Here is a 72089-nt window from a genome sequence, read left to right as displayed (position 1 = left end):
TGCCAATCAAGAAAATTATATTCAGCAATATTGTCCTTCAGAAATGGAGACATAAAGACTTTTTCAGATAAACAAAAGCTGAAGCAGTTCATAACTGTTAGATCTGCCTTACAAGCAAAGCTAAAGGGAGTTCTTCAAGTTCAAATGAAAAACTGCTAATTAGTAACATGAAAACACATAAAAATATAAAATTCATTGGTGTATGAGTGTATAGTCAAATTCAGAATATTCAGAATATTCCAATACCATAATTGTGGTGCACAAATTACTTTTAAACTCTAGTATAAAAGTTAAAAGACAAAGGTAGTAAAAATAACTATGGATACAGTGATTTGTTAATGGATACACAGTATAAAAGGATGTAAATTGTGACACCAATAACATGAAATATGAGAGGGGAGATACAGAAGGGTAGAGTTTTTGTATCCAATTGAAGTTAAATTCTTATCAGCTTAAAATAGACAACTATAACTTAAAGATGTTATATGTAAGCCTTATGGTAACTATTAAAAAAACTCTAGTAAATATTCAAAAGAGAAAGAGAAAGGAATCAAAGCATATCACCACAAAAATTCCTCAAATCACAATGAAAGATAGCAAGAAGGAACAAAGAAAATATACAACAGTCAGTGAACAATACAAAAAATGGCAACAATAAGTTCTTACCTATCAATAAATACTTCAAACATAAATAGATTAAATACTCCAATCAAAAAACATGGAGTAGCTTAAGGGACTTAAAAAGAAACAAGATCTAGCAATATTCTGCCTACTAGTGACTGCCTTTAGCTTTAAGAACACATAGTCTGAAAGTGAAGGGTTGGAAAAAAAAAAAAAAAAAAGAACTCCATACAAATGGTAACCAAAAGAGAGCAGGAGTGGTTATACTTAAATCAAATAAAGTAAATTTTAAGTCAAAAAATGTCATAAGAGACAAAGAAGGTCATTACAGAAAAATAAAAGTGTCAATTCAAAAGGAAGAGATAAGAATTATAAAAATATACGCACCCAATATCAAAGCACTTAAATACATAAAGCAAACATTAACAGATTTGAAGAGATAAATAAAGAGCAATACAACAATAGTAGGAGACTTTAATAACCCAATCTGCGTAGCAGATAGATCATCCAGGCAGAAAATCAACAAGCAACAGAACTAAACAACACTATATACACCAAAATAGACCTCCCAGACATATATAGAACTTTCTATCAACAGCAGAAGAATCACATAATCTTTTTTAAAAACTTGTATATTTAGATGTAAAATGATAAATTGTACTTGAATGTATTTATGGGTTACAAAGTGATGTTATTCAATGTGGAATAATTAAAGCAAGCTAATTAACAAGTGCATTAACATAAATACTTATTTTTTTCTGATGAAAACGTTTGATATTTATGTCTTAGCAATTTTGAGATGTACAATTCATTTTTTTAAACTATTTCCACCATGCTGTGCCATATATCTCAAAGAAAAAAAAAACCATCTTTCTTTCTCCACTGGGTGTGAGCATGCCTATTATCCCAGCGCTTTGGGGGGCTAAGATGGGAGGATTGCTTGAGCCCAGGAGTTCAAGACCATCCTGGGTAACATGGCAAAACCGTGTCTCTACAAAAAACACAAAAATTAGCTGGGAGTGGTGGCAGGCACCTGTAGTCCCAGGTACTCAGCTACTTGAGAGGCTGAGGTGGGAGGATCACTTGCACTGAGGAAGTCAAGTCTGCAGTGAACAGTGATTGTGCTACTGCACTCTAACCTCTATGACAGAATAAGACACTATCTCAAGAAAACAAACAAACAAAAACCTTATTTCTCATTTTTCAGGCTAGATCACATGTTTGGTCACACAGCAAGTCTTAGCAATTTTAAGAAGACTGAAGTTATTCCAAGTATCCTTTCTATCAAAATTAAAATGTAACTAGAAATCAATGACAAATAGGGATGAAAAAATTCACAAATCCATGAAAATTAAACAATATATTCTCAAATAACCATGGAGTCAAAAAAGAAATCAAACAGGATTTAAAAAAAAATCTCACAATAGGCTGCACATGGTGGCTTGTGCCTGTAATCCCAGCACTTTGGGAGGCCCAGAAAGGTGGATCACTTGAGGTCAGGAGCTCCAGACCAGCCTGGCCAACATGGCAAAACCCCATCTCTCCTAAAAATACAAAAATTAGCCAGGTGTGTTGGCGCACATCTGTAATCACAGCTACTCGGGAGGCTGAGGCAGGAGAATTGCTTGAACCTGGGAGACGGAGGTTGCAGTGAGCCGAAATTGTGTCATTGCACTCCAGCCTGGGCTACAAAGTGAGACTCTGTCAAAAAAAAAATCTCGCAACAAATGAAAACAAAAATACAGCATATCAAAACATATAGGATAAAACAAAAGCAGTACTAAAGGTGAAGCATATAGCAATAAATGGCTATATTAAAAAGGAAGAAATATCTCAAACAACCAATCTAACTTTACATTACGAGGAACTAAAAAAATAAAAACTAAGCTCAAAGTTAGCAGAATAAAAGAATTAATAAAGATTAAAGCAGAAATAAATCAAACAGGAAATACAAAAACAATAGAAAAAATCAGCAAAGCTAAGAGTTGGTGTTTAAAAAAAATAAACAAAATGGACAAACCCTTAGCTAGATCAACTAAGAAAAAAAGAGAGAAGATTCAAATAAATGAAATCATAAATGAAAGAAGAGACACTACAATGCATGGCTTAGAAATAAAAAGGATCAAAAAGGACTATAGTGAAAAATTATACACCAATAAATTAAATGATCTAGAAGCAATGGATACCTTCCTAGAAACATACAATCTTGCAAAATTGACTCAAGGAAAAATAGAAAACACAAACAGACTAATAACAAATAAGGAGATTGGATCAGTGATCAAAACCTTCCCAATGGAGGAAAACCCAAGACCGGAAGGCTTCACAGGTGAATTCCATCAAACATTCAAAGATGAATTAATACCAATCCATCTTAAACTCTTCCAAAAAAAGAGAGAGAAATAACATTTCCAAATTAATTGCATGTGGCCAGGATCAACCTAACACCAAAACCAGACCAAGACTACAAGATAAGAAAAATACAGAGCAGTATCCCTGATTAACATAGATGCAAGCATCTTGAATAAAATATTAGCAAACCAAATTCAACAGCACATTAAAAGGATTATACACCATGACCAAGTGGAATTTACACCTGCAATGACAGAATGGTAACAAATATGCAAATTAATCAATGTGACACACCACATTAACAAAATGAAAGAATGAAACCACACTTTCTGATTTCAAAATGTATTACAAAGCTACAATAATCAAAGCAGCAGATGCAGAAAAAGCATTTAACAGACATTTGTGATTAAAACTCCCAACAAAATAAGAATAGAAGAAACTTACCTCAACACAACAAAAACCATATGAAAAGTCCAGAGCTAACATCATAATTAATGGGAAAAATCTGAAAGCTTTCCCTCCAAGATTCATTCCAAGGCCAAGATGCCCACTGTCATCACTTCTATTTAATATAGTACTGGAAATCCTAGCCAGAGTGATTAGACAAGAAAAAGAGATAAAAGTCCTCCAAATCAGAAAGGAAGAAGTAAAATTATCCCTGTTTGCAGATGACATGATTATATGTGCAGAAAACCCTAAAGATTCAACAGAAAAACTATTAGAACTAATAAATTAATTCAGTAAAGTTACAGTATACAAAGTCAACAAAGATTAGCTGTATTTCCATACACAAACAAGGAACTTTCTAAAAGAAAATTAAGAAAGCAATCCCATTCACAATAGAAACAAAAAATGAAATACTTAGGAATAAACTTAATCATAAAGGTGAAAGACTTTTACATTGAAAATTATAAATCACTAATGAAGGAAATTAAAGACACAAATAAATTGAAAGACATGCTGTGTTTGTGGATTGGAAAAGAATCATATTGTGAAAATATTCATACTATCCAAAGCATTCTACAGATTCATTGCTATCTCTATCAAAATTTCAATGACATTTTTCACAGAAATAAAAAAAAAATCCTAATGTATATAGAACCACAAAAGAATCTGAACAGCCAAAGAATTCTTGGGCAAAAAGAACAAAGTTGGAGACATCACATTTTCTGATTTCAAAATATATTACAAAGCTATAGTAATCAAAACAACACTGTACTGGCATAAAAAGAAACTTACAAATCAATAGAACAGAATAGAGAGGGCAAAAATAAATCCATACATCTAAGGTCAACTACAATGACCATAGATGATTCCACTGTGGTGCCAAAAACACACAATGGGTGTCTTAGTTCATTTGTGCTGCTATAACAAAATACAGACTGAGTAGTTATAAAGAATATAAATTTATTTCTCATAGTTCTAGATGCTGTGACCTCCAAGATCAAGGTGCCAGTAGGTTCTTTTTCTGGTGAGGGTTTTGTCCCTACTTCCAAGATGACATCTTGAACTCTGTGTCTTTTGGGGTGTGGGGGAGAAATACTGTGTTCTCACATGGCAGAAGGTGGAAGGGCAAAAGAGAAGAACTCCCTCCATTAAGACCTTTAGTAGGTGCACTATATCCCATTCGTAAGACCTTCACTCTCATGACTTAATGATCTCCTGCAAGGCCCACCTCTTAATATTACTACATTGATGTCTCAGCTCATTTTCTGTTGCTTATAACAATATCTGAAACTGGGTAATTTATAAAGAAAAACAATTTGTTTCTTTCAGTCACAGAAGCTGAGAGTCCAAGGTTGAGGGGCTGTATCTCGTGAGAGCTTCTTGCTGGTAGAGACTCTGAATAGTCCTGACATGGTGCAAGATATCACATGGTGAGGAGGATAAGCATGTTAACACGCTAGCTAAAGTCTCTGTTTCTTTTCTTATAAACCATCAGTTTCCCTGACCCCATGAAAACCTATTAATCCATTAACTCATTAATCCATGAACCCTAATCATCTAATTAACTTTTAAAAGCTTCACCTTTCAATACTCTCACGTTTGGGGATTAACTTACAACATTAATTTTGGAGGGGACATCAACATTTAATAGCAATAGGGAAAGAATAGTCTCTTCAATAAATGATGTTGGGAAAACTGGATATCCCTATGCAGAAGAATGAAATTGGATCCTTACCTCACACCATGCATAAAAATCATCTTAAAATGGATTAAAAAATTAAAGATAAGAACAAAAACCATAAGACTACTTGAAAAAAGCATAGAGAAAAAGCTTCTTGACATGAGTACAGGCAATAATTTTCTGAGGGATGACACCAAAACCACAGGTAACAAAAGCAAAAATAGACAAGTGGAATTGCATCAAACTTAAAAGCTCCTGAACAGCAAAGGAAACAATCAATATAGTGAAAAGGCAATCTAAAGAATGGAAGTAAATATTTGCAAACTGTATATCTGATAAGGGGTTAATATAAAAAAATTTATGACACTTAATGGCAAAAACAGCAACAAATAATACAATTAAAATGCGGGCTAAGGACCTAAATAGATATTTCTCAAAGGAAGACATACAAATAGCCAACAGTTATATGAAAAAGTGCTCAGCATCACTAAACAGAGAAATGCAAATCAAAACCACAAGGAGATATCACCTTATCCCTGTTATAATGGCTGTTATTAAAAGACAAAAGATAACATGTGTTGGCAAGGATGTGGAACAAGAAGGATACTTGTACACTGTTGATGGGAATGTAAATTAGTACAGTGATTATGGAAAACAGTGTGGAAGTTTTACAGAAAAAAATAGAATAACCATATGATCAAATAATCCCAATTCTGGGTATATGTCTAAAGGAAGTAAAATCAGTATGTTGATGAGATATCTGCAGGCCCCTATTTGCAGCTGTATTCACAATAGCCAAGACATGGAATCAACCTAAGTGTCTGTTGAAGGATGAATGGATAAAGAAAACTTAGTATACATATATAATGGAATATTATTCAGTCTTTAAAAAGAAGGAAATTCTGTCACTTGCAACAACATGGATGAACATGGAAGACATTATGCTAACTGAAATAAGCCGGAAACAGAAGGGGGAATACTGCATAATCTCACTTATTTGTGAAATCTGGTAAGTCAAATTCATGGGAGCAGAGATTAGAATGGTAGTTTCCAGGGTCTGGGTATTGGGGAAAATTGGGGAGATGTTGGTTAAAGGGTACAAAAGTTTAATTATTTGTGATGACAAGTTCTGGAGATCTTACAACATTATGGTGACTATGGTTTAAAATACTGTATTTTATACTTGAAATTTGCTAAAAGAGTTGATCTTAAGTTTTCTCACCAAACACATGCAAAATTATAACTATGGGAGATGATGGATATGTTAGTTAGCTTTCTTATGGTAATCATTCATATTGTACATGTATATTAAAGCATCACATTTTATACCTAAAATATATAAAATTTTTATTTGTCAAGTGTACTCTAATACACCCAGAAAAAGAGAGAAAGAAACTAGCGTGTCCCAGAATCAAGTTTCAACTGTCACTGTTGTGTGCCAGCCTTAATAAAATAATAGTTTCATTTCTGCAAATAGAGGAAGGGTTTCCTATTACCCAATTTGGAGCATCTTTGGAAATTCTCTTTGAAATGACTTGAGAGGCACTTTCCCACATTACCTGATAACACATTACAATTTCATTGGACTGAAGGTACCACAGTAAAACGGTTTGTCTCATTATCTGTAGGTTGCATATCATTGTTTTCATACTAAAATGGAAAAGTGATACATATTATTCACAAACTTTTAATTTTTTCAACTTTTTAGAGTGTATTTCTGTGTACATTGTTGAGTGAGTCTTCATAAACCTTACAGTCTGGCAGGAAATAGTTTTACTAATGAGGTAAAAAATATAAAGAACTTCACTCCTTTTTAAGGCTGAATAATCTTTCACTGTATGTATACACTTCATTTTGTTTCTCTATTCTTCTGTTTATGGACCCTTGGGTCGTTTCCACCTTTTAACTACTGGGAATAATATTGCTATGAACAGTAAAGCCTTTTCCATGTAGAGTAATTCACTGATTTCAACTACTTTCCATGAAGCATTTTTTCATCTGTTCTATGTATCAGCATTTCATCGTAGGGTTAAAAAGTAGTTTCGCTGTAGAAATAGAATGAACCTGGGGTTTGAAGTCAGACAGCAAGTGACCATTTCTGCTTCTATTTCTGTGTGAACTTGGTCAAGTAATTTAACTCTTCTGCCTTCAGTTTCTTCATCTCTTAAATGGATCAATAATAATTTCTGCTTCACACACTGTTGTGAAAATGAATGAGACAATAAAGCAACTAGTATAGTGTCTGAGACATTGTGTAGTGCCTGACACGTTGTAAGAGGATAGTAAATGCTAGCCATTAGTAATACTTCCAAATGGCCACATATTTCAACCACAAGACTTAATCTAATCTCAAGCTGCTTCCTTCATCCCATTATCTCACATTGGGGCTTTGTTCCTACTTTTTCCTCTAATGGTTCTTAAGAGTTTTACTTCAATTGCTTCCATAGATCACAACACCATTCCCCAGTTTGTTAACCTTTTTAATATTTCATTCTCGAAAAGGTCTATTCTACCAGATTTACCTTTAGATCTGTGTTATAACTTCTACTATGGAGAATATGTTTTTAGAGGTTAAAGATCATTCATATCTGAATTATTTTGCGGCCCATATAAGAAAAAGTACTTAAATGATGACAATGACATTTGGTAAAACTCTGTCCATGCCAGTGAAAGAGCAAGGATGATTAAATTTGAAGCCTACAGAGAAGACATTGTAGGACCATATCACTGAACTACTGTTTTACAATTGCAAAGTGGCATTTTGTCACCACAAAGATATATGGGAATCAAGGGAGGCATACTAGCTCACATGTCTAAATCCAGGAAAAAACATTAGGAAGCCCTAGAATTAGGAAGCCTCAGAGTGTGCAAAAGAGGTAAAGAGATTCCATTTAACCTTAGACTGCCCTGGTAGCCAGTTTGTCTGCTCTGGGTTGAGCCATCCATTGTCCAGGAACGTAATGGGTAAAAGAGACCCAGAAACATCCTTCCTCAACCCAAACACCCTCGCATCTGCAAACCAATTTCATATTGTTAAAGGTTCACTCAGCTTAGTCATTTTAATTTTGAACCAAAATAAATGTAAATAATGATCTAATCAATAAATTGGTCTTCTTATAAAATAAAATCAATTCTAAATCTACTTTAAAGAACCATTTGTAGAAGGTTTTGGTTTTAAGTTCATGAAAAGCATGATAACAATCACAAGAACTGTGATTCCATGTTTTCAGAAGTTGATACTGCAGGCCTTCAACCTGCTTTTAGAGATAATGCAGTTAAAACTAACACTCAACACAATCAATTAAAAATATCCAACCATGCTAACATTTTGGAATGATCCGGATGGTTAATATTTGAACGAAGCATCTGAACTGATTGGCTATTTTGCTACCGTGTTTCAAGTTAGAGGCATCATCAGAGGCCAAGGTTTCTTTAAATCCCTCCAACGGTTCATTTTAGACTATTGATAGTAATAGGTAGCCTCTTGAACTATGTGAATGAAGCAATTTTCAGTACGACCAGGTGTTATAAAGTGACTAGTACATAACTGAAGCCCAGTTAATGTTGCTGCCAAAATTAATATATGAATGAATGATCTCTATTGCCCTGTATGTTTCAAAGTTCTATACCAGATCTTAAAAAAAAAAAACCCCAAGTTTTCGTTTGGTTCTGGTTACAGTTACTCCAGGGCCTGTGTTATCTAGTTTGGCTCTCTAGAATAAATTAGCCAATTTTTTTTTTACCAAACTTTTAGTGTATTAAACATAGGAAAGTCTTATACAGGCAGATACTTTTGTTTGTTTCACAATTTAATCATTTGGTTTCTATTTTGTTCATTGTGAGCTTAATATTTTGAACAAATTATCTCTGCTATTGTCCGTATTATTTTGCTTCAATGCTGATCTCATTACAAGAAAAAACTTACATTTGAAATCAAAGGTTTTTTCCTAAGTAAAATGTCCACTAGATGGAAGTATTGTTTCAAAAGAAAGAGGGTGATGCCTTCAAAAAAACTCTATTTCGAAAACTTTGCCAGTGAAAGTTACATCATAAAAACTGATAAATTCCTTTATTACTTTCTTAATTTTTTATTTTTATATAAATGACAGCATTTAAAATCCATGTCATTAGGAGGCTTATATTGTGAAAATTGTTGCATCTCTGTTAAGACTTAAGATGTCTCAATGCTGAGTTCTCTAAGTTTATTTTCTATATGTTTCATAGGTTTAACGACAACAAAGAAAATATCTTAGTTCAAAAACATGCCTTAAAATCAGAGTCCTGGGAACTTGCTTCATGAGTCAGAAATAAAAAATTTGTAGAGGGTTAAATAAAAACCCTAAACGTAAAGTGCTTAACAAAAAGATTATAAAATCCTCAAGTGTGGAAAAATACACACATGTAGATTAGATGTGAGTGTCTTAAAGTTCTCAAAGAAACAGTATTATTGTGTATTCACACATTCTTGCCCAGTCTACACAACTGTATTTAAAGTGCATATTTTAATATTTGCTAATACAAATGGCATAGTAAACTTGCAAATTACATTCCATTCTTATTTGCAGTTGCTGACATGAATATAAAAATATCTTTATTAACTAAAATTTGTCATGGTTTGCCATTATTTTAGTATACTTAAGGCAGTACTTGAGCAATTTTTTGTTTTCTTACTATGATGTTTATGACTAATATTTTTGAAAGTATTTACTCAACCTCTTATGGCATATTATGCTTTATAATTAAATATGGCTTTGGAATTAATTATTAACATTATCTTTACGAAATACAATTCTGAGGAAGCAAAATTTTAATGCAATATAAAAGCACTTTAGTTGGAGGCTTCAAACCTCCAACTTAATGACAAGCTTCTTCCACACATTGCCCCACAAGTGTACGCTTTCAACAACTGATAAAGGGAAATCAGTCAGCCCCCTCTGCAAACTCTTTGAGGTAATAATTGGAAATATCAAAGAGTGTGTATTTCATAAAGCAAGTCTGAGTCATCATGATGTCATTGAAAATACTGTAGTTCTTTTTTCTCTATAAAAGCTGTGGGACATTTTAAAATTAAATTGGAATAGCAGTAATACTTTCTTAAAGTTTTTTCTAAGCTCTCACAATTGACAAAAAAAATCTTTTTGTAAAGTTTTGAGAGTAAATGGTTTGATTTTTACATATTTCCTTAGTATTATTTCCTAAGTATATTAACTTAGTAAAAGTTAGCAAGGAAGATTTTCAAAAACTAACATAACAATTTTCTATTCCTCCTTTAAATCATTCAAAAAAATGAAGTTTCAAACATTGTTTTGATTTAATATTATATTATATAGAAATACAAAAGCAGTTCACACTCTGTAAATTTTATTTGGAAAATTGTGTACTTTGACAAGTCTAGAAGTTCATTTTCCCATCCTAAAGCTAGACAACTAAATTGGCCTACTGAGGGACTGTGGACCAGTTTGTTATATAAATGAGAACATATTGTTGATGTTTGGCATAAACAGCAGAGGTGCAACTGAAGTCAGCCTGCTCACATAATTAAGTAGTCAATGCAAGACTATGTAAACCCTTGATTCCAGTGTTAGAATGACTGTCTGTGTGTTTCTTTGTTCACCCATCCAACTAGCCCTATATTTATTAATCAATATTTATCGAATGCCTAGTATACTTTTGGCACATTCAAGGTTTTCTGTGCCTTTATTTTTGTGTGCTGTCATACCTTCCTAATTTGATTCCCAAATGTTCCATTTTTTAAACATTATAAAAAATTCTTCAACTTCTTTCTGCCTGCTGAAAACAAGGCCAAACTCTTTGGCCTGATATGCATGGCTTTCCTCAATAAAGCTCCAACTTATATTTTGAGATTTATTGGCTATTATTTTGCGTATCTTCCATTTCATTCAAATCTTACCTACTCACCATTTTCTTCACACCTTTACTTTATTGATATGTTTCCTTTGCTGAAAGTACTCTCGTGCTATACAATGGCCTACACCTCCAAATTCTTCACATACTTCAAGACACATCTCAGTTTTCACTTCCTTATGCAATTCTACTTCACCCCAATCAGAAACGACTTTTCCAGTCTCTGAGGTACCAGTCATTGCCTTTGACTTGTAAGTCTCTTACATTGTTTATTACTTTGACCTGAATAGTGGAATTATTTGCGTGTGTTTTTTTGTCTCTCTCTCAAACTGAAAGAAGACTGGGATCCTGTAATACTCATCTTTGCATCTCAAAACTCTTATCACACTACCTCCTATTACCCAACCTATGACTGGAGTATCATCACTACTTCCTTCTCTTTTTCTGGCAAAGGCTAAGACTTCTATCAGTACTGTAACTCAAATCTTCCTTCCCACATCCTTAAAAATCTCCTCCCAGTGACTATCCTCTTATTCATCATTGGCTTCTGCCCATTAGCATATAAACATGCTCAAGTCCTTTTTGCCCTAATACAGTCTAGCACCACCTTTCTCAACTCCCTTTAATAGCTAACCTCCTGAAAGTGTTTTCTACACATGCTGTCACCACAGCCACAGCTTTCACTAACTTCTCATCGTTATGTAATCTGGCTTTTATCTCCATGACCCAGGTGAAACTGTTCCCACAAAGGACACCAGTGACCTCCTGCTTGCTAAATCCAATGACCGTTTTGGGGTTTTCTTGTTTTTGATACAGGGTCTCATTCTGTCACCCAGGCTGGAGTGCAGTGGTGTGATCACAGCTCACTGCAGCCTTGACTTTCTGTGCTTAGGTGATCCTCCCACCTCAACCTCCCAAGTAGCTGGTATTACAGGTGCACACCACCACGCCTAGCCAATTTTTTGTATTTTTAGTAGAGACGAGGTTTCAGCATGTTGCTCAGGCTGGTGTCAAACTCCTGGGCTCAATCTGCCTGCCCACCTCGACCTCTCAAAGTGCTGAGATTACAGGGATAAGGCAACACACCTGGCCCACTTCTTAAATCTTTTCTTATTTGGGCTCTCTACATCACCTAACACAATTTATCATTCTTTCCTCTTTAAGTCACTCTCTTCCTTTGAACTTCTATGATTTTGTGTGTGTGTTCCTGGACATCCTCTTATGTCCCAATTCATCTCTTAAAATGTGACCTTGGGCAGTGTTCTTTTCTTGGCCTTGTTCTGTCCTAACTCTGTTGGCTTTTCCTGAATGGTCATCTAATCCACAGCTTCAAATGCCATTAGGCTGGTGACTTCTGTATCTCTGTTTTATCTCCAACCCAATTTTTTCCTCTGAGCTTTACTCCTACAATTTTTTTTTAGATGGAGTCTCGCTCTGTCACCCAGGCTGGAGTGCAGTGCTGCAATCTCGGCTAACTGCAGCTTCTGCCTCCCAGGTTCAAGCGATTCTCCTGCCTCAGCCTCCCTAATAGCTGGGATTAGAGGCATGTGCCACCACGCCTGGCTAATTTTTGTATTTTTAGTAGGGATGGGGTTTCTCCATATTGGCCAGGGTGGTCTGGAACTCCTGGCCTCAAGTGATCTGCCCACCTCAGCCTCCCAGAGTGCCAGGATTACAGTACCATGCCGGGCCTGGTACTTATTCTTACATTTCATTCTGGATGGCCCATATGCACCCAAGTACAATGTGTCCCAAACCAAACTCATCACATTTCCTCTTTTAACCTAAATTCATTTGTTGTTTTTTGTTCCTTATCACATTGAAAGGCAGTACTATTCATCAAGTTTCCCAAGTCAGAAACCAGAGTATCTTCCCTGGATTGTCTCTCTCCCTTATGCTACATATTTTAATCAAATACTGAACCCTGCCAGTTCTATCATCTACAAAGCTTTTGAATGTGCTCCCTGTGCTCCAACGTCTGTCCCACTGCCCTGGTTAAGACTACCATAATTTCCCACCTGGATTTCTGTCATGGCCTTGTAAATTGTCACTCTGCCTCCAGTATTGCTCTCCGGCCATCCATTTTCTACACTGAAGGTAGGAGTAAACTTGACAAATACAAATCAGATTATTCTGCCAATTGAACAAATCAATTACTCTAATGACTTACAGGATAATGTCACACTGCCCTAAGATAGTTTATAATGGTATGCATAACTTGGCCACCACTCACTACTCTGGCCTCATGTGGTCATACCCCCTTCAAACCCACTAGTCTCTTTTAACCTGTTCGAGTTCCCTCAACATGCTCTGGTCACTCTCACTTCTGGCCCTTTACATATGCTGTTTCATGTCTAGATGCTCTTACTTCCACCTCTCAACCCCTTTGCAAGGCTAGCTCCTTCTCATCCACCCAGCCTCTCAGCTTACATGTCTACCTCCAGAAAATCTCTACTAACTTTCTGCGCCTGGGTCTAGCATGCATCCCATTTACCTCTAGTAGCATCCTGCATCTTACAGATGATGCTTAATTGTTTTTTGCTTTTTACACACCTGCATGCTCATGAATTGGCATGCAGTGTCTATATTATGCACAACATTCAAGTCATCCTGTGGTAATCAATGTTTATCTTTAACGAAGTCAGAACAAATGGAATGGTCAGGGTAATGTCCATATATTCAGTCTTTGTATATAATGGCATATTGTAACATTTATATTGAAGAAGTAATTTAGCATGGATTATACCGAACTCCTAGAGAAATCACTTGTTGCTGGATAATGTCAGTCATTAACAAATTGAAGTGAATTTTTTAGCTCAGTTTACAGATTCACATCAAATGAAACATTTTTTCACTGTCCAAAATGGCTAACAGCCTACCATAAATAAATAAAGAGTAGTATGCTTTAATCCTAGAAAGTGTTTAGCATCTAACTGGCAAGAGCTGGACAAATGAGGGCCATCTTTTTCAATTCCTGCATCTTATAGATGGGGAGAAAAGGTGTCTTGAGAGGTAAGGTATTATTTTAAGGTCATCCCACCACATAGTGGCAAACCTCCCATCCTGTTAATAGGATCGTAGAAGAACCCGTTTGTCACACCCCCCTACCCAGTGCTCTTTCCATTACACAGTGTCATTGCTCACCACATTTCTTCTCATTTGTAGCTTGCATGAGAAACCCTTGGCCTGGCTCAGAGTTTCCAAATTTTGCAACACTGAGAATGTATTTCAATGATGTATGTTTTCCAGCTGATGTTGTATTTTTTAAAATTAATAAAATCTTATCTGGAACTACAATACATGCAACAGGTAGAATCAAGGAATCATTTCGTTAGGCAATTAAAATTTCCATTGTAAAAACCCCTGATGCCCTTTCAAAGGTCCAAAATATCTGGGGAGCTCAGTCTGAAAACTACTTGAGACTGAGGGAAGGGCACATTTGGTAGCAGGAGTTGTGAATTCGGCCACTCAACCAACCTAATGCTCCCCTTGGCCTTGGACAGAGCTGGCAGATACAGCAAAAGGTTACTGTAGCATTCTTTTTTCTTTTTGAGATGGAGTCTCTTTCTGTCACCCATGCTGGAATGCAGTGGCACAATCTCGGCTCACTGCAAACTCTGCCTCCCGTGTTCACGCCATTCTCCTGCCTCAGCCTCCCTAGTATCTGGGACTACAGGCGCCCGCCACCACGCCCAGCTAATTTTTTGTATTTTTAGTAGAGACGGGGTTTCACTGTGTTAGCCAGATTGGTCTCAATCTCCTGACCTCATGATCTGCCCACCTCGGCCTCCCAAAGTGCTGGGATTACAGGCGTGAGCACCTGGCCTATTTTGGCATTCTTATGTCTCTTAACAGTGCACTAAATAATTACCACAACGAGATAGTAGTGTAAAGCAGAGCTCAGCCAAGACAGAATGATACAAAATTGGGCAGTAGGAGTGGTCCTCCCATGCTTTCTTTCCTTCCTTTCCACCTTACATACATTCATTTTAACAAATCATGTTTCTGGTTTTTGCACTGTTTCCTCTAAGGAGCATTAGTCACCAGTATCTTGGCAGTGTCCAAAGTGCTCCAGTAACGTAAAGATCTGATATAGAGGATGCAACAGGCAATTTTTAAAATATGGTTTATGTTCTAGACAACGTCAGTCATTAAGTTATTCACACAGGCCTACTCCATATTTCAAGCTCCTAGTAATTCTTCAATGTCTATTTCTCATCCTAGCTCTTTTGTGAAGCCATGTCTAACTCATCTAAAGGAGGCCAAGATTACTTCCTCCTTTAAATTGTTATAGCGTTTTGCTCAGACTTCTTTTGTAATACCTAGATTCATCTGAACTAGTCTTTATAGGACTTTCCTTCTCTCTGCCCAACCATTCTCTTCTCTCCTTACCCCACAACATACACCTCTATTTTTGAGGCAGCTGCTCTGTTTATCTATGTATCCAAAAGAGCGATGAGCCCAGTACCTGGAAAAAGACGGGACTTTAGGAAAGATGAATTGAAGATATATTTTAGTCTTAGCATTGTTTTAGCTTAATATATTGGTTATGTAATCATTTTGCATCTCAATTTTCCTATCTGCAAAATGGGGATAATACCTGTCTTGGAGAGGTAGGTAAAATTCTTGGTAAATATTGTAAATAATGCCTGGAGCATCATTATTCAATATATATTTATTCTAATTCACTGGCATGGAGCTTTGGGTCTGCCCTTTGGTTTGTAGATTGTTGTGGCTACAGTAATAGTCTTTCCACCGGGCCTAGAAGGCTGCATAGCCCAGAGCTTGGCCCATCAATTCTGTCTTGTACAGGCAGATTTTTTTTTTCTACCCAATTTGGTTCGTGGTCCTCGGCCTACCCAAGAAAGCAAGTTATGACGGGACAAACGCTGGATTTGGAGGCAGAAAGCCTTGCGTTAAGCCTAAGCTTTAACTGATTGTATGATATGGAGGAAGTCAGACACCTGTATCCTCAGTTAATTCACACACAGAATGAGAATACCTGCCATGTTTGCCTCACAGGCTTTTTTCAAGTACCAGAGGGAATTATGGAAGTGAAAACTGGAAACTGTAAAGGACAATACAAATATGAATTAAACATTTGGCTATTTTGTTTGCATTTTGAATAGGTAATATATAAACTTTGTACAAAATTCAAAAAGTGCAAATGGGTGTATAGTAAAAGGCAAGTCTCTGCATCCTGTTCCCCAGCCACTCAGATCACCCCCATAGGGACAACAAATGCTATTACTTTTTGCTTATCCTTCCATAGATTTTCTACTTATATGCAAGTTATTATGTAACTTTTTATAAATCTTTCCAACTGCCCCCACACTTTCCTCCAGCCTAAGGCTCCACTTAACACCTTTGAAGCCAGCAACACCCAGGGCTAACACCTACAGTTGGCCTACTTGCACTGCTAACTGTATTTACAATTAAGAGTCACTCAGTCACTGAGAAAGATTCTGTCATAAGTCTGAAAAAGCCATCATTCTCAGCACACAATCCCCCCGGGGAGCACAGGGCATGGTGAGGCCCAAAGTTGCTACATCTTCTGCTCAGAACCCTGATAACTAAATAGTCCCTATTCTCGCACATTCCAGCTGAAGCTGCAATCCACTGAAAATCAGTTGTTTTACTTTTTTCTTCTACATACCTTTGCTTAACTTAGTTGCATATAAAATGTTTTATTTGGATTTTCTGCAATATTTGTTTGAATCTCGTACACTTGAAACAATCTTAACTTTTGGTTGTTTCATATGTGTGATATTTGCATCCTATTCATGAGAATATTGTACAAATTAGCTAAAAGTGTCAATATTACAAAGTTCTTTCAAATTGTTAGGTGAAAAGTCTACATTTATGTTAATTACATGGTATTTTTTTTGGTAATCCCATCCCCTAAGTATGTGATTTCAATATTAAAAATCTCTCTAATTTTAAACCACTTCAAGTGAGTTTTGTAAATCCTGCAATTTCTTAAAGATTATATTCTTTAGACCCTTTTGCTAGATACAGTCTGAACTTTTAACACCACACTTCAATTGATCACAATTAACTTTATGTTGCTATTTTATCATCCATGTTTCTCTTTCATCACATTTTCCACCAGCTTTATTAAGGTATAATTGACAAATAAAAATTGTCTATATTTATATTGCACAACATGGTGTTTTGATATATGTATATGTTGTGAAATGATTAAATCAAGTGATTAATATATTAATTACCTTACATATTTATCATTTTTTGTGGCAAGAACATTTAAGATCTAATCTCTTAGCAATTTTCACGTATACAACACATTATTGTTAACTATAGTCACCATGCAGCACTATAGATCTCCAGAATTTATTCATCCTGTCTAACTGAAACTTAGGCTCTTTGAACAACATCTCCTTATTCCTCACCCTACCCTCAACCCCTGGCAAAGACCATTCTACTATCTGTTTCTATGAGTTCAATTTTTTCAGATTCCAAGGGTAAGTAAGATCATATAGTATTTATCTTTTTGTGCCTGGTTTATTTCACCTAGCATAATGTACTCCAGGCTCATCCATTTGTTGCAAATGATGGGATGGGATTTTTTTCTAAGTCTAGATAGTGTTCCATCATCTTACAAACAATGTGTGTAAGGTATTCCATTATTTTGCACACATTATCTTATACACACATGCATGTGCATTTCATATTTCCTTTATCAATTTACCCACCAATGGATAATTAGGTTGATCCCATATCCTGACTATTGTAAATACTGTTGCAATACATATGGGAGAGTTATATCTCTTCAACATACTGATTTCATTTCCTTTGGGGAACCTCCATACTGTTTTCCATAATGGCTGTACTGACGTACATTCTCACCAACAAGGTACAAGGGTTTCCTTTGCTCCACATACTTGCCAACACTTGTTATCATTTGCTTTTTTTAAAAAAAACTAGTCATTCTAATTGGTGTGAGGTGAGATCTCATGTGAATTTGATTTGCATTTCCCTGATAGTTAATGATGATGAACTTTTTTTTTTTATATATCTGTTGGCCGTTTGTATGTTTTCCTTTGATAAATGTCTTCAGTTCCTTTGCTAATTTTTTATTTTTATACTTTTTTCATAGGTTATTGGGTGCAGGTGGTATTTGTTTACATGAGTAAGTTCTTTAGTGATGGTTTGTGATATTTTGGTGCACCCATCACCTAAGCAGTATACACTGGACCCCACTTGTAGTCTTTTATACCTCACCCCTCTCCCATCCTCCCTCCCAAGTCCCCAAAGTCCATTGTATCATTCCTATGGCTTTGTGTCCTCGTAGCTTAGCTCTCACATATCAGTGAGAACGTATGGTGTTTGGTTTTCCATTCCTGAGTTACTTCACTTAGAATAATAGTCTCCAATCTCATCCAGGTCACTGCAAGTGCTGTTAATTCATTCCTTTATATGGCTGAGTAGTAGTCCATTATATATATGTGTATGTATATGTATATATACATACACATATATATACACACCATGGTTTCTTTAGTCACTCGTTGATTGATGGACATTTGAGTTAGTTCCACGATTTTACAATTGAGAATTGTGCTGCTATAAACATACGTGTGCAAGTATCCCTTTAGTGTAATGACTTCTTTTCCTCTGGGTAGATACCAAGTAGCGGGATTGCTGGATCAGATGGTAGTTCTATTTTTAGTTCATTAAGGAATCTCCACACTGTTTTCCATAGTGGCTATACTAGTTTACATTACCATCAGCAGTGTAGAAGTGTTCCCTGATTACTGCATCCACGCCAACATCTACTGTTTTTTGATTTTTTGATTATGGCCATTCTTGGAGGAGTAAGATGGTATTGCACTGTGGTTTTGATTTGCATTTCCCTGATCATTAGTGAGGCTGAATATTTTTTTCATATGTTTGTTGGCTGTTTGCATAAAAATTCTAGAAGATAACATTGGACAAAGCCTTCTAGACATTAGATTAGGCAAGGATTTCATGACAAAGCACCCAAAAGCAAATGCAATAAAAACAAAGATAAATAGCTGGGACTTAATTAAACTAAAGAGCTTTGGCATGGCAAAAGGAACAGTCAGCAGAGTAAACACACAACCCACAGAGTGGGAGAAAATCTTCACAATCTATACATCTGACAAAGGACAAATATCCAGAATCTACAACGAACTCAAACAAATCAATAAGAAAAAAACAAGCAAACCCATCAAAAAGTGGGCTAAAGACATGAATAGACAATCCTTTGCCCATTTTTAATGTTATTTGTTTTCTTGCTATTGAGTTGTTTAAACTCCTTATATATGTTGAATATTAACTCCTTATCAGACATATAATTTGCAAACATTTTCTTTCATTCCACAGGCAGTCTTTTCATTCTGTTGGCTGCTTTTTTTGCTGCACCAAAACTTTTTAGTTTGATTCAATTCATTTTTCTAGTTTTGCTTTTGCTGCCTATGCTTTTGGGGTCATATCCAAAAAATCATTGTCCAGAGCAATGTGAAGAAGATTTTTCCCTGTTTTCTTCTAGTATTCTTGTGGTGTCAAGTCTTACATTTAAGTTTCGAATCCATTTTGTTTGGCTTTTGTATGTGATGTGAGATAAAGTTCCAAGTCATTCTTTTGCCTATGGACATTCTGTTTTCCCAACATCATTTATTGAAGAAACTCTTCTTTCCCCATTGTATTGTCTTGGAAACTTTGTAGATGATCAGTTAACTATAAATTCATGGATTCATTTCTGGGCTGTGTGTATGTTTTAAAGCCATACCATGCTGTTTTGATTACTATAACTTTGTGGTATATTTTGAAATCAGGTAGTATGATGCCTCCAGCTTTGCTTTTTTGCCTAAAATTATTTTGACTATTCAGGGTCTTTCATGGTTCTATATGAATTTTACAATTGTTTTTTCAGTTTATGTGAAAAATGTCATCAGAATTTTGATAAGAATTGCATTGAATCTGTAGATAACTTTGGGTTCTACGGCCATTTTAATAATATTAATTTTTCCTATTCATGAACATGGACTATCTTTCCATTAATTTGTGTCTTTTGCAATTTTTTAATCAATGTTTTATAATATTCAGTGTGCAGATCTTTCACCTTCTTGGTTAAATTTATTCCTAAATATTTTTAAATGTAGCTATTGTAAATGGAATTGCTATCTTGATTTTTTTATGGATAGTTTATTATTAGAGTATAGAAACACTACCAGTTGTTGTGTGTTGATTTTATGTTCTGCAACTTTACTGAATTTATTAGCTCTAAGAGTTTTTTGGTGGAGTCTTTAGGGTTTTCTATATATGAGATCAAGCCATCTGCACACAGGGACAGTTTAACTTTTTACTTTCCAATTCAGATGCCACTTATTTATTTTTCTTGTCTAATGGCTGTGGCTAAAATTTCCAGTACTAGGTTAAATAAAAGGGTTAGACTGGGCATCTTTATCTTGTTTCTTATCTTAGAGAAAAAGTTTTCAGTTTTTCAGCATTGAGTATGATGTTAGCTGTAGCTTTGTCATAAATGGCCTTTATTATGTTGAGGTGCATTCCTAATACCTAATTTGTTGAGCATTTTATCATGACAGGATGTTGGATTTCATCAAATGCTTTTGCTACATCTATTGAGATGACCATATGGTTTTTTATTCTTTATTCTGTTAATGGGTTGTATCACATTTATTGCTTTGTATATGTTGAGCTATCCTTGCATCACAGGGATAATTCCCATTTGATCATGGTTTATAAGCCTTTCCCTGTGCTGTTGAATTTGCTTTGCTTGCATTTTATTGAGGGCTTTTACATCTGTGTTCATCAAAAATATCAGCCTATATTTTTCTGGCAGTACCTCTGTCTGGCTTTGGTATCAGAGTAATGCTGGCCTCATAAAATGAATTTGGAAATGTTACCTCCTGTTCAATTTTTGGGAAGACTTTGATAAGGATTGGCATTAATTCTTCTTTAAATGTTTGGTAGAATCTTTAGTCACTTTACGAATGAAATTTCACCAATAAGAATAAAGCCAATCTAAAAATTTGAATTTCTTTTATACAGGAAACAATATGTATTTTGTTTCCTGTATAAAAGAAGAGAGAAACCATATCTGTTATCTAAACAGAGAGAATTTTATATAACCAAGTATCAAAAACTAAAAGCAAATGGGAACAGAGGTAGCAACTGAGAAAGCAATTACAATCCCTGTCCTGCAGCACAAAGGGAAGAGGTGGAATTGTCAAAACCTAGAAACTTGGAGTTAGAACATGGAGGGGTTCTGTGGAGCTGAAACTGATCTCTGAGGAAGAGGCCCTGAGTAGGCTAGTTTTACTGCCTTCGAGCCGCGAAACAGACTTCGACCTCGAGGACAGGGCACTGGTAAATTGGCACCGACGTCTGTGAGGGACTGTGATGAAACTAGTTCTAAAGCTTGGGAAAACTGTGAACTGGAGTCAACAGCCGCTTCTACCAAATACTGCCACTGCCAAGTAAATAACTATAGCTACATTGAGGGAGACAGGAAGAGGATCAGAAGTAGGAATAAACTAGGAAGCACTGAGGAAGAAATGCGTTATTTCTCTCTCCTCCACCCTTGCATTCTCCCTCCATAATCGCTGACTGGCAGAGCCTAACAGGAGCAGCTGGCAAAGCAGAAATGTGTTTTGTAGAGTTTAACCCCAACACCACACAGCAGGGTAGGGAGAAGCACATTAAAAATTAAGTGAAAATAGCTTAACCTTGGGCACAAAATGTTACATAAAATTCAAAAGGGAACCTCATATCTGTTCAGATTTTGAAAAAAACAGGTGAACAAACAGAAGAAAAAACCTGAACCCTAGCAATGAGACAAAAAAATGAAAAGTTCTACATTGTTTTAGAAAGACCTGTGAACTTTCCCATTTCTTAAAACATTGCTTAATGGAATGTTGACATTATTGTCTTGTCTACTTTTGAGGGAACAACAATATGCTAGAAGAGTTAAACAAAACACTGTCATATTACTTTTATGAAGAATTAAGTGGAATATAAATCATTTCTCCATCTCCACTCTAAAATGGAACTATTCTGCTATCCTAAATGAATTTTTTTTTTCTGTTCAGATGCTTGAACTAGTTGTTTCACCCACTGAGAGATGCCAAGAAATTGTGTGTTTTCTTTAGGTTAAAATAAAAACCAAGAAATTGTGTGTTTTCTTTAGGTTAAAATAAATTAAGCTGGCCTTTAATTTGGTTCTTCCCATTCATATTATCAAAATGGTCTAGTTCACATGAACAAAGATAGTACAAGAAACCCACACTAGCCCAGTAGCTGTTTGTATTTCTGTGAGTGTGTATACCTATGTCAGGATTTAAGAGAAATGAAAGGAAGAATTAAAATAAAACCGTAGATATCTTCCTTTTCTATCTGACCTAATTCTGTAAAGTTCAGTTCTACACATATTATATCTTCAAAAGTACATGAAATTGGGGGCATTCCAAATTAACATCACCTCTTTTGAATTATGTCGATGACTCTCTGTTGAGCTTTTGAACATGTAATTATAGAAGCTGTGGTGGGTTAAAAATGGCCACAAATTCTTTGCAGTTCCTTTCATCAGGGGTGAAGACTGATTCCTCACCTCTTGAATCTGAACCAGCCTTGTGAGTTGTTTTGTGAGACCAATAAAACGAGACAGAAGTGACAGTGCTCAGCCTCCATACCAGGCCTCAAGAGACCATTTCCTCATCTCTGCACCCCCTTCTCCAGCCCTACCCCATTGCAGGCCTTGGGAATCACTGCCCATTCCTCTACTGTATTGCTTCCCTCCTTAGAATCTTTCAGTGCTTCCCACTACTGTGAAGGATAAGACAAGATCCCTCCTGCCTTCCATATTAGCTTAGGAATATCACACTTCCCATGCATGCAAAGCAAGAAGAGAATTAGATATAATTTTAGGTGGTTCTATAGCAAATATTTTGTTTAATATGTATGAGGTAAAAAAAAATGTAACCCACACATAAAACAGATATTACTATTTAAGTTGTCAATTTTAAATAAGTTATTTAGTAAAAAGAAGATCTACAGCTTAAACTAAGTAATAGTAGAGGCTGTGTTCAAACACAGAAAACTTTTCGGAAATCCTGCTTTAAGGCAAATTGGTTCAAATCTCACTTGGTACAAATACACTATCCAATTTAGTTTATTTCCTTTTACCAAAAGGATCCCTCTAACTTTAAGATCCTCCCTGCTTCAGCTTTCTGTTGCCAGTGAAAAATCAAGCAGCTTTTTAAAGCTTTCCTAATTAACTAGTAGCAAGATGGTAATTTTGGAAATATGCTGCCCTTACCTCCCATCAATATTATTGTGCTTCTCCATTCTATTCATATTTTCTCATCATACAAATTTTGGCTTTTTTATGTTAAACATGCATTGTGGTAGAAAATTGCAAAACATTTTCATCTCACTGCTCTGGGAACTTCTCTTTCATCTTCAGCCTTTCCCATTTTTCTGTAATTCCTACCTTATGTAGCCCACTTTTCTGGCATTACTTCTAGTTTTGGTGCTGAGTAACATATTGTCCCTTTTTTCCCTTAGATTTCTCGACTCTTCTAGTGCGTTTACACTGCTTCTCATTATTTTCCTGCCTTCTTCATCTCTTATATCCTCTGCCTCCATGCTCTTTACTAATTATCCTTAACCCTCATGATTTTACCTGTCATTATTATCCCACCACTACTTTAAGCCCTAACCACTGTCTCCTTTTCTCTTCACTTCTTTTTCTCCCCTCAGTCAATGCCTTTATCCTTCATTTTGTTGTGTTTCTTCTACACTGTACCCTGCTGCACTTACCTTGAAATCCAGAGAAGAAGCAAATAGGAAGTTTGTAAATGTGTTTGCTGATGTAAAGATAAAGGGAGCCAGACACTTCTAGTGCTTTTGAAGTTCTTTTGGCATTTGAGTCCCGCTTGATTTGTGTGACTGATTCCCTTAAGAACATTCTTACTCAAAATAAGTTACAAAAATTCTGGTCTAAAATTGATTGGATATAAGATTATCCTTAGTCTTTGAATGAGACTCTGTTTAACACAAATTACATATTCCTTACAGGTCAGTGTGCAATTTCCCACATAGATAAGGTCTTTGAAAAGTCCTTTCAAAATCAGAGTGATTTTCCCATGTTTTGACAGATGTACAAATGAGTTCTTTTGAGTTTAGTGTTTCAAATGACCTCTGAGTTTCAAGCCTATTTGAATTTTCATTATGTTTTTCTTTTCTAATTGCAAAAAAAAAAAAAAAAAAAAAAGTCCACCCTCTAAATTTGCAGTTTCTTCAAAACATGAATTCCCTCAGAGTTTCACTGAGTAGTTTCAGCTAGGCGATTGAAAGTGATAGAATACCACTATGATTATCACATTAATAGAAATTATGGTCTTAGAAATATAGAGAGCTATGGATAAAAGGCTATGGAGACAAAAGAGAAATATTCAAGGCTCTATGTTTGGTTATACTTTTTAGATGAGAAAACATTGAAGGATTACATTGAAGGAATGGAGAGGATTTTGACTGGGTACATTTAAGCTTACATTAGAAAAATTCAAATTTTTCCTTTATAACACCAAGAGTTTTCAGAGTTACATTAGACACTATTGGTATGGAAACTGTTTCCCCAAAATCATTTCAGTGATTCAGTTACCATTTATTATCTAGAAAAAATGGCCCTACTTCTTTTAAATGACCTGAAATAATGCATTTTTTCTTCAACAGAGCATAATGAGAGTTGGGAAGTTGCGCTCAGAAAATGAGAACAGTCTCTGTTTCTCTTTACAATCCACAAACAGATTTTTGCATTTTATAGCATAGTGATTCATTTTTGATCTAGCTTTACAATAGAATCTGATTTGGCACAATGAAGTAAATATTAACACATTTCTTTCCTAGATGTGGTATTTAAAAGTGGAAATGTGACAAAATCCAGTGTTAACTGGTCTAATCCAATAAGGAATTTAATACATTTGAGTCTGATAAAACACACTGAAAAGCTTAACATAATTTTAAAATAATGCTATTCTACTAAAGTTTTATTTTCTCAAGGGAAATTTTTTTATATGCCAAACTACTAGAAAACAGTTAAAAATGGTTGTTAAGATGACTGGACTTGGCTTATTATTTCTTTCTTCAGTTTATTCTCCACATTTGTGAGTGACTACCTTGAATCCATTTCAAAAGGGGAGGAGTGAGTATAATAGCTGAAAGCACTGCCTGGGTTCAAATTTCTTGGCTAGAAATACGACAAGTTCTGATAGCCTCAGTAGCATCATCTCCAAAATGGGAATTCTAATAATTCCTACTGAAGATTGCTCTCACAAGGACTAGTGAGCAGTGAGTGACAATAGCGGGCACTTAGAAACCACTCAATAAATAAGTGATTAAATGGCCAAAAGGTTAAGGTGAGATTCCCCCCCCTTTAAAAAAAAAAAAACTAAACTAAATTCTAGGGTTAACAGGTTACTTGTAATAGAAACTGGTTGAATCAAAGGTATATATAATCATATGCCTACTTTTTATGAGCTTCACATGTTGAGATTTTTTTAAATTGTGTTAGCCCTCCTATTCACTGCTTTTCATAGAGAAGTTAGTTTTTAAAATGTCTTTAGGAAAGGACTCATATTGTGTCAATGACAGAGTTTAAGTGATTTTCAAATAAAAGAGAAGACTCAAGCAGCTAAATCAGTTTGGACTATTCCACCTCCCTCTGGCTTAATCTTTGAGATTTCTGACCTTAGAGGTTTGTGGCTAGAATTGATGGATAGGTACACTTTCATGAAAACACTACATGTGGTTAGATGTGCTCTTATATGGTGCCAACAAGCAGACACCAAATCAAATTCTGTGGTAAGATCCCTTTTTAAATAATGCCCATTAGCATGACAGCACCAAAAAGGAAAAAAAAAAGAATCTGTGAAATTAGTTGATAGAGGCTCCAAGGAATATCCTGGGGCAGCTTCAGTTGGTTCAGAACGCAGGCTTTGGAGTTTGACAGAAGGAGACTCAGACCCCTGCTCAGCCACTGATGGCCATAAACCTCCGTTTTCTCATCTGTGAAATGCAAATAATGTCTTTTTCACTGGATGTTTTAGGAATACATTTGTAAAGGAAAGAGTTTTTGATTTGTTACATTTTGTCAAACCTGAAATTAATCATTTTGGCCGTCCTAACAAGCAAGGTCTAAGTGATTCCTTTTGTTTTATTTTTTCACTTACAAAGTATGGTTTTCTGATTAGGGAGAGGCAATGTTTTGTTTATTTGAAGGGAAATTGAATCCAGGGAGTAATAATTGGTGATTATTATATAGGCAATTGTTTAGTGCCTATTATATATCACACGCTTTACATATTCAAAATAGTTTAACCCTAACAATAACCTTATCAGAGAAATTTTATTATCCCCATTTTACAGATGAGGAAACTGAACTTCAGAAAGATTCAATAACTTTCCAAGTTCACACAGTCACAAAGCTATTAAATGTCAGTGCAGGAAACTATACCCAAGACCTCTGGCTCTGATGTCTGTGTTCTTTCCTCTACATCTGATGCCATTCAGCTTCAAAACATTTAAAAAAATAACCAGGCTTTATGTCTGTGTGGCCTTAAGGCTGTATGATATCACTGGCACATAGCTATCAGGAACTTGGGCCAAACTGCTCACATGAAAGAGTGCTCTTCTTTAGCTGTGCCTAAACAAGCCATGAGATGTAGAAAATAAAGCAATTATTAAATGAACTCAAATTATAGGAATGTATTAATCACACAATCTCAAACTCTCTGTTATATTTAAGGATCTATCTCCACCCATTTCTTTCAGCCCTTTTCATACTCTAGGCTGGCCCAGTATTTTTTCATCTCTCTCTTTATTTTCATGTGTGCATAGCTTTAGTACCCCCCCCCAACACTGCTGCTAGCTTAGGCTTGCATTGACTGTCATTGCTACATGATTGATACAGTGCAGGCTCCTGGAAACAGCCATCCATGCTGCTTGGGTCAACGAACCTGGACCACAGAATAGTTGTTGGATCACAGGCTGAGACTCAATGTTATCAGTGGATTCTTTCTTCTAGAACACAGGAGGCAGTTAGGAAATGTTTTTAGTATTGACATTTTAAAAAATACCTTAGTTTTTCCATCATGTAAATGATATAGTGTAATACACTAATAAGTAAAAATGTTCACAAGAAATGGGATGATGGGTCGATATATACTCTGAAGTGAAAACAAAACTGGGATTTTTATATCAGAGGAACCCATTAACTGCAATCAAGAGAATGTCTCTTTTACAAACCACCAGAGTCCTTCTTAAGTGTGGCAAATGGCATTTGCCTTATTGCTTTTTTCCTTTAGGTTTTACCCACTGCCAAGAGGATGAAGCCTGAACCTCTAGTAACACGGTCTCTCCAATTTGCCCAGCCTAGGTATCCGGTTTCTTCTTCTGTTAACTTCATTAGCAAAATCCATCTCACCAAATGATTCTATTCACTGCCTCTGAAATGTACTTTGGTATTTCCTTCCTGTGAACCTTTCCTGGATGCCATTTCTGTGGTTTTGATGCTCTCATCCTCTTCTCTACCAAATCAAACCTTTCCCAGTGGTGATGAAGTTACATCCTATAATTCTTAACGCTCCTTTGGCTGTTATCATTTGGCATCTGATGCTATGAGTAATATTTAAAAGCCAAGCAACTAGTCACTATCATACCATATGCTCTCTGAGGGCAGGAATAATATCTGTCTTTTTAATAATGTATCTTCAACATCTGAAATATAACAGGCATTTAATAAATATTTACTGAGTGTCTAAAGGAAAGAAAGAAAACGTATCTAAACTCATCTTACAGACTTTTTCTGGGCAAATACTATGTTTCAGATTTTTTTAAATCTCTTTTAGCACTGTGCTCAGTGACTTGAACAAAGTCAGAATTACATTATTTTTTCAGTGTCCTAAATTAATCGTTGGAAATTCAAGCAAATTGCATTTGAGGGCTTAAATATAATTTTTAATCTTTTATTTTAATCCAGTGTTTTTTTGTAAGATAGTGGCAATTCTGATTTAAGTAAGACGTTGTTAAATGTACCATAATGATCTTAACACATCCCATTCTACTTCCTGAACAAACTAAAACAAGGAAAATCGGTTGATTTTATGTACATATTTAAAATTAGGGTGATTTTTAAAGTAATAGTTAATTTCATAACATTTCCTGAATATGTCATAGTCTATGCTGTTCCCTTTTCCTTCAAACCCTCATTTACCCCACACCTCCCTCCGTTAGCCTAGGATGACTGACCCATCCTTCGGATCTCTATTTAGACATTACTTTCTCCAAGAATCCTGCTCTAAGGCCGCACTCTCAACTTGGTCATGGACTTACACACTGCCCCATTCCCTTAAGGTATCACCTGCTAATTGCTTAACTCTTCATTACACTGCAGGTTCCTCAGAGCAAGGGCCTCATTTATTCCTTTGTTCCCAGCAGCGAGCAGAGGGCTGGCATATAACAGGTGCTCAGCAAATGTTTATTCAGGGAATAAACACCCTCAGGAAGAATAAAAGATGACTCAGACTTGATGTTTCAACTTTACATTGGCTAAGTGTGTAAGAGGTGTCAAATTACAGATAATCATTAATTTTTAAGAGACTTTAGAGAACTACTTCTTGAACTGTTTAAGGAAGAGACTGAAACTGAACCAACAGACAAAAGACTATCTGGTGCTAGTATGATCCGGGATGTGACACTGTTTTATCCAAGCTTCAGGATTTGCAGGATGGTTTCTATCGGTTCTGCTGTCCCAGCCCCCAGTGTAGAGATGTCAACTATAACACTCTAGAAGTTGATGTATAGAAGGATCCATTTACATTTGTGTAAAATGAGAACTGAATTGTACAATACAACTGAGGTGATGGCCAACCCATGGGCAGAATATTATCATAAGCTTCTGATGATATTTCAACCTTCTTTCATGAGTGAGCCTAGTTCATATGACAGTCGTTCTTAGGGCCACTTGACAGTCTGAAAATTATTGTGGACCCCAAGGAGTTTTTGTTATATAGGTTATTTCTTTCAATAGTCAACCTATGAATTACAACAGAAATCTTTAAAATATTTATTAATTCATTTAAATAACTACAGTAAACTTACTGCACATTAAAGTAACATTATTTTCCAAAGAAATGTTTTACATTTTTGTTAATATCTTTAATGTCTGGCTTAATAAAAGACAGCTGAATTCTCATATCATGTCTGTTTTCAATCTGTTGCAATTTGTTGGAAAAATTGGAAAAATCCAATTTTTCACAGATATGTAGTTGGAAAATGAAGAAACATCTCAATAATCTTTTCAAACAATTCTGGATATTCTTCTTTAATGTGACACCGTAACTCAACAAATGGTAGTTTCTTAAACCTTCTAATTGCAGTATGGAATATGAAACCATATCAGTTAACTTTTCATACTGTGTTACATTAAAACCCGTTGGTCTATTTTGCACTTTGAATTGATCCTTATGCATGATTTTAGATCACGATGCATTATTAGTCATTTGGAAAATATTTGTTCACTGAGTTATGCAGCTTTTCCAAATGTTGATATATTTCATTGTACGATATCTAAAACCACTTTCATTTAAATGATCACGATCTTACTAGGAAAGACTTTTAAGTACTGGGAAACTGTCAAGCTCATGGTGACAGAAACAAGTTTTCAAGATTCTAATTTTTTACTCAAAAGTTCAAATTTTTCATTGGAAATAAATATTGCTGTTTGTTTGCCTTGAAATGACAGGCTGACTTCATTCGTTTGTTAAAAAAAAAAATTAAAAAAAGTGTTTGCCAAGTATCCAAGTCTGAGTAACCATAGTTTGTCTGTCAGTTGTTCTTTCAAGTAAAAATATGTCACATAAAAAAGCAGGTAGTTTAGCTCACAAATCAATTACATAAATGTCTTCTTTCAGGATAAACAACTGCACTTTAGTATGCCACAAAAGAGCTTTATTTGTGCCTCCCAGTTTGCCATACAGAATATTAAAAAGATATAGTCAAGAGTTGAAATTTAATAAAATAAGTATTTTTTACTGCTTAACCAAAGACATTCTTAAGTGAAACTGACATTTGGGGCAGTAAAAAATACAATAACTACTAGGATAGTTGGGTGCCACTGCTTTGAATGTGCTAAGGTGCTCGCAGTTTTACCCACCATTGCTTTCGTATTATCAGTGCAAATGTCAACACAGTCAAAGAAGGCAAATTATGTCTTAGAATCAATATGAAACTAGCTTTGTCCTTGAAGACCTCCCCTGAAAGGATCTCAGAAACCCCCATGGGTCTACGAACCACAGTTTGAGGACTGCTGCCTTAAAACATAGGTTTCAACTAGTAGTTCTCCTAAATAGACTTAAATTCACTCTTGGTTTTACAGTAGTTTTTGGCTTTTTCCTCCAATTGTATATTTATGAATTTCCTGGTTTAAAAGTAAATGCAAATATAAATATGTAAATATCTTGCAAACACTTGAATATGTTATACTATCCAATCCTCACAAAACATCTGTAAGTCAACTATAATTTATTCCATTTTTATATTTGAAAAAAGCCACTGATGCTCAAAGAGGTTTTGTCCTACAGCAAATAATTTTCAGAGTCTAGAATTAAATATATATAAGCCTGTTTGGCTAAATAACATATGTTCTATCTAATATGGCACATTACCCAAGTCTCTCAAAACACTAAAGATAACTTACATATATATATAAATATAAACATATACCATGCCACTGGTTTTATCGGTGGCATATTTTTTTAGAAGACAGAGTATATTGATATATATGCAAATCCTGATGTTCAAAACACAGATATTTTGATGAATTTTATGAAATTCACAGAGTCCTTACAGAACTTTCCTATAGACTCAGGTCTGTCATTAATTGCCTGAATTGATGATGTCTCTCTAACATCATTAACACTCAGTTTCTTCCTAATGGCAATTTTAAATCAAAACCCCAATCACTGGTTCATTTGAATTCCCAATCAACCCTGTGAAATGCACGGGGGTAGATAGTGTTGCTCCAATGTACCAAAGAGGGAAGTGATCCTCATATACATACAGCATAAACTACAATTGCATTTGGTCAAGAATACCAAGACTTTTTGTTAAGAGGAGCAGCAGCTTTTCAGTCTAGTTGTCTTCATCTGTCTGCCTCATTCTACCCTGGTCACTAGCCCTGTCCTCCCTAGGCCTCATGGGTCCTACTCTGTTACCCTTCTTCTCTGGTGTTCATCCCTTTCTTTTGCAGGGTCCTCTTCCTTCATCCATGCCTAAGACATTGGTGTTCTGCCATGTCCCATCCTAAGTCTTCTCTTCCTGGCTGCCTTACTCCTCCCCCATGCTTGCCAGACACCTGAATGTATCCTTCCAGCTCCTGTCTACCCTCCTAGGAACTCCCCTTTTGGCTGCCTACATGGCAGGGCACTCAGATGTCACAGAGGCACCCCCAACTCCACAAGTTTAAGACAGAACTCATTACATTCCTCCTAAAACTGCTCCTCTCTGTGTGTTTCTCTTGGCTAGTGGCACCATCCCTGCCTTAGTGCACCAGCCAGAAAACTGGGAGTCAGTCTAGACTCTCTTCTCTCCATTACCCTCTATGTCCAATCAATCACTAAGCTGTGTCTATTCTATTTCCTAAATATCTCTAGAGCTGTCCCAACCTCCCAAATAGTATTTCTGCCGCCTTAGTTCAGACCTAATTTTTCCTCTGGAAATAACCTCACTGTGATCTCTCTTCTATTTGTCTTGCACAGTGACACCAGAGGAAACCTTCTAAAACTCATTATCTAATAATACTTAACAAACCTTAGAATCTGTCCTAGCTTAAAACCTTTAACAGTTTCCCAACTACTCACCACCTCCAGGCAAGTTCTGGCTCCTTACACCCAGAGAGCCTTGTGTGGCTTGGTCTTGCTTACTTCACCTGCAGTCCAGCTGCACCTAGTCTCCTAGTTTCCAGGACACACCATGTACTTTGACACTTTCCTAACCTCTTCACTTGCTTCTGTTTGTGGAATGCCCTCCCCCCTCCCATCACATCCTTGTTGGCCTTGAATTTCTTCCTTGTCCTTCAGAACTCTACACTGAAATCTCTACCAAGAGAAGCTTCTGAAAGGGAGTTAGCTGTTTCCTTTTCCATGCTCCCATAGGACCAGGTACCTGCATCTATTAGAGTGCTAATCACATTTTCATTTATGCCTTCGTCTCCCCACCAGGCGGTGAGTTCCTTAAAGGCAGCACCATCACCTCTAAATCTCAGCACCTAAGACATACCTGGTACACAGCAGGGACTTCGTAAGCGTTTGTTAATGAATGACCCAGGGATCTGCTCTAGATCCTATCTCCTAAGTGCAGGACTTTTCCCACCTCATTGTCTCATCTGCAAAAAAATATGCTTGCACAGTGATCTGAAATGTCCTTTTTAGTGTTTAAAAATTCTATAAAACTATTTTGTGACGTATAAACGGTTTTATAAATCCATTTCCTGCAGTGTTTTCATCTAGGAGCCACAAAACTTTAGGAGCTGCATTGGTCCACCCTCTGTGACCAACTATTTAACAAAAAAGATCATAGTTCTTAATATGACCGGGGTAAGGCTGATTTTCATCTTATCTACCTTAATTTCATTGTGGCAATAACAGAACTAGTGTTTTCAATACTGATGCTATATCTTAATAAATAATTATATGTTATTAGAACTTACATAAAACCAGATTTGCTGGAAATCAGGTTCTCAGTTGCAAAAATGAGACCACCAAATCATTCGGTACTTTTTTTTCTTGGTTTTCCTAAGCCCAGGCCAGGTTGCTAATTAGGTAACTTTTTATCATAATTACCTAGTCAGCCTTAATGGCTTCAAACACTCTGCTCCGTTTCACTGGTCCTGTAGGGCCGCTTCTCAATTGTTAAAACAGCTGCTGAGTTTCAAATCGGAGGAGGCTCGGTCTGCGCCGAGGGGGAAGCGCTCCCTGAGTGAAGGCTGTGATAGGCAGGCGTTCGGGTGAAAAGTGGGACATGAATACACAGTTTGCACACTCTGCTTTCCGCCTCCAACCACCAACCTTCTGGATTTAACACGTCCTCCTCCCTGCCCCCAGATCAACCCCAGAGTTTCTCTCTATTGTGCACCCGAGCGGAGCTAACTGAGCAGCGCACCCGCCGCCGCCGCCGCCGCCCCGTGCGCCCGGCTCACCCCGCATCCCGCGCGGCGCTCCAGCCAGGCGCCTGTGCGACTCGCGGTCGCCCGCGAAGCCCGCGCCAGCCCCGCGGGTCTCTGCGGCATCCTCCTGCCGCCCAGCCCCCGCACGCTCCCTGCAGTTTAAAAGGACCTCCCGCCGCTTCCCGGCGGTGCCCCGGGATTCCCCAGCCCCGCGCGGCTCCCTACTTCACTTCGCAGCAACTTCGGCGGCCGCGCGCCGCCCGCCCTCGCCCGCCTTTGAAGTTTGCTGTGCAGACCGCAAAGTTGGGACACTTCAGCGGATTGAATTTTTCTCTTTTATCTGCCTCCGTCCCCGCCCTCCAGGCTTCTCGTTCCTGAATATTGGTGCTTAGCATCTTGGCAGGGTCCGGGGACGTGGACTATTTCGCACACCACACATCGGGGAGGGATTTTTCCTCTTTTCCCTACGAAAAACAAACAGATCTTTTTAAGGTAAGTGGGGAGAGGAAAGCAATGCCCCAGAGCCCTGACGCCTTAGCCCGCCACCCCGAGACCTAGCACAAGGAGCGTTCACGCCCTAAGGGTCATCCGAGATGGGGGCTCGAGGCACGCGCCCCCATATCGTCAGGGCCCAGGAAGCTTCTCAAGGGCGCCCTATCTGTAGGAGCTGAGGGCATGAGGGGCAGGAGCAGGTTTCCCTCGTGTTTTTTTTTTTTTTGGTTGTTATTTGTTTTTAATTTAGCTGCTTTCGAAGCTGGGCGGCCCGGAGAGATGTGAGGAGGTGGACAGACAGCGCAAGGGCGGAGAAGACCTGGGACCGGGGAGCTCGGGGTGCGGTGGGGGTCTCCGCGGAGCCTTTATCTTGGACTTAGTCTGGACACTTACTTTGCCGGCCTGCCAAGAGGGCTGTTGCCTCCCTCTCCAGGTTCATGCCCTCCGCCCGCCGCTAGGGAAAGTCTGCGGGACTGGGGTTTTGCAGAGGGCGTTTGCGTGTAGGGCGAAAAGCTAGAGATCCAGGCAGCGCAAGAGTTCTTGGTGGGCGTCTGGGAGCTGCGCAGCCGGGGTCGGGAGTTCGGTTGGCCCGACCCCCAACCGCTCTGGCTCCTCATTTGTCCTCTGCGTGGTAGGCGAGCATCGTTATAGAAACTTCCTTGGGCTGAGCGAGGTGGCCTGGGACCGGCTCATACTTTCTTCCGGAGAGCAGAGCGGCCACCGAGGTGACGCCCCTTCCAGCCCCAGCCGGGAGACTCGGCTTCGTGCCCTCGTCCTGTCTGTGCGTGAGTTGGGGTTCGCTCTCACCCGCGCTACCTTTCTGAGCGGAGTCGCCGCGGCCCCGACAACCTAGGAGTCCGAACGAGTGATTGCAGGTCCCAGCTGTTTTCTTGCAGGCACTTTGCAAATTGCTGAATTTGGGGTGCGGTTTCGTTGCATTGTGCGCTCTCGGTTCCCCTTTCTTCCCGCACCCTATCCCAGGCCCAGGCGTGAGATCTCCCCCAGTTCCCCGGACCCGCCCCGCACCAGCTCCTCGGAGTTTGCCGCGGGCACCTCTACACTGTCTCTGATCTGTCCCTCTGGCCAAGTTGCGGTTCCCCTCCTGGCCCCCTTCGGGGCGCTGTCCATTTCTTGCTCTTGGGTACGGGTGGCTCCCTAAAACCAAGACCTTGAGCGGGAAATGAACCTGAGTGTATGTCTGGGTTTTGTTGTTGTTGTTATGTTTTTTCCTTCTTTTCCTTAAATTTATTTACAGAGTTCTTTTTAGCAACTTTGTTGGGTTGATAAATTTGCTTCTCATCTGTCGATCCCGCTAAATCACAAAGAAGAGTTTATTTTTTCATTTAGTTGCTGCTCTCCCCAAGCACACTACCCTCTCTTTCCCCCCTCCACCCCTCCTCCTCCTGCCTCGCTTCCTGAACCCTTTTTCTTTTCTGACGGAGGGAATCTCCGCACCTCCTCCTCTCCTCCTCCCACCCGGTCCCTGAGCGCCTGTGAGAACCAGCGGAGTCATCAATGGAAATAAATAGGACCCTGCTCCATTCTCCGCCCCCTTCAAACAAGTAAAATCCTCCCTGGGCTCGCAGAAGTAGAGATAAAACATCCCTCCCGAGGGAGCGGTTGCGGGGGATTTGATGGGATTGAATTGTTTTATTATCTTGAAAGACGTGATGGATGGATCCGAGAGGGAATATGTATATAAAGCAGAGTGTAGTGAGGGCGATCGGTATGATTATTCATTATTGTTTGTTAAGAGTGATAATAAGGCCGCAACCTTCGCTCAGACTGTGTTTATACTGGGGTTTGAGTTTATGTCAGTCTCTTATTACAGTGGTTTCAGAAAGTGAAAACACCAAAACGTATTAATTCTTCAGTCATTCTGCATATGGGATTAATCAAATGTCAAAAAAGATACTGTCGTTTTACCACAGTTTTAATCTATGAACTTTTAGAAGGTTGCACTCTTATAAAATGTCATTTGCTTCCATCTGTCTTCTTAAAGTTTAAAAAACTTGGCAACATAATTAATTATGGTCCCAATTCCCATTTTCAATCTAAACCTATATTCAGGATTATATTAAAATACCCCATCATTTATTCCTCAAAAGTGACTCTTATGAGTTTAAATTCTTGGAGGGGAGAGAGGGACAACTGGGAATGAGGGGCCTAGGAGTTAGAGAAATTAGTACTATTTCAGATTTCTCTAAAAATTCCTTTACTTCTTCCTTTAAAGAAAGAAATTACAAGGTCCTTCTCTGCACAGTTCATCACTTCAGTGAATGCCCTTAATCTTTACCACACACTTGAAACATAACAGCTTGCAGTCTTGTCTGCATTATTGCTTTCATTTTTGTGTCAGGACATTTTATTCATTAAACCTGTATGTCAAAGACTTAGGCTCAGTGTGGCAGTAACACTCTGTTTTAATTAGTAACTATCATAAAAAAGAAGCTAGAACTCTGTAATAGGTCTAAATTGCTATGAATTATGTGTGGTTTAAATTACGCATTTATTTCAGCAGAAATGAAACCATGAATATAAAACATCTTTTAATCACTTGCAGATACAGCTTTTATCTCTTAAGATGTAACAAAATATGTAATTGAAAAATATCCTTCTAAGGATAAGAGAAGCCCCCACCCTCAGTTTATTTGTCCTGGGTCTGTTTAACATTCATGTGGTAAAGTATGAATGTTAAAGAGTAAAGACTATTGTCACAACATTGCCAATACCAGGTTGATGGAATGCTACCTTGGAAATAGCCACAGTAGGTCAGTCGTCAACTTAATGTAGAGACTTTTCCAGTTGGCTGCATGAACCTTGTTGTTTCAGATTTTAGTTTTCTCACTTGGATTTATTGACCAGACTCTGTTGTGGAAGGGAAAAAATATATTTTAAAACTCTAACAAATTATTTGACATGAAGGGGAGAAAAGTAGAAATAAAGTGTATCTCTCTTCTTATATTTATTTCTATAGCAGTTCTCTTCAGCCTAACTAGAGGTCAGAATTTTTATTTTAAAACTGACTGTGTTTTTGTTGTCGTCGTTAGGACACATCATTTTGGTATGGTGGATGAGTAGATATTGGAAATGGAATAATGACGACTGAATCAACCGAGAGCATAGGAACAGAGTGTGAATTCCACACCATATGTGCTAATTAAAATTATTTTAATCTCCTTTCCTTAGTTTCTCCATGATAAGGTGGTCGATAGTGACCAAGCAGTGCTCTCTCTCTCTCTCTCTCTCTCACACACACACACACACACACACACACACTTTTTTGCTCCCTGCCTTCTTGTCAGGTCTTGCTTTGGGGATCCATACACCTATAGTAGCAGCTGAACCTTGCCAGAGTCAGTCGCCATCGGCTAATCACTTGGAAGAAAGTATGTCTCATAGTCATCTGTATTGGGTCAAAGGCAGGGATACCCAGTATAACCAACAAAATAGTTCAACTAATTCATTTGACCCTGAAATAATATCTAGAACCTCTAAATGTTTATTTTAGAATGATTATTCTAAAGAACATAATTTATTCTTCCCCTGTGGGCTCATAATCATTTAATAGAAGCCACAGCGTGGTTGATAGTAAATAGTAAACCACAAAAAATCTTTGCTTTGAAAGCTGATTTTAAAATCAAATCCTCCAGGATTTAAGTACTCTATTTTAAAATACTTTGCATTTTATTCTGTGAAGTTAGGATAAATTCTGCTGCATTTTTCCACTGTATTACAAATGTAACATTACATGACACTCAGTATGCAGGCAGTCATGCTTCCATGTTAATTTCCTCCCAGAAAAAAAAAAAGTAAATACTTTGCTGCTGTTGTTAAAAAATAATCATGTAGTATGAGACAGAAAAACAAGAATGCTAATATTTTATTGTATCACATGGTGGTATGTTGACAATAAACTCAGTTATATTTTTGTTGAAAATCACACCATTTCAGTGTAAGTCTGTTTGCTTGGCTGTGTGTATTTCACGTATTTCTTGCCTCTTCTGAGATGACACCTGGCATTTGCTGTACCGGTGCCTAAGCCAGTGCCAAAAGCAGGTGTATCCTTGGCTGCTTCCTTCCTAAACACACAACCCAAAGATGCAATATCCACACCGTTCCCCTTCCCTCTGATACTTTACTAAAAACTGCAAACCAACAAACACATGAATTTTAGTCTTTTGAAATATTTGGAAAACATGAAATATATGATGTTAATTCCCCCAATAAAAAAAAGTTGTGGCTTGTTTTGGTTTTAAAAATTAAGGGCAACAAATTTGATCAATGTGGTATAAAAGCAAAGTAGCAAAATGTGTCTGTAGATTTTTCACTTTGGGATAAAGAGACAAATTTGGCCACAGAACAACTGGGTATTTGGCCTTATTACAATGCCAGTTTTTTTCAAGGAACTCATTGAGTTAACTTTGATTTAAACTTCACTTTAAAGTCCACAAACCTCAAGTTTATGAGAAAGGTATAGAAACTTTCAAGATTATATGTCATTATTCTTTCAATAATTTCCGTATCCTTTGGAAACTGATTTATTTTAGTAAGTTAGTTAATAGGTCTTGGTTTTCACTTGTTAATTTTTTCTGTAGCAAATTTGAACATGGCACATTTAATATTTTATATATTTCTCTGAAGTATTTATTTTAGGCTTCACTTATGAAAACTCTGAAATGAATCTTTTCTTTAAAAAAATATGGCTAGAGGTAGTAGTATAAATGCATAATTTATCAAATGTCTCTTTTAATTCTTCTTTTAAAATAATTTGCTGTCTTTTTTATAGTTAAAAACTTTTTTAGGAATAATGGTAAGGTTATATAAAGTTTGGAGAGTACTCAATAAAAACATGATTACGCGTGATTGGGAATCAACTCATTTGAGTGGAACTCATAGACACTGCCTCCACAGCATGGAGACTTTTAAATATAAAAAACCAAATTATAAAAACAATTCACAACATGCATGCACGTTTGCTTTCTAATTGGAATGATTTCAGCTAATATCACAAATAGCGGTGACCAGCTGAATTAAATGGAGGCTGTACAAGTTTCTGTCAGTGTTTCTTCTCTCTAAGCGGAAATCAAGGTAAACACCGTCTTCTTCCAGCTGTGTGCTCTGAGAACATGTATTCCACAATCTAAAAACATAGCCAAAAATATGGACTATATTCAAATATGTGTTTTATCAACAACTGAAAATCACCACATCTTGTTTTCTGAGGCAATGCTCTTATATACACAGATGTAGATAAAATAGGAGACTGAAATTTAACATTTTCTGAAATAAGCAGTAAAATCTGAACTCATAATTAGACCTATAAAATATGATATCTTGTTTTAGAAATCACCATGACTGTTTTCAAAATTTATAATGTAGGAACTATGAACAAATTGGTATATACAAGACAGACAATGCCCTATCCTGGCAGTTGGCAAACAAACTGTTGGCAGACAGTTAGGGGTAGTGTTGTGGTACTTACTTGAAAATACTATATTTAAGAGAGAAAAACTAGTATAATAGGGCCCGATTGATTTATTTAAGATTACTTTGTCCAATTTAGCTGCTACAAGTGTATGGTGACTTCTGGAGTGTAGATGGTTATAATTTATATATTAGAAATATATATACTGCTGGATCCTGTAATTGAAGAGAGATTTGTTGCCAACAGTGGGACAGATCAGAAACACCAGCGCTAGCTAAGACACGTAGTAAACTGGGGAAAAACATCAGTCGTTTATCTCTGTGCCTCCCTGAGTCTCTGATATTGTTAGTTCTTTGGGTGCTATGAAAATGTGTTACTTTTTATGGAAAAAGAAAACTGCCCCTTAAATGAGAGATAAACATTTAACACTCTAATGATAGCAATAGCAGGATTCACCATATAATAGAACTAACAGATGGGTTACATGAGAGATGGCCTTAGAGGTACTAGGGAAGCCACCCTGCTCCCCAGGCCTCTCGGTACCAAAAACACTACCTGAAAAAATATGCCTTTTTTTAACTTTTAAATTAATTTTATTTTTAACTTTTACATTAATTTATATTTAACTTTTAAATTTATTTTACTTTTCAGTGTCCTCTATAAATATGAAAATATCTCTGCAATGGGAATTGGGTAAACTGATAGCAGCTAACATTTTACAAAGATATTTTAATAAGTAGATAAAGCCAGATCACTTAAGACAGCATTTTAGAGAGGGGTTATTTTATACATATATATGTATAAAACATATGTAAAATATGTGTGTGTGTGTGTGTGTGTGTATTTCATTCTTTACACATAAAAGTGAATATAAATAGATCTTTTGGTATTTCCTTCTTACACCATAATGGGCAATTTGTGCCCCACAATGAAGCAAAGAGGACACCCCCTTTTAGAGACCTCTGCTTCACAAGGCTGACACTATCAGAAGCTGTCCAGGAATTAGAAAAGGACATTTGAAATTATCTTTGCAAGGTTAGGCCCAGTGAATATTTGCATTTAAAAGCTTGTCTTTTAATTACAGTAAAGTGGAGGATACAAGATACTCTTTTAAACAATCGAAGTGAAGGTTGCCCATTGCCTCTAAAATTGTACTGAACAGATATTCAGCTTCTGTTAGTGTCAACCTTGTAAAGCAGAGGTCTCTAAAAGGGGGTGCCCTCTTTGCCTCATTGTGGGGCAGAGATTGCCTCATTATGGTGTAAGAAGGAAATACCAGAAGATCTATTTATAGTCACTTTTATCTGTAAAGAATGAAATCAAGTTTTGTGAATATTACTTAATACTATATAAATTAACAAAAGCACTCTTACTCAGGATATCAGATGGAACGGCAGAGGTGACAGCGTGTATGAAGCAAAATTAATGCAAGATAAAAATAATGACATTCTGCTAGGTGCAGTGGCACAGTTAATAGTCCCAGCTGCTAAGGAGGCTGAGGCTGGAGGACCACTTGAGCCCAGGAGTTTGAGGCTGTGGTATACAATGATCTTCCTTGTGAATAGCCACTTCACTCCAGCCTAGGCAACATACTGAGACCCCATCTCTAAAAATATAATAATAATAATGATATTATAATCAGCCCTGTTTATAAAACACCCCTGAAATTAACCAGAAAAAGATTTGAAATGTACAATTATGTCTACTCTAATTATCTATGATACTCATCCCAGTGTAGAGAGCTTTTAAGTATTTTTTAATGTATTATAAATATGTATGTTATACAGACACACACAAACCCACACACACGCATACACATTTTTTTTAAATCACACTTCTAAGAGGTTTGGAGACCTCAGACCTCAGACCACACATTACTGAGTGAGAGGCATTGAAAAGAATTGAGCAAGAAGCTGAAAAAGCCCTAATTAGTCACTATTTTCAATATTATTCTATTATTTGTAGAGGTATGTCATAATTCCTCTTTTATGTATAAATGCATATTGTGCCCCATTATGTTTTGAAAATATCAGTAATCTGAGAGTTTAAAAAGTTCCATCCAATGTTTTTCATGTATATTGTGTTGTATTTTGAAGTTTTTCTTTGAAATTATATTTTTTCTCAGTAATGTTGTCAGTTATTAACTAATGTTAAAGTTGTTTCCATGCTTTGAATTTCACAATGGAAGCGGAAATGATTCGATTTATTAATAATAATAATATATCTTTGTATAACCCTTGATTGTTTACAAGGTGCTTCCACATCCACCACTTTCCTTAACCCTCACAGCAACCCAGTGAGGAAGATATTCTATCCTTCTACTCCTGATAAATCTGACTTACCTAAACTCACATAAACTTTTTAAATAAAGTTGTAACTCTTTGGTTTTAGAAGCAAAATTGATGAAAATGTTTAAAAGCTTAAGCTGAGATTAGTTGCCAAATTAATTTGTCTGGAAAATTTGCTTAGAAGTTTTTTATAATTTAATTATTCAGAATACCACTTATTTAGTGTAAATCCACAAGACCATAATTGTAGACTGTCTATGCACTCACTGTTTGTTTTTGGTAATAGTTAACTTCTTAGGGAATTTTTAAAGGGGAAACTGATTAAACTCTTTCACTTGTAAATCATTATTTCAGGTAAAACAGAAACAAAACTTACCTTTGAGACTAAAAAACACTAGTTCTAAATGGCACAAAGGGCTAACAGTGATAAGTAATCCCCATATCTCTCCTTCCAGAAGGTTAAAGTCTTTTTTAATAGGGGAAATCATTGAAAGTGAAGTGGAACGTTAGTCTCTGAACACGCGTAGGTTCTGATGTAAACCTCCCCTGGCCCCCGTGCTCCCCCAATCACTATATGCATAGATTCTCCTCCAATCATAAAAGGTAAACTAGGTTATCAGTTTGCTTTATTAAGTCTACTTATAGCCTGAAGTCATCTCTTGAAGTCAAATTTTCTCTCTTCAGCCCTCCTTTTAATTAGTCCTACTAACCGAGTCATTCAAATCTGGGTATTACAATGTTCTAAGATATGCTATTTGTTGAGTTTGATTTCTCCTCTCTCTCTCTCTCTTTCTGTGTGTGTGTGTGTGTGTGTGTGTGTGTCTATGTGCACACATGTGTAATAGACAAAGCCTTTCACATACCTTGGAGACAAGTTATCAGAAAAAGGATAATAATAAAACATATTTTCTTCAGTAAATATAGCCCAATAAAAAATTTGGGATTAGAAAAATAATTCATAAGTTTATTAGAGACACATAACCCATGATATTGAAACATATTCCAATTATTATGGTAGCTGCAATCACTGAAAAATCAATAAGCTGCAGAATCCTTTGTGAAATTAGTAGCAATTAGTAATTTACCTATCAAGTTATTCCATTATAATGTTAATTATGTGGCATTCTTGAGAGTCAAGAGTTGAGCTTAGATCAGTTCTAAGATTTTTAAAATTATTTTTAAATTATTTTTAAAAAATTGGATGAAATTGTACATTTCAGTGAAACGAGAGTGCCTATAAACATATATAAAAAAGATACTCCAAATATTCCAAAGTTTAAAACCCTTTAAAATTTAATAAGAAAAATAAGTTCAGAGAATGAAAGTATTTATACACTCAACACTTCAGCCACCAAACTCAGTCTATAATTTTTTTTTTTAATTTTCCACATTTAAAGTTTATTCACACGTACAAAGCAATGACAACAACCAGGCAGTTTCGAGACCTCTTTTTCTCTTGGCAGGCTCTATCTTGTGTAATGATCACTGAATGTTGTTGACCGCGACACTCACCAGCTGCAGCTTTTTCCTTAATGCTTCCCTTAAAAAAGAAAAAAAAATAGGAGAAGAAAAACCACACCTAACTGTATATCTTACTTCCTTGGGGGGGAAAGGATTACGTAACTGTGGGTCTGAATTCCCATATTGTGTCAGTACTTGTGGTTTGTCATCTCTCTAATTGTTGTAAGTTTACATGCTTGTATTATTTCATCACAATTTGCTATAAACTATTGAAAACAACTATGTGATCTGTCTGTGTTGTTTGCCTTTTGAAAGTGTACTTTTCTTTAATCATCTCTTAATCTAGAAATAATAATGCAGAACATCCCAGGAGCTGATCCTGATCCTCAGTGCTCTGATCTCAACACGTGCATCTTAAATCCTTTGCTAGATATAGTCCCTAAAAAGCCCGAGCGCACTCACCTTTGAACCAGTGTTGATCCAGTTTTGTTTATTAAACAATGTTGATGTCCTCAGATATGGTGTGTGAAGGATAACAAAAAGCATATTAAGAGTTTACAATTATTTTTGAGATTATTTTTTAAAATCCAACATCTTGGCCTTTACTCTGTGCTTCTAATCAGTCTCTAATTGAATAAGGTCCTAATCTTTTACCTGATAGGTAAATAAAGATGGAATAATCTGGTGCTGAAACTCCTTCACATATCTCTGTTTTAAGAGCAAGTCAAGACGTGTTTTTAGCTGCCGAATAAAATGTTGCAAGCAGTTTGAGAAACTGGCTTACACTATTTGAAGATAAATAGAATCTTTTTAATTTTAAAAGAACATTCGTATCAATTATTTCATTTAATCTCATAACAATCCTGGGAATAATTGTCTCCATTTTGTAGATGAGGTCATTAAGATTGAAGGGGATTAAGAGGCTCACTCAAAGTACCAAAGCCGATCATGGTTTAATCAGGACTTCAACTTAGATCTTTGACTCAGATCTTACCCTAAGTTGAGTGATCTTTTTCTATTTTGCTTTGGAAGCCTTTAAACTGTTTCAAAACTTGAATAAATGAATAAATACACGAATAAATAATAAAAATTACATAATCGTTGGTGGGGGGATGGTGGGGGAGTAAAGAACAGACCAAAAAATAAATTCAGGTGTTTGCAAGAAAACACAATCCTGAATTGACAAGGAACTCAGACATGGGAAGAGGTCACCTGAGACACTGAGCTATGAGCTAGGAGAGAAGAGGCAGAGAGAAAGAAAAGGAAATGATATGTTAACTATTCTTTCTCCAAATTGCGAGACTGTGGATGTGAGGGCGATCTGGCTGCGACATTTGCCACCCATTTGATAGCCAGGGTTGATTCAGCTGATCTGGCTGGCTAGGCAGGTGTCCCTTTCCTCCCTCCCTGCTCCATGTGCATCCCTCCCAAAGCTGCACACTCAGCCAAAGAGGATGACCATCCCCGATGAAGGAGGACTGGTCTTTGGTCAAGGGTATATGAGTAGCTGCACTCGCCTGCCATAACCTCCAAACAAGCTCTCAGATTACTAAGTTATCAGGAACCAATGTCTTTGGAGAATAGTTTCCAATCTTTCCAGAGGTGTTTTTGTGTTTTTTGGGGCCTTGGATTTTATAAGAGGACTAGTAGAATAAATACATACTTGAAGACTTTTCCCTTTAAGTTACTTTTTTTTTACAAAAACGAGTTAACTGCATACTGGTGTGCCCTCCCCTTTTTTCTGGAAATATTTCCAGGGCATGGAAAGAGTTTAACCCTTTTAACTCTTTAAGGTCCCTGGTACATCTACTCATTCATCTATCTATGGATTATGTTAGCTTTATTATAGTTTTTTAAAATTACTATTTTGGTTATGTCTTGTGGTTTGGCACTGGAGGCCACTACACATCCTTTAATAGTATAAACACTTAGGCTTTAGTGCTGACACATCAAAAGAACTGCGGGGACCTTGGGGGTAAAGATGAGGGAGAGTTGAAGCTTCCAGACCATCAGATGTTTGGGTAAATATGGGATTAGGCCCACAGAATGAAGCATCACTTTTTTTTATTCTATGCAATTTACTATTCTGTAGTAGTAATAAATGGTTTCTTCTTGATATCATTTTATTTATTAGTAGTGTTTTTGCAAACTCTATTAAGCATATGAACAAACTAGAAACTTTGGTGTAATTTTGAATCTTGTCACTATCTCCTCAATAGTCCACTGGTCCATTAGTGGGCTTTGTGATAAACACAAACTGCTTAGGGGAATAAACTTTTTTTTTTTTTTTTTAATGTGAAAAAGGTAGGCTGGGCACGGTGGCTCACACCTGTAATCCCAACACTCTGGAAGGCCAAGGCAGGAGGATCACTTGAGGCCAGGAGTTCAAAACCAGCCTTGGCAACCAATCGAAGGCTCATCTCTACAAAAACTAAAAAAATTAGCTAGACATGCTGACACGTGCCTGTAGTCACAGCTACTTAGGTGGCTGAGGTGGGAGGATTGCTGGAGCCTGGGAGGTCAAGGCTGCAGTGAGCCATAATTGCACCACTGCACTCCAGCCTGGGTGACAGAGCAAGACTCTGTCTCAAAACTAAAAAAATAAAAAAGCTAAAGAAAGAAGGTAGAGAAAAGAGAAAACTGAAATAGTAGGGATATAATAATAATTCTTAGAAAAAGAAAGGATATGGGCAATGTCTTTCATTCATAACTCTCCCTAAATAGAGGTTTAAAATATTAAAACTTGGTAGTCAATGAAAATTACAGATCAGAAAGTTCTAGCAATCAAAATCCTAGAGATGAAAATCCTACTGCTGCTATTACCAGATTATAGGTCTTCATAGTTTGGGAGTTTCAAAATAAAAATACATGAAAATCACTAGATTGGAAGAGACAGACCCACCCATCACCTGGCAATTCAAGTGCAGTCCATGAACTGTCAGCATCAACATCTCCTGGCAGCCCATTAGAAAGGACCATTCTCAGGACTTACCCCTGACTGTTGAACCTGAATCTGCATTTTAATGGGAAAACAGCGATTTCTGTGCACATAAAGATTTGAGAAGCACCCGTCTATGCCATTCCTGTGCTCAGATCAGAATAGATCCTAACCAAACCAAAATTTACATGATTTCAGAGGAAAGAGGCCCTCCTGAGTAATATGCTATTTTTGTTCTTATCAGGACATTTTTGTGTTCTTAAAGACAGAAAAATTACACCAGTCTCCTGGACCATCCAGCACATGCCATCACTGTATGGCAGCCATGCCAGTGGATGTCCATGATATCCCCTTCAACAGATTAGAGATATGCTTCCAGACTACTTAGGTTTCACACAATAACCTATTATATGTAAGTCTAACGCCCATAAAATTGTCAAAAACATTTCATATTTTATTTGCGATTTAGCCTATATTCTCTCGAAACAAATTCTATACATCAGCAACAATAGTCAGCTTGAATGTTCTTTTTCATTTATTCGTTATGCACCCTCAAAATGTCATGAGTATCTGCTTAATGTTGGGCTCTGTGGTCAGTACTATCAGTTATAGTACTTTTTGATATACGTAGGATTCCTTTTCTACCCTTAGGAAACTCCAGAATGTGTACAAACAATTTAAGATGGTCTTCAATAGAAATATGAGCATGAAAAGTGCACAGCCAAATTTCTCTGTCATTGTTGAGGACTGAGTTTTAAAGAATGAGTAGACATTTGCCACCCAGAGAGGCAGTAAAGGCATCCTAGCAAAAGGAGTGGCCTGTGCCCAGACTAGAGGCACTTGCTGGGAATATGAAGCAGAGGGTGAGGAGCTTGTAGGAAATGAGTGTGGCAGAGTGCAGGGCTTGAGAGTGAAGGACCTCATGGGCCATAGACTTCATCCTCTGGGGAATGGGAAGCCATCTGACTTTTAATTTTTTCAAAGAGTGAAACAGATTTTTGTTTGTAAAGATGCCAATGTCAGTACTGTAGAAAATGAATGAAATGTTGGAAATGGGTATGAGAGCAGTTAGGTGAGACGCAATAAGTGGATAATTTGAGGCATTGGCAGTTTGGATAGAAAAGAGAACAAATTTGGGAGAATATGCAGCAAGTAGAGTGGCAGGATTTGAGGATTAATAGGACATGGGGATTGAAAGGTCAGATAGTATGGAAGTCCCTAGTTTCGTAATTGGAAAGATTGTGCTGCTGCACTGGCATGTCCTGATTTTCGTGCAGCATCTTCGTTTACGCTTCAGCCGCCTCCTCAGGACCTACTGTTCACTTCAGTCAACAAACATGGAAACCGAGGCTCGGAGCAGTTGCATCATCTGCCCACAGTCACAGTGGCATGGAAGCATTCTGGCAGAGGAAGGAGTGGAGCCCAGATTCAAATTCAAGCCTGACTCTCAAGTCTGGCTTGCAGAGGCGTCCGCTGAGTTATTTTACACTCTTGAGGGTTAGGTGCCTGGGCTTCAGAAGGAGAACGAAGTTGAAGCTAACAATTAGCCCTGAGGGTTTGGTAAACAGCCGCCCCTAACTTCTTTGCACAATACAGAAATCTTAGGAATCTTTCTGATGGGAGATATTTCAGATTGCTCTGCTGTCTGCTGTTAGCTTCTTGAAAACAGTGTAATTCAGCAAATATTTATCTAATGCCTACTTTACACAAGAAAACTAAAAACAGCTATGGAGGGAATATAAAGGGGAGTAAAAAGTAATTTTTGTTCATAAACTTGTGTTATATAAGCCCCATGGAGAGCTTTTTTATAGGGACAAGAAAAATATAAAAATAACTATAATTCAAGTGAGACGAGAAAGTAACGTAAGAAACAAGTCTTTGGTTTCACCAGAGGACTGTAATTCCACCTTATTGGCCTCTGAGGTTCTCAGGGGACTTGCAGTAGGCACTTGATAAACACTGGTTGACTTATTGACAGTGTACAGGGAGAGCTGAGATAACAAGCTGTCTAAGTGAACACCACACTGTCGCAATCCTAGTAAGAATTTCCCCGGAGATTTTATAGCGCTCCGTTTTGGGTATCTCACTCCGGAAAGTCAGGAAGCATCCTCCCTCTGTAGGAACACTTCCTACCTTTCAAACTGCTTCCTTCAGTGGAATGGCTTTGTCAGATATGCCTTTATGTTGCTGAGCTCCAAGCTCCTTTCCCTAAAACCGTGCTGACAACGGGGACTGGCTGGGCGAGCCGGAGAGCCTCTAATCCGTCTCATCTGATAATGGACGTCAGAGCATCTGGTGTCCTCCCTGGGTTTAACACTGGCGAGTTATTCCTCACCTGACCTGACTGCCGGGTCTTGGTGAGCCAGTGCCTGTCTTCCAGTCCCCGTGGCTTGGCAGCGTGTCCCTCTTAGTGGCTGATGGTTGTAGCTAACTCAGATGAGGCAGGTTCCCAGGTGCGAAGCCCGGGAGATCAGTGTTTGTCTTTCTGCTGTCTCTTCCTCAGTGTTCTCATCTGTTAAAAGTCCCTTCTGGTTCCAAAATCCCGTGACTCTGTATGGCTTACTCTTCATGTGAGCCCTTGCTGAAATGTTCCTTCTTCAGAGAGGGTTTCTTGACTACTTAGCCTAGAAGGGCCCCTTCTTCCCCAGCCTTCACCTCTCTACAGGTCCTCTCTAGTCCCTTAGCCTGTATCATTTTCTTCACAGTGCCCTCTGGGATCATTATATTAATTATACTTTGTCCTTTACTTGTTTTTCATCCCTCTTATCCACTGAGTATAAACTCTACGAGCTCAAGATCTTCACACATCTTGTTCGCTGCCTCATTCGCAGCACATCAGGCAGTGCCTAGTACACAGTAACTGCCCTACACATATTTGTGGAAGTACCCACTCCATAATCCCACCACACTTGCTCTTTTCTGTTGTCAGTGCCTTATTGGTGGGTGTCGCTTACTACATCACTGGAAGCTGGGTTATAAAAGATTTCTTTGATGGAAACTTTAGGGAGGATGCAACCCATGTGTTTAACAGACATCGCCAGTTGAATCACCCAGGCAGTTTTCAAAACCAGGTTTGTTATAAGAACAGAAACATCTTTGAACTTGAATCATGTTAAGTACCTTGTCTTGTTAATATGGTGAGTAGAACTAGAAAAACCTTTTGAATGTTTAAGATCCTTTAAGAAAATAGTACATGTGGCCTGAGACGGATGGAAAATATACAAAAATTCAAGGTCGTGCCTGAATGAAATGATTGATAGCTTTTTAGAATCTTTTTTTCTTGCTGTAGTATTCTGTTTCAGTCTTTCAGTTTTATCCTTGCTGTTACCAGCAAACAAAACCAGTAGTTATCTCAATTCAGAAGAGATAGTGATGGTTCGATTTGATCCATCAGTATTTAGTGAGCATTTAACGTGTGTATTGCAAAATGTATGAAAAGATTGCTGACCTGCCCTGTAGAGTATTATACGTCAAAGCTTGGTGTCCATCCTAAAGATGCGGCCAGTCACTTCCTTACTCTCTCTAGCCTGGTTTTCTCAACTGTCTCAGTGACTGCAGTCAATTCCCTCCTGGTCTTTTCTTCAGTGAGCTCACCATCTGCCACTTCCCTGCTGGTGCCTGTGTAGCTCGCTACATTCCGGATTATTCCATTGCCTTTAGAATTCCTCCAGGGATGGTGCTTCTTTCCAAGTGAGTGCCCAGTAAAGTAAGTTATATGGTATTTGGCAGGTGTGAGTTTGTAGGAAGGTTCACAGGTTTTATTTAGCCTATCTGTCTGGATACAGTTTATGAAGAAGTCTGGTCACATATACCAAATAGTAACATTTTCTTGTCAGATTTTCTTCGTACCTTCTGTATCTGTCTTTCTTAATTCTGTTTCCTTCTCATTTACCGTAACAACCACTTTCCAGGACGAAAATATGCCTTTGGACTTCTTTCTCCTCTGGGTACTTTTAACAGATGGGTTGGCCTCAAATAATATGCATCCCTTCACTTAAAATTTAAGTTCAAAGAAGTAACTTCTGGGAGGCGGGTGTGTGCATGTGTGTGTATTGCCTTTCTCTAATATGTCTCTTCAACCATCCATGTATCTGGCAGATCCCGTTTCCCACCATGATAATTGAAATCAGTCTTTTTATTTTTTTAGCCACACTTCCTCCTAATTTCCACTGTAGCCTTTCCTTATTTATGTTTCTCATCATTTAAAGAGAATGCCTTCCTCTTTTTCTCCTCTCTTCTAATACCTTCTTAAATATAATAACCAGTTTTTAAAACTGCATCTAAGATAGACAGCTATTCAGGCTATTTGATGCCACCTGAAAATTCTGCTTGACTAACTTATTTCTCTCATTTCTTCCACCTCTGCAGTACTTTCTGTTTGTCATTTTATCATATGCACATTCCTGAAATCGATGTGTTATTTTTTATTCCTCTTTTGTCCTCATTTCCTTCCTCCAACTTACCTGCACATTCTGGCAATCCAACTGCAAAGCATATCCCCAATTTTTCCATTATTCCTCATCTCCTCTACAAAGTTGAAAAAACCACCATCTCTATCATGGACAACTGCAGTAGCCTTCATCTGATCTTTTTGTTTCACAAAGATGAAGTTGTTTTCTGCTTTTAGAACTACCACTTCTCTGAAATCCATTTTCTATACAATAGACAGGGTTATTCCTTAAAAAGCTTGGATCACTTCATGGCCTTTCCATGCTTAAAGAGCTTTCCACTCGTGCCTGTAATCCTAGCAGTTTGGGAGGCCGAGACGGAAGGATCACCTGAGCCCAGGGGTTTGAGACCGACCTGGTCAACATGGCAAGATCCCTTCTATACAAAAAAAAAAAAAAAAAAAACTGGCTGGGTAAGGTGGCACACACCTTTAGTCCCAGCTACTCAGAAGGCTGAGGCGGAAGGATCTCTTGAGCTCAGGAGGTAGAGGTTGCAGTGAGCCATGATTGTACCACTGCACTCCAGCCTTGGCAACAGAGCAAGACCCTGTTTCAAAAAAGCTGGCGATGGAGGCCTTTCCAACAAACTTAGAACAGCATCCAAACCCCTTAATATTGATGTAAATCTCTATGTGATCGGCACTTGGTCTTCCATTCTTCCCTCACCCACTCTGTTCCACACTGTTGTCCTTTCCTTTTGTCAATACCTCAAGCTTAGTGCAACCTCAGTACCTTTGCAACAGCTATTTCTCTGCCCAGAATGCTTTTTCTCCTGACATTGATTTGCTTCATTGGCTTCCTCTTGTCATTCAGATGACAGCATAAATGTCATCTCCTCGAGGAAAACTTCTCTAAATACTCAATCTAAAATGCCCATCACCACACTGTCTTTCACAGAAGCCTATTTTAATTTTTAGCATAGCTAGCAGCAATAGTGTTTTCTTGTGTATCTGTTTATGTGTTGCCTGTCACTCCCACTAGAAGACTCACTTCCTGAGGTCACCACTGTTCCTAGAAGAGTACCTGGCATGTAGCAAAAACGTATTATATAGATATTGAGTTAAAAAAATAATGAATGAGTGAAAATGCTGACATTGGACTCTGTTGGCTGGACAGGTACATTTTGCCGCATAAATAGATTCTAAGTTCCTAAGATATATATTTTTTCAGACCTCACAGTACCCAGTTGAGTTTGGAGTATGACATTGATACTTGACAAACTCTTATTGTCTTCATTTTTGCTCTTTTGGCCATATTTAGGTTTTGGTATCCTAAGAAATCCATGGAGTGACTTACTGAAGAGTTAACTTCTTGGATAAACGGCTATAAAAAATCAAATTTTTATGGTGCTGCACACTGCAGTGACTCAATATTTTTTTATTGACAACAACAATTCATGCCTCACCTTCCAGGCTGATGTGTGCTGTTGCTGAATGCTACTGGCGTGCTGCCATGCTCCATCTTAGCTAAATTTCAGTAGAGAATGAGGTACGCAGGTTGTAAACTGCTTTGGGGAATGTTGCACAGGAAGTCATTTTCATTTTGTTGCAGATCAACAGGAAATAAGGCTTAGTTGCCAAACAAAAGCAAGAAAAGCAACCAAGCATATTATTCCTTCCTTTGGGGCTTTCATTATTCTAAGAATCATTAGCATCACCTAAGACAGTGGAAGTTATCCCAGCTATCTCAATTTCACATATAGAGGACATTTTGATAGGAAGAAGGTATTTAGTATTTTGTTCCAGCTTTTCTTTGCATTCTCCCATACACTGCTTTTGAACTTTGTCATATCTTCTAACCACCATCTGACACATTTTAAGAGTTCTGCTCCTTTCTTTATTAAAATGAGTCTGGCTTCCTGAATTACAGACTACTCCTATCTATGAGACATTTATTTCGGCCAATTCTATTATTCATTATTCTTCTCATTGGCATTAATATTGATGGGAATACAAGATTACTTACTTTAAAATCTGATCCTCTTTGAAGTAATTCTGATTGTGCAGGCTTGGCCATCTTTTAAATTAGAATGCCCTAACGTTATCCCTGTTAGGAACTCTGCATCATGAGACTCAGAGGGAGTGCATGACAGAATGGAAACTTTATTCGAATCCTTGACATGTTTTAATTTCACATTGCTTTTTTATATTAATTTAATTTCCTTCCAGAAGGAAAGTTGGCAGTCATTTAGAGAAGTGCTAAGGGAGGCTGGAATCATTGCAGTTGAAATGCATGTGCAGGTCCCTAATCTGTAGATTACTGACATAATGAACTCTAAAACCCTTAATAATCATGCCACTGTGTACTGACAGCCTGCATTTAGAGAGCTTTAGTGCACAAGTTCTGTACATAATGTCGGCTGTACTTCGTTGGGCTGGGTAGAAGTTGGCATGTTATTGCAGAGTGAGAGCTCACCTAGCATGTACGAGAGACCACTCGTCAGGGCAGACCAGGAATCCTTTACTTCCATCTGCTTTATTTCTCCCTTTTCAAGTATGGAAATGTCAGCCTATAATATGCTGTATTTCCTTCAAATTTTTAACAGATTTGGATTTTTAAGAGCAACTAACTTCAGACATTTTCATTGTTTGCAAAAGAAAACAAAATAAAACACCTTTTGGGAATTCAACTTTTGATTGCTGCATTTTTGTCTCGAAGGAATCTGTACATCCACACTGGCACATGGTGGACATTGAGTATTAAAGTGTGCAGTCCCCTTTGCTTACTGCCCAGCAAGTCATGGCAGACACACGGCTCTTCCTCTAACCAAAGCTGTATATTTTTTTCTTACACCTAGACCAAATGCTTCAGATTTATTATCAAATGTGACATGGATGATTCGAACAAAAACAAATGCCCTTGAGTTTAAAAATATAAATTTAAAAGACTAAATATTTGCACTTAGAAAGGAAAAGAAAATAACAGAAATCTCTGTGGCGGACCATTCCTTGAAATTATTCTTGCTAAATTATAATCATGCACTTTCCACTCTCTTTAATTAAACATTAGATTCCATTTATTCTCGACACATTTGCTTCAAGTAAATAAGAATGCCCATCCTTTTTTGTTATTGTAAATGTATTTCAACCTCGTGGCCTGCACATGATGAGGCACATTAGATAATTTTTAAGCGAATCTCAGTGATACTATATATTTTTTCAAATTTTATACTTTATGTTATATTTATACTGATGAATCTGATCTTAAATTTTATAATATGTAAAGTGTGTAAGGGCTTGACATTTTTGACAACTACCTTTATACATTTCTGCAAAGAACTTCTTGGTGATAGAGGGATGGAGGAATTTGTTTTTATCATATTATCACAGGTAGGTAAAGCTGTTGGCTGCTGTTCTGAGGAAGCTACAGTGATGAGAAAGGTCACAGTGCCTTAATTTGTATCACGTCTTCTATTTTGAAAGCCTTGGACCTCTACATGAAAGCCCAAAAGAACTTTCTATCTACCAGATTTGCAATTGTTTGAATTGCTCAGATAATATAGCCACATAGCAGTCTATAAATATTAAAGACAAGCTTTCTAGTGGTTGAAATAAGAGTCTACTCTTAAGAGTCTTAATTGTTTTATGTGGTAAAACCATTTAGTAGATTTTTAAGAAAAAAAATTAGCCAGATTTTTTTCTTATCACTGTTCATACAATTTCAAATAATAAATGTTAACTAACTGAACCAGTAGTTTAAGCCGATGGGTAAATTGACTAGTTGATCTTATGTAATTGCAGATAAATTTTGCAAAATGACAGAGTGGAACTGCTATAGACATTCTGGGGCAAGTTGAATTTTTTTAGGGTATATTGTGCTTTTTTGTGATGATAGAGGTAATTCTGGGTATTTACTTGATACAATGAATTACTCAAACTCCCTTTAAATTTTTACAATGCTTGCCATTGACCATTTTATAATTCACAAGCATTTCCACAGGTTTGTGGGAAAAGGATATGCCAGATCAGTTGGACAGTTTATTTTATCTAAAAGTTCCATAGAATATGAAGTTTAAATTAATGCTAAAGAAAGGCTTAGAATTGTTTGTACATGTTCAATTATCCATCATTTGCTCCACTCCCTACTCCTTGCAGAACAATAAAAACGCTTTAAATCTATTCACGACATTTTCTTTAAAACTGGAGGAGATGAAGGGGAGAAGCAAGTTCCCATCACCATAGTCCTAGAACATTAGAAAGAATCCCTTCTCCATATCTCTTGGGTTGTATAGTATTTACCTGCTCACCAGAAAGTGGGCAGCAGATGTTCCATTTTTATATTTAAAAGTTTCCTCTTTGGGGACTACTACTCATTTGCCTTAACTCCAATATCAGCTGATTGAACTCATAATGTTCCACATTTTGATCTAAAAATATGTGTGTGTATATTCATATACCATATAAACTAGTTATTTACTTTGGATTATCCAAACCCATCTCTACCTTTGTAAGTATAGACTATATGGTTAACCTTTGGACAATTTTATTTCCCCTGTAGGATATTGGCATTCCAAAGAAAAATCTCATATCACCAATAATCTATTTTCTAAAGATTGAGTTGTATCAAATTATTAGGTCATTTTTATTTTCTCACCTCAGTTTTAGCAGGATCTGAGGACTTGTGCCAAATATGAAGAAGGCCTTTGACAACACAAAAATAGCAGAATTATAGATTTCATCTGTATCTTTTATTCATTAGAACTTTTCAATGGAAACAAAGTCAATTTTTTCAGTAACAGAGTAACACCACCAAGTTCTTCTGGGTTGTGGATACCGTGCAACCAAGTTGATCTTCCTAGCAAAATAAAAATATTTGGAATTATCCTAGCAACTTTCAACTTATGTTTGAACTAAAGCCTCAATTGTAGAAAGATAGCAAGATTTGTTGCTGTGCAAACACATTTCCTACATCATCCACCAGATGGCCATGAAAAAAGAAATAGTGCTTAAAGTGAAACTCTGACTGATGTTATTTAATGTAAAGTTTAAATCTAGATAAGCTCTGCCTACCTAGAAGTAACAAAAAGAAATGAGAGGAAAAGTTATGCCATTAGAGGGCACTTTTGTAATCTTAGAAAAAAAGTCTGTTCTTATAAAGCAATTTAAGGCTTATGCTTAACAAGAATGAATTTTCATTTGTTTATTCTCAATGACTAATTCTTAAACTATATATCTGAGACAGAACATTTTATTGTTAGGGGAAAATGTGTAAAATCTTAAAACCACCGTTTAAATAATATCTATGTAAACCTTCAATTTTTTATCAGTAAATATAAGTTGTAAAAATATATACCATGTATCTACACAGTCATTTTTTGATTAGCTATATTCTGTGCTTCTTGTAAATACATTTTAACTTGTGCCCATAACCTGACCAAATTGAACAAGCCATCAATGCTCCCTAATATTTAAGTTTTTCACCAACAGTAGTTGCATGTTATTAGATAATATTTATAGAAACAGAATCTGACAGAATATAAATTCCTGTGTTTGGGGTGCATACTAATTTTGAAACTTTTTTGAAAAGTGTGCTTTGCCCATAATTGGCATAGCAATTAAGATGGTTAAAACTGTTTCAGAAACAAAAAATGTGGCCTGATGGAATTTTAGTTTGGGAAATATGATGTTTTTGATAAAGCAAAAGATAAAGTTTCAGTCCGTTATCTATTGGTGATCGTCTAAATAAAAATATCTACCTGAGCCAATAAAGTAGGTAAACCAGTAAAATAGTTTAATAAATAGAAGCTTATTGTCAAAAACTGTGAAAGACTTGAGATTTTAGCCCACTTGCAAGCTAATAAATTAGTCTGTCATAGTTTCATGGATCTAGAAGAAGGCAAGATACTCCTGGGCCAGAGATAAAGGACTTTATTACTCAGAGCAATGTATTACTCAGGCAGAGTATCATTATTTTGTTCCACTGGCTGGCTGACCCCCACTTCCCACAAGATGATGCAAAGAGGGCCAGAGGGCACTAGGCCGTGTCTGGATTTTATTACAGGAGAGGATCCCTGAATTTAGGGACCTGAAATCTTTTATAATGGGTGGTAGCCATGCCTGCTCTTTGCTCCAGAGGCTTTATCTGCCAAGGCTGCTCACTATACAAATATCCTTGAAAAGATAATGTGGAACAAAAGCAGTCAGTACATCTGCTCCCAAGTACTTGCAAAAGCAAACACAGAGACCCATGGAGAATTGCCTCCCAACACCTACTCTGCATAATCCTATAACTTGAATTTGTTTACTAATATTAATTTGTTAAGTAGCTGAACTGGAGAATATATAATAATCAGATTTACCATATTTTAAGCCACCTATAGTAAATAGTTCATATTTTTTACGTCAGATAGTATTTACTGTATGACCTTACTTATCTAAGTCTCACTTTGATCATTTTTAAAGTGAGAAAAAAGAATAATGCCTACATTATAATGTTGTTGCTAGCATTAGATGAAATAATATATTTACAGAACTTAGAAGAATGCCTGGCATGTGGCATGTATACAACAAAATTTATTATATTGTTTTTATCTTAGAATTTTTTTTTCTTTTTTTGAGACGGAGGCTCTGTCGCCCATGCTGGAGTCCAGTGGCGTGATCTTGGCTCACTACGACCTCTGCTGCCTGGGTTCAAGCGATTCTCCTGCATCAGCCTCCCAAGTAGCTGGGATTACAGGCACCCACCACCACACGTAGCTAATTTTTGTATTTTTAGTAGAGACGGGGTTTTGCCGTGTTGGCCAGGCTGGTCTCAAACTCCTGACCTCGTGATCCACTCGCCTTGGCCTCCCAAAGTGCTGGGATTACAAGTGTGAGCCACTGTGCCCAGCCATAATTCATTTTTTATAAGTATCTGATTTAATAAAAAGAGAGTTCTTTCCTGGGGCAATTGAGGATGCAGGGAAGGTTCCTATCAATTGACACTATTTTTCCAACTCTGGCTGACCTAAATATCCCAGATACCCTGGGTCCTTAGGCAGCTTGTCCTGCTAAGTCATACTGTGGCACTGCGGTTGGCAGCTTTGTGGACAAATATGGGGCCTAAGGAGGTAAGCCTTCAGTGGCTCGGAGGCAAATATGCCTGTGTATCTCGCTTTCAAGTGCTCTGATAGCATGTTTGCTATAAGTTTCTAACAAGTACAGAAAGCGAAATTCTAGCTATTTCTAAAGAGATTTTCTTCAGTTGGCCTCATCTGTTCTCACAAGGCAAGTTTTGGGGATGGTACTACAAAGAGAAATAAACTTGTAGAATTGTATGTGGCATGTCTATGGTATTTCTAAACAGAGGCAGCATAGCAAATGCCATTTGGATTTTCAGTTTCTGCTAGCTCTAAACAAAAGAGGAGCAGAGGCGAGGGACAGAGAGCAGTGAGGGAGGTCCCATTCAGGTCAGTCCAGCATGTCGTTGCTTGGTTAGATTAGATCAACCTAGTCTTGATTTTGATCCATCCAGCCATCTTTTGCAAACATAGCCCTTGTCTACTGTTAGCAACTCTCATGAGTTCCCACTGACATCCCCAAGTTCTTTTGGGTTTCTCCTTGACAATCATCTGGATATCTGAGGGAGAGATTACTTCATGCAACTTAAGAAGGCCTGGTCTTATTCTTAAACTGCCAGCTTGTTAGGAAGAAAAGTTTATTTCAGTCACAGAAGCATTGCTCATTAGAGATCACCCATCCAAACTCTTCAGAAAACTGAGGTCCGGGGTGGCTAGGTGAATTGCCTAAGATCACACATCTAGTTAGGAACTGAAACTAAACATCAAGTTTCTTAGCTCTCAGTTGAATTTTCTTACACTTGCAATACAATTAAGAAATAAGAGTGGGAAAGAAAAGCCTCATAATAAATTATTATGGCTTTCTGGAGAGATATTACAGAGGATGAACATTGGGCTCTACAGTCAGATCCACCTGTATTTGTATCCTTTCTCTGCTTACATAATGGAGTTTTATTTTTGCGTAGGATAGCAGCTACTTCACAGGCTTATTGTGAGGACTAAAAGTAGTAATGCAACTCGTGAACTTAGAACAGTGCTTTGCACATAATAGCTCCAAATCACTGCAGATATTTTGTATGGAAAATCGCCAGAGCAGAAAAGAATATTTGGAAAAAAGTAAAATGCTTTTTGCACAAGCTCGTTGTGAAAAATCCAACTCTCATGTCCACATTGTAAAAAAGAGAATGCTTATTTCTTTCAAACGATGTATTTTTGTGATCTGAATCTATTTTTGATAGCATTCAAAGGAAGATAAAATTAAAATCAAGTGATGTTTTAAGTAGAGGTTGATTATAGTAATGTCTATTTAAAAATAAAACTGGCATTCACTTCATCTTGAATTGTCACAAATATTTGCTATTTAAAGTACCTCAATGTAAAAACACTATATTTCTCTAATGCTTTAATTCCTTGATGTATGTTAAGTCAGAGAGGTAAAGGAAAACAATTCTTTACATATTTCTTTCTGTGAGAAAAAAAAATGTACCAAATGGTCAGAGGAAGCAAAGTTTTTTCATGAGACCTGTCATGTCAAGGAACTTGCCTACCTGGGGCTTCCTGTTGGGAACACCAAGACATGTGGAAGACAGTGTCTTTGACAACACCCCTATAGCAATGTGCAGTAGAGAATGATCCATCATTCCTTAGAGGATCTTTGATGGAAGTCAGTGACAAATGCCAAAATGTAACTCAGTGAAAGTACTCTGCTGGAGGTTAAGACAAATGTTCTAAATATACACCTTTCTGGCTTGATGTGTGAGTGGAGGTTCAAGCCCATTTTCTAAAATGATAAAGATGTATATGTCAACGTTGTGTTGAAGACTCTGGTACCCAGTAACAACTAGACATCAACAAATAACTCATCTTGTGATTCTGGACAAATTGCTTAATCTGTGAAGGAGATGAACTTTATGATTTATAAAAATCCCTGACTTATGAAAATTTAATCTTGGAAAAAGCGTAATACTATATAGAGAGTTATATATGTATAATCCCTAGTCAGATTTTAGGGAAGAATAAAAATAATTGAGCAGTGATAATTTTCTGGTTCTCAATGAGTCTCTGTGATTTATGTTGAATGTAATAGTTCAACCGTATCAGCAATTAGCAAGTTGACTGCTGAGCAATGATACCAACCAACCATTGGTATAACTTTTATAATAGTTCAAAGAACTGACCTTAAGAGATTATTTTCATGCAAGCTTTGAGACATTGATATAGTGTTATCTACAATGTCCATATAGGCTTCTGCTGTAATGAAGTGAGGATTTTCTCTCTGAATACCCAGAGAAGTTAATGTAGCAAGAGTCTTTTCATTTGAAAATCTTTCTAATGTCTGAAATTCTAGTGAATTTATTCTCAACATCGTGAAAATGTTTGAAGAAAAAATATAGTAAAGTTGCCTTCAAGATCATGTGTATGTATCCAAAATACATGATGCGTCCCTAAATTTCCATCAAAGCTAAAATAGTGTTAACCCTTAAAAAGTCTGTGACTTGCCTGAGTGTCTGCCTGCAGAACTAATAAAGTAGTCATTTCTGTTGCCTCAGGATGGTGCTGCTCAACTGGTGTCTGCTGTGGCTCCTGTTTCCACTCAGCTCAAGGACCCAGAAGTTACCCACCCGGGATGAAGAACTTTTTCAGATGCAGATCCGGGACAAGGCATTTTTTCATGATTCGTCAGTAATTCCAGATGGAGCTGAAATTAGCAGTTATCTCTTTAGAGATACACCTAAAAGGTATTCTCCCTGCAGTATTTTCTTTATTAAAAAGCTCACAAAGGATGCCTCCAAAAAAGAGAGTAACCTTTAGACTTAGTTTAGGTAATTTACAAATCAACCTGTGAATGGCATTACCGATCTGTAAGTAAGGGGGAACATGGCAGTGCAACTTCTAATTATGAAATAGAGGCTGTTTGATTCTTGCTGATTGTCATCTCCTTTTGGGTGGAGGAGGCAATGCTTGCATTTCTTACGTTTTGGAATGATTATTTTCTTCTTTTCAGTACAGGAGGATATTTCTTTCTTTCTTTTTATTTTTTTTCCTGAGATGGAGTCTCGCTCTATTGCCCAGGCTGGAGTGCAGTGGCACAATCTCAGCTGACTGCAAGCTCTGCCTCCTGGGTTCACGCCATTCTCCTGCCTCAGCCTCCCGAGTAGCTGGGACTACAGGTGTGGTGTTAGGATTCTTAGGTTTTATTTACTCATTTAGTAATTCAATTATTTTAAAATGTTGATCAAGTACATACATGCAGAAATCTGTGCTAATTGCTAGGAATACAAAGGCGTGACAAATGAACCCTAACAGGGCCCTTGTGAGGAAAATGACATGAATCAAATAGTAATACAATTATATAGTCACAAGTAACAATAAGTGCCCAAAAGTAAAAAGTATAGGACGTTCTGAGAATGCATAAGAGGACCTGATCCAGAGTGAGTTGGAAAAAGCATCCCTGAAGAAATGACTTTAAATGTGAGTATGAGTCACAAACCTCTGTAGTGACAGGGCCTCTGCCTACCTCACCTGTCTCTAGTCCTGTCACTACCCATTTAACTCTCTGTGCTCAAACCGCAAAGGACTTCTCTAGTTTCTGAACCCTACCCACCCTACCGTCTATGGGATGTGGTTTTCTCTGCCTGAAAAGAACTCCTTTGCCCCAACTCACATTTAAAGTCATTTCTTCAGGGATGCTTTTTCTTTAGTCTCAAAGATTAAAATAAATCTCAAGGAATGTTTGTTGGATGAATTAATGAGTAGTTTCCCATACATCCACTTTCACCACCTCCAAATCATTCCTTAAAACTGCAGCAAGAGGAATCTCCTAAAAAAGCAAATGTACTATGTGATTTCCAGCTGAGAGTCCTATCGGAGCTTTAGATTTTAGCTTTAGGGAAAAGTTCCTTAATTGTATGAGTGCAAGACTGTCTCAAAACAAACAAATAAAAAGACAAAATAGTAAAGCTATGAATAAAAGTCACTCATGTAAAAATGTGAATACAGCGTTATATTGCCAGAGCCAAACATACACTTTAGAACTAGGTTGCTGTGAAAATGTTCTCTTTTTTTTTTTTTTTCCAGAATTTTTTTTAAATTATATTTTAAGTTCTGGGATACAAGTGCAGAATGTGCAGGTTTGTTACATAAATATACACCTGCCATGGTGGTTTGCTGTACCCATCAACCCATCAACTACATTAGGTATTTCTCCTAGCAGTATCGCTCCCCTAGCCCCCCACCCACTGACAGGCCCCTATGTGTGATGTTCCCCTCCCTGTGTCCATGTGTTCTTATTGTTCAGCTCCCACTTATGAGTGAGATCATGTGGTGTTTGGTTTTCTGTTTCCGTGTTAGCTTGCTGAGAATGATGGTTTCCAGCTTCATCCATGTCGCTGCAAAGAACATGAACTCATCCTTTTTTATGGCTGCATAGTATTCCATGATGTATATGTGCCACATTTTTTTTTTTATTATTATACTTTAGGTTTTAGGGTACATGTGCACAATGTGCAGATTTGTTACATATGTATCCATGTGCCATGTTGATTTCCTGCACCCATTAACTCGTCATTTAGCATTAGGTATATCTCCTAATGCTGTCCCTCCCCCCTCCCCCCACTCCACAACAGTCCCCAGAGTGTGATGTTCCCCTTCCTGTGTCCATGAGTTCTCATTGTTCAATTCCCACATGCGGTGTTTGGTTTTTTGTCCTTGCGATAGTTTACTGAGAATGATGTTTTCCAGTTTCATCCATGTCCCTACAAAGGACACGAACTCATCATTTTTTATGGCTGCATAGTATTCCATGGTGAATATGTGCCACATTTTCTTAATCCAGTCTATCGTTGTTGGACATTTGGGTTGGTTCCAACTCTTTGCTATTGTGAATAGTGCCGCAATAAACATTCTTTTGAAATAGTTGCAACTACGTCAGAGTGCCCTCAAGTTAATGTACAAATTTATCACCAAATGTATGGAAAGCATGGCACCTATAGGGCAACAAACCTGGAAATTTTCTTGGTTGTGATTTAATTGCAATGACAGGGCCTGTGTTAAATAATACCAGACAACAGGTCAGTGTTGATTTTTAACTCAAAATACTTTGGGTTCAATGTCTTTTATTTCACACTGCATTTGTTGATGATAAATCTGGTTGCAGATCCTTGGGGCTGTTGGACTTCCACAGTTAATGCTGTGTCATGTTTTGTGTCAAATAGCCAATTTTATTAAACTGTGTTAAGGGAAAATACAATGACATTTTATGAAAATTTTATAAAATTTATAAAATGAAAAAAATTAAAACCAAATGATTTCTCTGGTAAGTCTTGATTGTAAATGTTAGAAGGAATTACCACGGTCTAAAGTGGTCCACTTTCCCACAGGTATTTCTTTGTGGTTGAAGAAGACAATACTCCATTATCAGTCACAGTGACGCCCTGTGATGCGCCTTTGGAGTGGAAGCTGAGCCTCCAGGAGCTGCCAGAGGACACGAGCGGGGAAGGCTCAGGTAAGCAGCAGGATAGATCTGCCCCTGGACCTTTGAATGGATGGTTTTAAAGCTTGTGAAACATACAACCTTCGTGTGTTAGTAAGAAAAGGCAGCATGGGTGCACAAGTGAAGCTGGAGATATGAGAAGGAGTTAAGGGAAGTGGGAGGGTGGCATCAGATGACACTGATCCTGATAAAAGGTTAGGAGAGACAGGTACGGGGACTGACGGCTTGAGGAGAAGGGGAGAGGTTTGGACTAGCCTCTATGGCTGTGGTTTGCAATCTTGTCTAAACATCCTAATCATGTATAAGGCTTTAAAAACTGCTGATGCCTAGATCTTGCAAAGGTCTGATTTGATTGGAATGGGGTGAGGTCCGAACTTTGGGATTTTTAGCCACACCCCCCAGGTGATTCTAATATACAGCCAAGGTTAAGAACCTCTGATCTCCAGGGAATAAGAGATGGAAACAGAGAAGCAGAGAGGCATTTAGTAGCAGTTAAAGGCCAAGATGAAAACAAAGTTAGTAGGATGAGTGGGCTAAGCATTTAAAGAAGACAGATGATGGAGAACAAATAAAATAAAAGAGAAATGAGAAGAGTCTGTATGGCACCCTGAAAGCTCTTTAAGAGCATCATAGGTTAAAGGTGAAGGCTTGTCAACGAGTGCCCTACAAAAGACTATATATATATAGTCTTTATATATATATGTATATATATATATATATATATATAACTATGTATATATATCTACAAAGGCTAGCTATAGTAGTTACAAAGAGGAGCAAACGTCGCAATTAGGAAAATTATGGAAGTGTCTATGGAGAGTAAAGAGACCAAGATACAGAAAACAAATCTTGATGGGCTTTTTTTTTTTTTCAGGACAGGGTCTTGCTCTGTCGCTTAGGAGTGCAGTGGTGTAATCTTGGCTCACTGCAACCTCCACCTCCTGGTCTTAAGCAATTCTCCTGCCTCAGCCTCCCAAGTGGCTGGGACCAGAGGTGCATGCCACTGCACCCAGCTAATTTTCTGTATTTTTGTAAAGACAGGGTTTCACTATGTTGCCTAGGCCGGTCTCAAACTCCTGAGCTCAAGCAATTCGCCCACCTCGGCCTCCCGAAGTGCTGTGATTACTGGTGTGAGCCACTGCACCTGGCCAAATCTTGATGTTTATATATCTGTTTGATGATTGTGTTTATCCCATAGTTTAGGAATATGAAATTCTGTATAGCTCACTTTCAACCTGCAGTGATAAGCTGGAAAAGGTTTCTTCTCACTGTAGCTACCCAGTCATTCACCAAGCCCTGGAAACTTATCTATACACTGATATCTGTGTGATATCTGATACTTACAGTAACAAAATATGGAAAAAATTAGTTTAGCTTTAACACTATTCCTGTGTTATTCCTGGGTGCACGTTCTATACGTTGAACCTTAAGCATTCTTATTTTATTTTATTTTATTTTATTTTAGACAGGGTCTTGCTTTGTTGCCCAGGCTAGAGCATAGTGGTGCAATCATAGCTCACTGCAGCCTTGAACTCCAGGGCTTAAGCAATCCTTCTGCCTCAGCCTCCCAAGTGCCTGGGACTACAAGCATGTGCCACTATGCCCAGCTAATTTTTTTATCTTTATTTCTTATAGAGACAGGGTCTCTCTTTGTTGTCCAGGTTCGGCTTCAAGTAATCTTACAGCCTCAGCATCCCAAAGTGCTAGGATAACAGGCATGAGCCATGACACCCGGCCAAACATTCTTACTGGTACTTTATATTGTGTATTTTAATCAGATTGTCAAGTCCTTCTAACAGTCGTGAAATTAGCAAAATGGCTGGCCATCCAAATGCAAACTGATACAATTCTTTTGGTAAGCAGATTGACAGTCAGGATTAATAATGTCTCAAAAGTTTACAGTCTCTGACCTAAAATTTTTACTAATTGGATTCTGCTCTGAAGAAATAATTTAAATTCAGAAAAGCCACACACATATATAAGAGCATTATGTATAATGGTCAAAATAAATATTATCTTGAATACATTTATAAATATTTTTACTGATGAACATGTACTATTTTCATAATGGAGAAAAAAATAAGATAAAAGGATAACTTAAGGTTGGCAAGCCACAGTGTATGCCCTGACAGTAGCCTGTGCTTCTCATGTATTTTCTAGGTGATCTGGAACCTCTTGAGCAGCAGAAGCAGCAGATCATTAACGAGGAAGGCACTGAGTTATTCTCCTACAAAGGCAATGATGTTGAGTATTTTATATCATCTAGTTCCCCATCCGGTTTATATCAGTTGGATCTTCTTTCAACAGAGAAAGACACACATTTCAAAGTATATGCCACCACAACTCCAGAATCTGATCAGCCATACCCTGAGTTACCCTATGACCCAAGAGTAGATGTGACCTCACTGGGGCGCACCACGGTCACTTTGGCCTGGAAACCAAGCCCCACTGCCTCTTTGCTGAAACAACCCATTCAGTACTGTGTGGTCATCAACAAAGAGCACAATTTCAAAAGTCTCTGTGCAGTGGAAGCAAAACTGAGTGCGGATGATGCTTTTATGATGGCACCGAAACCTGGTCTGGACTTCAGCCCCTTTGACTTTGCCCACTTTGGGTTTCCTTCCGATAATTCAGGTAAAGAACGCAGTTTCCAAGCAAAGCCTTCTCCAAAACTGGGGCGTCATATCTACTCCAGGCCCAAGGTTGACATTCAGAAAATCTGCATAGGAAACAAGAACATCTTCACCGTCTCTGATCTGAAACCTGACACGCAGTACTACTTTGATGTATTTGTGGTCAACATCAACAGCAACATGAGCACCGCTTATGTAGGTACCTTTGCCAGGACCAAGGAAGAAGCCAAACAGAAGACAGTTGAGCTAAAAGATGGGAAGGTAACAGATGTATTTGTTAAAAGGAAGGGAGCAAAGTTTCTACGGTTTGCTCCAGTCTCTTCTCACCAAAAAGTCACCTTCTTTATTCACTCTTGTCTGGATGCTGTCCAAATCCAAGTGAGAAGAGATGGGAAACTTCTTCTGTCTCAGAATGTGGAAGGCATTCAGCAGTTTCAGCTTAGAGGAAAACCTAAAGCAAAATACCTCGTTCGACTGAAAGGAAACAAGAAAGGAGCATCTATGTTGAAAATTCTAGCTACCACAAGGCCTACTAAGCAGTCATTTCCCTCTCTTCCTGAAGACACAAGAATCAAAGCCTTTGACAAGCTCCGTACCTGTTCCTCCGCCACCGTGGCTTGGCTAGGCACTCAGGAAAGGAACAAGTTTTGCATCTACAAAAAAGAAGTGGATGATAACTACAATGAAGACCAGAAGAAAAGAGAGCAAAACCAATGCCTAGGACCAGATATAAGGAAGAAGTCAGAAAAGGTCCTCTGTAAATATTTCCACAGTCAAAACCTGCAGAAAGCAGTGACCACAGAAACAATTAAAGGTCTTCAGCCTGGCAAATCTTACCTGCTGGATGTTTATGTCATAGGACACGGGGGGCACTCTGTAAAGTATCAGAGTAAGGTTGTGAAAACTAGAAAGTTCTGTTAGTTACCTTCTTATAGAGATATATTATGTAGAACTCCAGGAGGGATATTAAATCACTTTAAGTATAAACTGACTACTCCCACAGCTGAGAGAAGTTGTGACCTGTACTTGTACTATGGAAGGAAGGATATCAGCGTGTGTATATTGATGTTTATATGAGTAACTCTTGAAGGAGACTTGTTCTAGCGTGCCCCATGGTACCTAGTGTGTGTCTGATGCCGGTTGGTGTCAAAGATAGAGGACTTCTTGAAGGAACTTGCCATTCCCTGCTTTGACCACTGCATGAACTGCTTCTAAATTATTTTATTACCTAAAAATTTAAAATATGCCATTCATTGCACACACCCATAAATGCATTCCTCTCTATAGATGCTAGGATATATATATAAATTATTTTATAAATTCTTGTTTTAAATGTCAGTGTTTCTATGATTGTAAACTATTAAATTCTTTTCCTATTAAAAGTACAGATCTAATCTAAGTATTATTAAGTGGATAGCCCTCTAGTCAGTTATATTGCTATTGTAAATTCTTGTTTGTTGCGTAAAATGTTAAAATACTATACGTATCTCATGTACAAAGTTGACATACATTATATTCATGTACATAAAATTAAAGAGATTAGATTATATACTGTTCATTTTCCCAAGCAGCTACCTTGGTGTATTCAATTTCTAATCTGTCCTCAAAACTGTACCTTCTGTAGTTTGACACCAAAACAGATGCTTTTTAGTAATTAAAAAGGGATGCCCCATCTCTCTAAAGTTATTATGGCATTAGAAATAGGTATTAAAATTTGTATTTTTGACGTTGAATGGGAGCCAGCTGTTAGGAGAGTTGAGAGAGCTACAATAGACTTGTTTTAAAAGAATAGGACAAGCCAAACACTAACTCAACTAGTATTCAACAAATTGTCCATAATAACCTAAAATATATCACTTTATAAGCATTTATTTTAAGTACAAAATTGAGATATTTCAAGTATTTTCCATCTGTTTGAATATTAGCAAAATAGTTAAATAATTATTTTAATCCGTAGCTCACGCAACTTAACAAACACCAATCAAGACTTTTATTAGTAAGAAGAAAACTAGGAAAGCTCTTGTTTTATAACATTAATGGTCTGCTACTTTTAACTTTGATTTTTCGTGGATTTTTTTAAAAGTAATTTCAAGTGTAAGAGACAATTTAGGCAAATCATAACAGAAATATTTTATCAGAGACTGTGCACAAAGGGCACTTTTAGGTAGCTTCATTCTCCACAGGTTCTATACATAAATCATGAGGTGTTAACAAGAATATTGGTCCAGGAATCAGAAAAGTCTGGAATTTACAATCACCTAAAGCAATTATGACTTTAAGAAAATCTGCTACCTCCCATAATCTCCCTTTCCCACCTGTTAACATTAGGTGGTGATAGATTTAGATGAGATGACATTGTTAGATACTTTCTATTATAAGAGGCTGTCTTTGGTAGAATTCTATGATTCTAAAGTGCTGTGACTACAAGTGTGGACAGGTATAATCCCTTTACCTCTACACTGCCCCCTGCATGCTGACACTGCCTTTCACATGGTGGGCATTCAACAGCAACATTCCTGTGGAGTATAGACGGCTATGACTAAGGTAGTGTAAGTGGTGGTCCTTATAAAATATGCTCTGCTTGCCTTAGGAGAAAATAGTTCCTTAAAAACGTTCTCATCCAACTTCTCAGTGTTAAGATATCTAAACAAAAGTGACCACATCTATACACAACAGTAATGACACCTGAAAGAATTTTTAACAGATAAAGAACAGTACCCCCATGGTTATGTAACCAACCAACTAGGAAGGAGAGACTTTAAAATTGACAGCATCCCAGAGATGTTGTATCCTAAGTTATGAATGTGCTGCCGTTGAGGAAAAATCAGCTTTCTCATATTACTCACATATATAATATTACATAACAATGTGTTAAATTGGACTACAGTGAATCAAAGAGTTACTGCAGCTTCTGAAGGTGACAGACTTAACTTTCAGATATTGCTTAATGCCTGGGAAACCCTGGGAACCACGCCAAGTCAATTTAACCAAGCTTTTGCTTTTTAGCCAGCTGTGATGGTGGTTTCTACATAGTCTGGATAAATCCAAGAATTCTTTCATGGCCCCAGTGAAATTTGCCTTTTTGAAATTATTTGGAAAATGAAATACACATTATGAAACTTCTATCACTCCTAAAGAAAGGAGAAAACCTATTAAAAATGAAGCTCTCTTATTTACTAATGCATTTCTATTTCAGGAGCATTTGGCTAAACTGGGGACAAAAAACAAAAACTTGTTCTTAATTAACAAAAGAACTAGAAAGAAGCTCATATGAAAGCACCACCTTGTGTTCAGTAAGTTTCAGGATAGCTCTGTTGACAGCAGGGCATTTAGAGAGTCCCAAGTATAGTCATGTATCATTGGGGAGGGAAGAATCTTTGAGGACATCTAGTTTACAATCTTTATTATTTTTCAGGTGTAGAAAAGAGATTAAAGATCATAGAAGTCAGAATAAATTTGTAAAAGTTATAGTCAAAACAGCTAAGAAATGGCATTGCCCAGACTCCAAAATCCTGACCAGAATATAAATCACCAATTCTTGGTTTAAAGGGGTTATTTGTGAATCATTTTCCAAAAAAAGAAGTACACTTTTTGTGTTACTTACCATTTCAAAGAAACTTATTCTTCAAGACCATTTCAGATTTCCTTAGGAATGTATGTGTTACCCATAACTGACCACTTAAAACTTGTAAGAAAAAAAACGTTATGGTCACTTTGTTATTTTTAGAGACAAAGTATTTCTAATCTAGGTTTGCATGCACATACAACCTTGAGGCTGTGAGATCATTAGTCAATTGCTTTAATTATAAGCCCTGTTTTATAATCTAAAAACTAATAAACATCTATAAGAATTATAACAGATTATTTTCTTCATTAAATTACTTTTGTAATCAAGTTCTAGATTAAATGTTTAAACATGCACTAAAGGATTAGTGCTGAAAAGCACTTATTTTCATTACTCAGAACACATTTGAAAAAATGATTTTGATATGATGAAGAGGCTTAAAAAATGACAAAGATGAACTTCAGAGTTTGAAAAAGGCTTAATGATTCTTAACGGTTTGACTCTGAATGAAACCACACATGCGCGCACGTGCACACACACCTACACTTTTGTATATATTCAAGGGATCCATTGTAGCTGAAACCAATCCAGTATCCCTTCCAATATTACACCAATCCCTTCTAGAGATTATCTAGTTCTACCATCTCATTTTACAGATGAGGAAATTGAGGCCCAGTTAAGACTAGAATCCAGATTCTCTTACTCCCAGTTTAATGTCCACTCAGGACTTCATCTTAAGCACTTCTTCACTATAGAAAGCATGGGACAACTCACCCAGAGTATTATTCTTTGTCTCTATTCACTGGCTGGCTTCAAAACAACACAAAAGCATCTAACTTGGAGGACAATGTCATCTGGAGCATCTCCAGCCACTTCCTTCCCCCACTCTGATAGGGTGTGACAGAGATACAATTGGCTGGGAGCCTGCCTTCTGGCCCTCTCCCTATGACCAAGTAGAGTGATCACTGCCAGACTTTAGCTGATCTTTACATGTAGTTGACCAAATGACCTGGGAAGCATCAAGGCACCCTCACAGTTGTGTTTCCCCAGAGAGTTTTAGCCAGAAAAATATAGAGTCTTTGGGGATTTGGGCCTTTGTTGTTTTGAAAGTGGGAAGTAGGAGAAAGGAGAAGAGGGAGAGAAGTAGGGTGTGGAGAAAAGTATAATTTTATCTCATTTCTTTCTCTGAGAGATCTAAGAAGTCAAGAGACACAGAGATCCAGTGTAACTTGATTTTATTAATGCTTGCATTCTGTCCTTCATGTAACCTTACGCTAGAGCATTAGACCTGGATCGCCATCCTCTCTGTCAGAATTGCATCTCACTGATGGACATTTTCATTTCCCAGGAGTGGTTGATCATGCACCTTGGCAAGATTTCCTTCATTTCTCTTTACAGTCCCCATTCCTAACCTTTGAGAAACAGTCATCAAAGTATAGAAGTAAAGTCTTTTAAAATGCCTTTCCAGATGGACCCTTAGAACTCTTTGAAAGGTATTTGTAAATATTCACTCTAAATGTAATAGAAATAAAAAGCTGTAGATCTTCATTACAGAAAAACCATTAGCTCAAGATTGAATAGTTCAAGGTCTTAGGCACAGTTTCATGTTATGCTGTCATTATTTAGATGCCAAGAAAGAAAGGGTGGGATTGGCTATCCCACAGTATAGCGGGGAGGAGGGCAGTGCAGGGAAGGACACTGATTCCTAGTAAAAGATCTATTAAAAAACAGAAATAAGAATGAAGTACCAGAATGTAGTTTATCATCCTTTTATGCTACAGAAGAGAACTTGCAAGACAGTGTAAGGTTTCCCTGGAACTTGTTAGAAATGTCATCTAGACGTCGAGCCAGGAACACAACCAAGCAGCCTTCCAGGATGTAGTCAGGCCCCAAGCCTCTTCAGAACTGGGAATAATGTTTTGAATTGAAACAGGGGTGCAAAACAGAGAGGTCAGAGCAGATCAATACTGGTTATGGGTGATGAGATCCAGACAGAACAGTCTCGAAAAAAATAACTGTCTTACAACGAGGGGGTGTGATGGATGTGTTATTTTTTGAGTCTAGTAGTATTACTGTCTGAAACTGGTCAGTTTTTAGGGGCAACTTCAAAATGTTATTTGTGTCTCTCTTTTTAATACCTGCCAAGATTAATACCCAATCAAATACCATGACTTGGAAATAAACAAATATTCATTTCTTGTCTATAATTACCCTTTGGTATAATCCTTTCAACTTGTGTAAATAGGATATAACAGAATAACACCAATAGTTGTTTTAAGATAGACTGAAAAACCCAAAATGCCCATATTTAATTATAACTCTGACAGTAGTGTGTTTCTGAGAAAAATTGTTTATAATAAACAGAACCAAGTATATGAATACATCACAGGCATAGAAGTCTGACTGTTCATTCTCATCCTTTCCTATAAAATGAACTCAGACCTATTTAAATAGGATTAATATATTAGTTCCTTTCATCATGCAGGCCTGATAATTTCCACATTCCCAGACCAAAAAACAGTTTTTGGAAGAAGCATGCCACCCTCAAGAACCACTGGTAAATGTCTCACAGGCATCTGAATTTGTCTGACCTGGTTTGTGCTCTGTGTGTCCATATGGCTGAAGTAACACGATTGTGGCCCAACTAATGTCACAGTTATAACAATAGACATAGATTGCTACATGAGCAATTTGGTAAGAGCAACTGATCTAGTCATAAATATGGCCCATTTCCAATGGTTGAGTTTCCGTGTATCACAGTAGCTACAGTAGCTTTAGCAACATTTGATGTTTCCAGCTCTTCTGGATGTGGTAAGAACTTTAAGTGAGAGGGACAAACAAGCATATGTATACGTTTTAAATAACCAAATAAAATTCAACCCATTTTATTATGGTAAAATATAACTTTAAAAACATTTTTAAAGAAATAGCAGACTCTTGGTTGACTATTTTAAAAGAGTAATATTGACTATCTCCTTCCTGCTCAATAAAGCTTGTCATTCTTCCTCAAGTAAAGAGGTCAAGCTGTAAATTACAGATTGTGGAATTTTGCCTTCTATTATGCACAGGATCCCAGGTTCTGTTGGGTTGTCCTGGGGTGATCTTCAGGTATGGAAAAAGATGATATATGAAAACTGGGTAAGAATCACAACATTTA

General features: G+C 37.3%; 1 protein-coding gene across 1 annotated transcript; it reads left to right on the top strand.

Moving 5' to 3' along the window:
• The first annotated feature begins 33162 nt into the window (after positions 1 to 33162).
• On the top strand, positions 33163 to 69176 carry NDNF (neuron derived neurotrophic factor). The gene is made up of 4 exons (XM_032146559.2): positions 33163 to 33683; positions 59793 to 59981; positions 62622 to 62746; positions 64895 to 69176. The coding sequence occupies exons 2-4, from the start codon at positions 59794 to 59796 to the stop codon at positions 66286 to 66288; spliced, it is 1707 nt and encodes a 568-aa protein (XP_032002450.1). The 5' UTR covers positions 33163 to 33683; position 59793; the 3' UTR covers positions 66289 to 69176.
• The last annotated feature ends 2913 nt before the right edge of the window (positions 69177 to 72089 follow it).

The sequence above is a fragment of the Hylobates moloch genome, unplaced genomic scaffold (assembly GCF_009828535.3).
Source record: "Hylobates moloch isolate HMO894 unplaced genomic scaffold, HMol_V3 SCAFFOLD_3, whole genome shotgun sequence".
Lineage (NCBI taxonomy): Eukaryota > Metazoa > Chordata > Mammalia > Primates > Hylobatidae > Hylobates > Hylobates moloch.
Note: the sequence above shows the minus strand (reverse complement) of the source record. Positions and strands in the feature narration are given on the sequence as shown.

Coding starts and splice junctions, on each gene's coding strand:
- NDNF (XM_032146559.2), top strand. CDS start 59,794: ATGGTGCTGCTCAACTGGTGTCTGCTGTGGCTCCTGTTTCCACTCAGC. Junction 59,982..62,621: donor TTTAGAGATACACCTAAAAG/GTATTCTCCCTG, acceptor ACTTTCCCACAG/GTATTTCTTTGTGGTTGAAG. Junction 62,747..64,894: donor CACGAGCGGGGAAGGCTCAG/GTAAGCAGCAGG, acceptor TGTATTTTCTAG/GTGATCTGGAACCTCTTGAG.